The sequence below is a fragment of the Cololabis saira genome, chromosome 20 (genome assembly GCF_033807715.1).
Source record: "Cololabis saira isolate AMF1-May2022 chromosome 20, fColSai1.1, whole genome shotgun sequence".
Lineage (NCBI taxonomy): Eukaryota > Metazoa > Chordata > Actinopteri > Beloniformes > Belonidae > Cololabis > Cololabis saira.
Genome location: NC_084606.1, coordinates 69096 through 135000, shown reverse-complemented (window position 1 = coordinate 135000; position 65905 = coordinate 69096). Strand labels below are relative to the sequence as shown.

Genomic DNA, 65905 nt, shown 5'->3' with positions numbered 1-65905 from the left:
AGGGAAATGTTTGGTGCCGACAAACTTGGGCAGCAGCCATGGGTGAATATTGCGCACCCCACCGGACCCCAATCAACCGGCTCAAGATGCATGATTGCGCGGCTGTTTAGCCTGGAAACTAAAAGAACTATTATTCGTTTGGCTGGTGAAGCAGCGCGGAATTTGAATTTCCAGGGGAAGAAAATACATATCTTCCCGGATTTTTCGGCTGACCTGTTGAAGAGGATCAAAGATGTCAAAAATCAGCTGAGAGCAGCGGGAGTGAAGCACGGTATCCTACATCCATGTAAGCTGATAATCACCCACCAAAAGACTACGATGACATTCACGAATGCTAAAGAGGCAATGACTTATTATGAACAGGTAATCAAACCATCCCTCCGTGATGCACAAGTTTGACTCTTTTTTTTTTTCTTTCATCCTTCTCTCTCTCTCCCACGGCACAAGGGGGGAGGAGAGGGGGTGATTGCCTGCAGGATCTGACGGAGTGGTATGGACTTATGTGTTTATTTTGATTAGTTTAATTTAGGGATGTCCCGATCAGGTTTTTTTTATTTTGAGGACTTGCCGATACCGAGTCCCGATCCGATACTTTTATAAAACAATAAAAAATGAAGAAGAGAAAAGAAAATTATGCAGGATGACCCTTTTATTATATTTTAACATGTGTACTGTAAACTGAGCACATAGGAGGTAGGCAGCTTGAACATTCTTAAGTCAGTATAAAAAAATCCTCGTTCACTCTGAAGTAATTCCACACAACAGACATGATAGCGTAGGGCTGCTTCAGCTTCAAAACAAACAAAAGTGCTCTCCGCGCATGCTGCCGCTCCGAGCCCACTACTCCAAGTGTGCGTTGATTTATGGTCCCGCGTCACACCAACGCAGAGCCTTCAACGTAGGGTCTGGCGTAGGGTGCGCGTCGCCGCGAACCCTACGCTGTAGACTCTGCGTCGGTGCGACGCAGAACCATAAATCAACGCACACGTGGATGTCTGCGCCGCAGCTGCGCTTCCTCCCGGCTCCCAGCACCGGGGCTCAGCGTGTCCCTCAGCGGTGCTCCCGGGGACTCTAGTCCCTAGTCCCGCAGCGCCAGTGAGTATTTTCACCGGACATTTTGACCGGAGAGATTATAAAATACCGGACTTCGGCATATTTTACCGGACAAAGTCCGGCAATTACCGGACAACGGAAACCCTGATATATTTATCCGATTCCTGATCGGCTCATAACGTCCGAGTCCGGATCGAGTCTGCAATCACGTGATCGGCCCCGATTTCCGATCACGTGATCGGATCGGGACAACTCTAGTTTAATTCATAAAGGATAATACTTAAAGGACATAGTCAAATTTAAATATTAATATTAGTTATGTATTATGTTGCTCTCAAAAGACGATTTTACAACTTATATGAAGGCTCATTTAGAAACCTTTATTGAGGTGCACCAAAATAGTGTAATAATTAATTAATAATATGGGATACATTGAAGGCTTATATTAGAGGATGCGTAACTGCCTTTTCTTCATCCCTAAAAAAAAATAAAACAAGTGAGTTGAAACGCATTGAACAAGATATGATTAACGTGGAGAGGCAACATTGTTTAACTAATGATCCAAATTTATTATTGCAATTAGATGATCTTAAATTGAAATATAATTCTATTAATACATATGCTAGTGAATTGGTTTTGATAAAATCAAAATTAGCTTATTTAGAACAAGGGGAGATGGCTGGCAAATTATTAGCTAGACAGATAAAAAAGGAATCAGAAGATAGAAAAATTCTTAAAATTAGAAAACAAGATGGATGCATTACAATGGACCCATTACAAATTAATGATACTTTCAAATCGTTTAACACAGAACTACAGTATATACCTGTACTTTACAATATGACCCGGATGAGTGTAAATCCTTTTTAGACAATATCTCCCTACCTACTTTAACACATGATGATGGATTAAGTTTAGAAAAAGATATATCCTCAGAAGAACTTGTCGGTTATGGCAACACTTCAAAATGGTAAAGCGCCAGGTTTAGATGGCCTGCCAATTGAGTTTTATAGACATTTTTCTAATTATTTATTACCTCTTTTTATTGCTATGATCAATGCTTGTTTTAGGAAAAGTTGTCTTCCTCAGTCTTTATGTTTTGCATCTATAACCCTCCTCCATAAGAAAGATAAAGATCCTCTCCTATGTGCCTCTTATAGGCCAATTTCAGTTCTCAATGCAGATTATAAAATCATTGCTAAAGTTCTTGCAGTACGGCTTGAAAAAGTCTTACCTAGTTTTATTCATCTAGACCAAACTGGGTTTGTTCGCGGCCGTACCTCTACTGACAATCTACGTAGGTACTTTAATATTCTTTATCATACTAATGAATTAAATTCCCAGAATGTTATTCTCTCTGTCGATGCTGAAAAAGCATTGATAGAGTTGAATGGAAATATCTTATGTTTGTCCTTAGACGGTTTAATTTTGGTCCTAAGTTTTGTCATTGGGTATCAACTCTTTATAGTTCTCCTATGGCTGTTGTAAAAACAAACACCAACTATTCTAAACCTTTTGTATTATCTAGAGGCACGAGGCAAGGCTGCCCGATGTCTCCGGCATTGTTCGCCATTGTTATCGAGCCGTTAGCTGCAATGATTAGATCTCATTAAAGGTATTAATATTGGGAAGGAAGAACATCTTATATCTTTGTATGCTGATGATATCTTGTCGTATATTCATGATCCCTTATATTCAATACCATTTATTTTAGCATTATTTGGAAAATTTGGGAAGTTATCAGGTTTTAAAGTTAATTGGGACAAAACAGAGATAATGCCAATTTCCAATTTCGACTATACCTTATTGAAGAGTCAATATAACTGGAAATGGTCAATTAAATGTATTAAGTATTTGGGTATGTGTATACCTAGAAAACTGGATGATACCTTTAATTTGAATTATCTTCCATTAGTTAATAAAATAACAGAAGAATTAAAGTGGATGGGACATCTTCCTATTTCTCTTGTGGGAAGGGTTTACATAGTTAAAATGTCTGTTTTGCCCAAGTTTTTATATTTATTTCAAAATCTTCCAATTAATCCACCACAATCTTTCTTTAAAAAAATACAAAGTTTAGTTTCTTCTTTTATATGGAACAATAAAACCCCACGTGTTCGGATGTCAGTGTTTAATTTACCATATGAATCTGGTGGCCTGAAACTTCCCAATTTTTACTATTATTTTTTGTCATCTCAACTTACTCAATTTAAACAATGGTTTTTAAATAATTCATGCTCATGGAAAAGAATAGAAACCTTGGATATCTTTCCATACAGCTTGGAACATTTACCATATATTAAGTTTAAAGATGTGAATAAAATAATTAAGAATCCTGTTATATTAAATAGTCTTAATATCTGGAAATTATCTCATAAACAGTTAGGTTATAAGATTGCCCTTTCTCCCTTTTCCCCAATTTGGAAGAATCCAAGTATTATATGCTGTAAGGATGACACCTTTAAATTTTGGTATGATAAAGGTATCCAGGAATTCTGTCATCTGTTTGAAAATGGGATATTTCTTTCATTTGCTCAGCTACAACGGAAATATGGATTGCATTCTTCACACTTATATCGTTTTTTTCAAATAAGACACGTAGTAAATACGGAAAATGGTTCTCTTCAAAAACCTACACCATCAAAAATTGATATTATATTAAACAATAAGGAACAGAACAATGAAAAAAGTATATCTAAGATCTATAATATTTTTGTTGACTGTTCTGTTATAAATACAGACAATTTAAGATGTAAGTGGGAACAAGATCTCCATATTGATATACAGAAAGAGGATTGGTCTTACATTTGTAGGCAAGTTCATAAATGTTCTTACAATTAAGGCATAAACTAGCTATTTTTAAGATGATACACAGGATTTATTATACGCCAGAGAGATTGCATAAAATGAACAGTGAGATGTAATTTTTCTGCTGGCGTTGTAAGAAGCAAAAAGGAACTTTTTTTCATATGTTTTGGTCATGTGATACACTTTCCTTTTTTTGGAATTCTGTTACTAAGCTGATATCTCAATGTTCACGTGTATTTGTCTCTTTGTCACCTCGTTTATGTCTTTTGGGAACTAGTATGTGTGGGGAAGTGTGACCAGAGTAGATGGATGGAAGGAGGCAGACTCAGAAGCAATGTTAAAATGTTCAAGAGTGATTTATTTCTTTTCCCAAAAAATACTTAAAGTAAGCAACATGTGCCCATGGCTGCACACTGGTCTCTCCTCTTTTCCGGCAGCAGACAGCAGCTGGTTAAGTAGGCCCTTCCATCAGGCTGTACCACTCCAAAGGTGACTCCACTCTCCTCCCTGGAATCAACTGAGCCATCAACAGTTCGCCTCCAACCACAATCACCACCAAACACACAATAGCTTCGGCCATGGTAACCGATACCTTTTCAACCATGCCAAAAATAATCAAAATCAATAAGAAGACAAATCCCAAAATGTACCTCCCCCCATACATGGTTCAACCCAGTGACATCACTAATGATGTCACCAGGGTATAAATAGAGGAAGTGTTTGCACTTTTCCCTCCTTTTGACACTGGAACCTGGTGGGTATGGTAAGTAACATAATCAACCTCATGATAAATGAAAAAACTGAACAAATAAACTACTTTAAACTTAACAATACTTTTCTGTATTATTTTAAGTGCAATAATTGAGAACACAAACAAACCTGGGGTACTATGTGCCTGCATGGCATGAAAGAATGATAGACCTATAACCAAAACAAACAAGCACGGTTGAATTTGGATGGCTAAGATAGTAGACTGACATGGTGACAAATGGTGTGCTCTCACCCACTTTGTCACACACCCCTCCCCTTAAGACCGTTACTCATCGGAGTCACGGGACAGGTAGTCAGCAATGATGTTCTTATGTCCTGGCCGATACCGGACCTGAAAACGATAAGGCTGGAGAGACAGGTACCATCTGGTGATTCTAGCATTAGCGTCTTTCATGTTATGAATCCACTGCAATGCACGATGGTCAGTCTCAAGAACAAACTCTTTGCCAATGAGGTAATATTTCAACGTATCTAAAGACCATTTAATGGCTAGCGCTTCCTTTTCTACCGTTGAATACCTCGTTTCCCTTGCAAAAAGTTTTCGGCTGATGTACTGCACGGGTAACTGGTTTCCATCCTCTCCTTGTAGTAATACAGCTCCTAGACCAACTCCAGAGGCATCTGTCTGAACAGTGAAGGGGAGAGTAAAATCTGGACATTGCAGAACAGGCTCTTGACACAGACAGTTTCTCAAATCGTGAAAAGCATTCTCAGTTTCTTGCGTCCACTTAACCTTCACTGGGCTAGATTTGCGAGTCATATCAGTCAGTATTGCAGATCTGGATGAAAAGTTGGGGATAAGTCTGCGATACCAGCCTACTAACCCCAAGAATGACCGTAGCCTCCTCTTGGTGTTGGGTAGTGGGGAAGCTCCAATCGCCTCTACCTTTCCCACCTGAGGACGGATACCTCCCCCTCCAATCACATAGCCAAGGTACTGGACCTCAGGTTTGGCAATGTGACACTTCTTGGCATTAATGACCAAACCAGCTCTCTGAATGCGTTGAAAAACATCAGCAAGGTGTTGAATGTGCTCCTCCCAGGTCCGACTGAAAATCACAATGTCATCGATATAGGCTGCTGCATAGTCGTCTGCTCCTCTCAAAACTTCATCCACCAACCTCTGAAATGTTGCTGGTGCTCCATGCAAACCAAACGGCATCATCCTGAATTTGAACAGGCCACTTGGGACTCTGAAAGTTGTTAAGTCCTTTGAAGAATCTGTTAAGGGCACTTGCCAGTACCCTTTGCAGAGGTCAAGGGTCGTCAGGAAGTTGGCATGTCCCAAGCGCTCAATCAGTTCATCCACCCTTGGCATTGGGTAGGGGTCGAAGGCCGACACAGCATTCAGTTTTGAAAAATTAACACAGAATCTGATTTTAGCGTCCTCCTTTTTCGGAACCAATACCACAGGGCTACACCACTCACTGTGAGAAGGCTCGATGATTCCTGTAGCCAGCATCTCTTCCACTTCTTGCTTCAGTTCAGGGACAAGTCTGGCTGGAATGCGGCAAGTGGTGTCCCTAATGGGCTGCTGTTCAGGTGAATGCAGACGGATCCGATGTTCAGTGAGGTGTGTACAACCTGGTTTCAGACTGAAGAGCTCCTTTGACATGTGGACTTGCAGCTCCTGGCGTTGATCTGGTGTGAGATGACTCAGATCTGGAAACACTGGAGTCTCAGATGAGGATGGAAAGTACTGCTCCTGAATCTCTTCCTCATCATCCACTGTGCATGCCCACAAGTTTGTAGAGTTCTCTGGTTGGTCTACCCACCTTTTCAGGAGGTTTACATGGAAGACTTGATGTTTCTTTCGGCGGTCTGGCAAGGAAAGGTCATATGTCACTGGGCCCATCTTTTTTCTGATCGTGTATGGTCCCTGCCACTTGGCAAGGAGACCGCTATCAGACGTTGGCAGCAGTAGGAGAACTTTCTGGCCCTCCTGGAAAATTCTCCTCTTGGAGGCCTTATCATAAGTGTGCTTCTGTCGCTGCTGTGCTTGAGCCAAATTACCATTAGCAAGCTCTTGAAGCTGCTCCAGTTTGTCTCTCATTTTCAGGACATATGAGAGCTCACTGCACTGCTGTTGTGGTGTGGGGCCCTCCCAGGCCTCCTTCAAAACGTCCATTGGACCCCTCACTGGATGTCCGTACAGCAGCTGAAAAGGTGAGAATCCGGTTGATGTTTGTGGGACTTCTCTATATGCAAACAGCAAGAATGGAAGCCATTGGTCCCAATCTGACCCGGAGTCATTCACAAACTTCCTTAACATGGACTTGAGAGTCTTGTTAAAGCGCTCAACGAGGCCGTCTGTCTGTGGGTGATAGGGACTGGTCCTCACTCCTTGAATTCCCAGCATGCTGTACACCTCTTTAAGCAGATTTGATGTAAAGTTGGTACCCTGGTCAGTGATGATCTCCTTTGGAATTCCAACTCTGGAAAACAGCTGAATGAGACAGTTGACGATCTGGCGAGCCTTGATCTTCTTCAAGGGAAAGGCTTCAGGGTATCTTGTGGCATAATCACTGACTACCAGTATGTACTTGTGGCCTGCACTACTTCTTTCTAGCGGGCCTACAATGTCCATGGCAATACGGGAGAAGGGCGTATCAATGATCGGCATGTTAATGAGAGGGGCCCTATCTCCTTTCCTGCCTGGAGCTGTTAGCTGACACTGTGGGCAAGATTGGCAATATTTAACTGTGTCAGCATACTGCTGGGGCCAGTAGAAACGGGGAACCATTCTGGAAAATGTTTTTGCCTGTCCTAAGTGTCCTGCCCATGGAATAGAGTGGCTCAGATTAAGGATTGTTGGCCTCAAACTCTGGGGAATGACTAGCTGATCACCAATCTGGCTACGGCGATACAGCTTGTCTCTCTTAACTACAAAGACTTCCTTATCTACCACTTGGGTAGACTCCGGCACACATTTTGAAAACAAGATTGTAAGTGTGGGGTCCTCTCTCTGTAGCTTAGAAATATCACCCGGGATGGAAAAAGTGTCAGACTCTACTGGATCATCCACATACTGGGCTACTTTGGTTCCCCTTACTCTATCCCGTCTCCTCTGTCTCCTGCTTTTCCTTTCCTTAAGCTGTCTGGTGTAACCACTAGGCACTTCCTCATTTGCAAAAGGTAACTCCTCCCATCCCACTGTTAGACTAGCTTGTTCCTGCCTGCTTTTGGACCTTGTAACAGCTAGCAAACTTTCACTGGTGCAGCTGGCCCTAGTCTCACGAGATTGTTTAGCTATCAGATCGGCAAGAATAGGGATATCAGAGCCTAACACGACCTGATAGGGTAGATGTTCAAATACTCCTACTGAAAGAGGATAGAGTTGACCTTCGACCTGGATAGATACCTCAGCTATGGGGTATCCTACCTTGTCCCCATGAATACAGAGGACATCCACTGTTCCCCCACAAAAAATGACATTCCTAGGGAGACTATCCTGTCTGACTAGGGTACGATTACTTCCCGAGTCTAGAAGAGCTATACAGGGTCTGTCTTCAATTAACGCACCTATTGTAAGTTCTTCAAATTGACCTTCTCTCTCTACCTCACTGACAGATGACTGGGGAGCAAAACACATGTAGTTATTACTAACATGTACTTTAGGACACTCTTTCATAAAATGACCTTTCTGACCACATGAAAAACACATTAAGAGGGCCTTATTTCTAGGCTCAAGTTTAACTGAATTTGAGGGAAGGAACTGTCTTGTGTTCCTAACTCTATAGTCATTGCCTCTGTCCGGTTTACCAGATGGTATGGGTGGGCGGGGCTTGGCTGGGAGGTACTCTTGTGATGGACGGCGGGCAGCCAGGAAAGCTTCAGCCAATTCTGCTGCTTCTTTTGAGGTCTTTGGGTTCCGTTCTTTAATCCAGGTGCAGAGCTCAGGGTTAAGGACTTTGAGAAACTGCTCCATGATGATGGTGTCTCCAATTTGCTCTTTTGTTTTTGCTTTGGGGGCCATCCACTTCTCATACAAGTCCTTGAGACGTACCTGCAATTCTTTAGGGGTCTCTTCCCCCTCTGGTGCACTGGAACGGAACCTCACTCGATAGGTCTCTGTACTGATTTCAAACTTCTGCAAGACAGCACATTTTACTTTTTCATAGTCCATTGTGTCATCAATGTCCATGGCCACATATGCAGCGCGAGCTTTACCAGTTAGCAGTGGAGCTAGGTGAAGAGCCCATTCATCCTGAGGCCTATGCATTTTGGGGCTTTTCCAGCCAGGTAACCTCACCAGACTGGGATGTTGACCTCCGATAGCAGGCTGTGATGGCCCGGCAACTGTTTCAGGTGCTGGCCCTATGGAAGGGGCGGATGTGGCAGCCGAACCGTCCCTCGGCTGCAGACGCTCCTGCCGGTCCTGCTGCACCTCCTGTTGGAGTTGGGCAAACTGATGTTGTATTCGCCTCCACCTCTCCTCCTCATGCTTACGCTCCTGATCCGTCCTGGCATCCCGGTCAGCCTGCTGTTGCATTAAGCATCGCAAAAGATTAGACAGTTCTGCCGTACTTTGTTCCTGAGGTTGACCACCTGCTGCCCCTTGCTGGTCACAGACATCTTGTGACAATTCTGGTAGACACTCCATTTTATTTTTCTTCTGGTTTCTTATTGACATCTTCACTGCCTCCTACTGGCCTGGGACCCACCAACTGCCACCAAATGTGGGGAAGTGTGACCAGAGTAGATGGATGGAAGGAGGCAGACTCAGAAGCAATGTTAAAATGTTCAAGAGTGATTTATTTCTTTTCCCAATAAATACTTAAAGTAAGCAACATGTGCCCATGGCTGCACACTGGTCTCTCCTCTTAGTAGCTTCGGCCATGGTAACCGATACCTTTTCAACCATGCCAAAAATAATCAAAATCAATAAGAAAACAAATCCCAAAATGTACCTCCCCCCATACATGGTTCAACCCAGTGACATCACTAATGATGTCACCAGGGTATAAATAGAGGAAGTGTTTGCACTTTTCCCTCCTTTTGACACTGGAACCTGGTGGGTATGGTAAGTAACATAATCAACCTCATGATAAATGAAAAAACTGAACAAATAAACTACTTTAAACTTAACAATACTTTTCTGTATTATTTTAAGTGTAATAATTGAGAACACAAACAAACCCGGGGTACTATGTGCCTGCATGGCATGAAAGAATGATAGACCTATAACCAAAACAAACAAGCACGGTTGAATTTGGATGGCTAAGATAGTAGACTGACATGGTGACAAATGGTGTGCTCTCACCCACTTTGTCACAGTATGTCAGACAAGTGGAACAAATATCAATGCAAATATATAGATCTTGCTATGTTGGCAGCCAGGAAATGTATAACCTTAAATTGGAAAGAATCTAAACCCCCAGTATTACCCCATTGGTGGAACGAACTCTCAAGCTACCTTACACTTGATGATATTTACTACAAGAGTAAAGGCAGATACTCAGACTTTTTAAAAATATGGCAACCTCATACAGAATTTGATTTTAAGAATTCCGTAGGTCAATGTAAGGCATAGTGACAATGATAAGACCTGAGTGCAATGGTTTGTATTGTTTTGTTGTCGTGTTTGTTTTAAGTGGGGTTTTCCCACGTTTATGTCTGTTTTGTTTTGTTAGGTTTTTTGGTTTTGTTTTCGTTGTGTTTTGAGGGTATATATTTGGATATCATTTTGGTTCTTTAACGGACCAGCCCCAACTTAGGATAAGAAAGTAATGACATTAAGTGTTTCCTACCTTTTTTTTTTTTTTGATAAGTCCCCTTCATGAAGAAGTAGGGTAGGAATATTATTTAACTATTTAATTATTATTTCAGAGTCATTGATAGAACAGATATGTTAGTACTATCTGGTATTCTCAATTAGTGCAGTGAGTATAATTTTTGGTTAGTATATTTGGCATGATTATAGCACTATGAAATATGTTTTGGTGTGTATGGACTTTGACTTTTTTTTTTGGAAGTTGAGTTGTGGGGGTTTTGTGTTCTATGTATCTAAGGTATACCCCTCTTTTTGTGTTTGAAAATATAAAAATACAATAAAAAAAAAGAAGAAAAGAACCGCTAACCCTGCAAAGGGGGTGTGGTTCATTATCAGCCCTAAACCAGACCCACTGTGAATCAACAGAACCACCCCAACAGTAGGGCATGCCCATATCAAAATTTCCTGAACTTTTCTAGGTATTATTATTATTATTATTACCTAAAATGAATTGCCTTTTTGGAGACCTTAAAGGTATTATCCATGATTTTGGAGAGCTAGCAAGATTTGAAAGTGGCACCTCCTCTAAGCACCTCCTCTCGGACCGAATGAAACGGATTGGTTAGAGTTTTTACATGATTTAAGCTGGGAGGGGGAGGAGGGGGCGGGGCTTAGAGGAGGTGCCACTTTCAAATCTTGCTAGCTCTCAAACATTGTATACTATAACTTTAACATGCTTGAAAACTCACCAAATTTTGCAAATTTTTGCTTCCCTCTATTCATACAGCAGCATACTCATTTTTCACCAATTCTGGTCATTTCCACGCCTCGTATTTTAACAAAGTCCTCCTAGAGATTTGATCAGATTGGCAATCTAGACACATGGCCGACGCTAAATTGCGAAGCTTTTACGTTTTTACCAGAGTGCTTGACTGTACTGATCCGGCAAAGTTTGAGGTCATTTTTAATGCTCGCCATGAAACATCAATTGGCTGTAACTCAGCAATACATTATTTGATGTGGTCGATTGTAGAGTCTGAAGACATCTATGGTGGAATATTCAGGATCGGTTTTAGCGCCACCTGTTGGCACCAGGATTTGTCATGTCTTCTAGTATGCATCTGTGCTCCAAGCGAGATGAGCGGATGGATCTCAAACCTGGTCACACAGTAGGTAAGACATTGACGATGACTGACAGTGAAACCTAACTTTTTATCAAAGGGCGTCGCCGTGAGAAGGAGGCAAAGTTCGGTGTCTCGCCATGAACATAAAAGTTGTTCTAACTTCCACATACTTTGTCCAATCCGACCGAAAATATGTACATTTAATCAGGCTTCCATTCTGAACAAGTGGATATGACAATCTTGGATGAACTCCATAGCGCCACCTTTTACTCAGTTATACATTTTTCAGCACATTATGTGCCTTATTTCCTGTTTCGTTCATCCAATCACAATGAAATCCGCACATATTATTGTCATAAAGGTCATTATTGATCGTTTATCGTGGTCATAACTTGAACGTAGCTGCCATCCTTCGTGATTGAATGGGAACTCTCGATTTCTCGTACCTACACATTCAAAATTATTAAAAATCACTTGTTTGTGCTAGGACAGTGAAATTGTAGGATCAGATGCCCATATCCAAATAAATCATAACTTTGTCATACTTTGTCTCTTTAACTTAAAACTTAGATATTGTTCACCGTGATCTAAAAATATCCTGTTTATTTCAGGGATCTAGGCCCAACAGCTGATTTATAGTGATTGTTTTGAAATTGTGGAGTTAAACAAATATTTTTCATGAAATTATATTTTTTAGGTGAGACAGTTCAGATGAAGCCGAATTGTGGCACATTGTGAAAAGATTATGTGGAAATATTTTCCCATTTTTGTAAAACATCCTTGATTTAAAAAAAAAATTGGATTTAAAAGCAGGGATCTGGGGGTGAAGTTTGGAAAGTATGACATTCCTTTTTTGGAAGTCGGGGGAGAGGCACCCATGAAAGGCTCTCAGCACAGCAGCCAGTCAGTGCTGATCCATGAACATCTAAATCAAGCTATTGGCAACAATCTAACTAATGATTAAACTAGAGGTTCAGATAAATCCAAATACACATGCGCGAGAAGACAATCGATTATTGAGTGAGGTACGTTTGACTCCAGGATGCTAGGTGGCCCCACATGCACTTTTGCGTTGGGGTTCTTCCAATACACTTGGTAAACAAGTGCGAAGGATGACAACGACATACAAAAAAATGGACACTAACGATGCAGCAGCTCTGTAATTCTAATACATACTAAACCTGATCATGTTGCAGGTAAGATGCAGCAAAGCCTCCCTCTTCTTCTTCTGTTACCGTGTTGTTGTGATGCCGTGACTATTGTTATTCCCGCTCCCGCGGCTTCCAGAAGGGGGGGGTTCCCGGGGCAGTCGCTAGCTCGGTTAAGCGTGGGTTGGTATACATGCTGGAATAACTCGGATTAGGCCACATGATCTGCCACTAAAAGTTCACTCTCAAGAGCTTCAGTTTGGCCCAGCTAAGGTGCAAACTTGGCTTTCACAAAATTCGAAATCGGTTGGATTAAGGCAAAAATTTGACTTTCTGTTAGTGCATGTAAATGTACCGAGTGTGTGTTGGGTGATTATCTTTCATTATTTCTTGATGTAGAAACATCCTGTCGATTTCATTGATATAGGTCCAACAGCGAATGTATAGGGTTTTTTTTAATTGAGTGAAACAGTTATTTTTAATGAAATTATATTTTTAAGCAAGAGAGTTTAAATGAAACCAAAATTTTGAGGTTTAATGCCAAGATAATCTGTGAAACGTTTCACATTTTTTATAAAACATTTTTGAGTTTTTACAAGTATTTTTGTTGTAAATCTCAAGAATTACAGGCAAGGCTTTCAAGGTTTGACGCTTGCATTGTTTTGGGAGGGGGGTTGTCGGTGTTCAGTCCCCCACGAGATCACATAAGCTACAGTGTAATAAATGAAAGACAGGCAATCGGTATTAATGCACGGGCTTACTAGTGCTCGTCCCGGGGCCCAACAATGTGGGGGGGCCTTCAGCAAGGCTAAAACAAAATCCCACCCAATTATAAAGAGAAAAAGTCATCATATTTTGCCCTGACTGCTGTCTATAGTTGTGTATGTGAAAGACAAGCCCTGTCAATGTGGCAGGGAGATCATTACTATGTGGGGGGGTGTCACATAAGGCGTCAGTCTTGTCCAATGAATGAGGCATAGACGGAAAGGAAGATGTCGGGAAAAAGGTTGAGAGTGGAGCTCAAAAAAGGAAAAAAGAACAATTCAAGTTCCAACGGGAATCACTTTTTTTCCTAACTGGGTATTTTAGAAGAAGCCCAGACGAGAACGAACCACCCGATGCTACTAACAACCGTTGCGGGACGTTGTTGAACGTGCTGACCTGCAACTGGTATCAGCGGGCGTAACGGTTGCCAAGGCCGAAGAACCATCACCACCGCCAGCAAGGGAATAAATGCAGACATAATTCCCATCTGCTGTCACCATAGGTTAGGGAACAGGCTAAACTTTTAGCATTTAGCTACAGTAGGCAAAGTAGGCTATTATAAGACTGTGGCCTGCAATATAAGATGTAAAAGAAATCCATATTAGTCATTTATTGCCCAGGCCTATACCAAATCAAAGAAAATGGTTTAAAATGGTGTAATTCCATGTCAGGAGACTTTCTCTAAGACTCATGTGTGCAAATGTTTGGTCATTTACTCCAGAAGCTTACAATATTGTTATTTTCTAATAGAATTATGATGATAAGCTAACTTTGATGTGGACACCAAAGCCATGACACTGACCCAGGACTGTGGGGGGGCGGTGGCCATGAGTGCAAGGGCCCGATCATGCCCACAGCTTTAATAGGCAAGGCAAGGCAAGGCAAATTTATTTATATAGCACAATTCAACACAAGGTAATTCAAAGTGCTTTACATTGACATTAAAAGCGGCAAGACATAATAACAAATGGGTAAGAATAAGAAAAGAAGTAAAATAATAAAAAGCACAAGCTGTTAAAAAAAATAAGGGCAGTAGAGTACAGCAGGTTTAATTTAAGAGTACACTTCAGTAAACAGTAATGTTTTTAACCCTGATTTAAAGGAGCTGACAGTTGGAGCAGACCTCAGGTCTACAGGAAGTTTGTTCCACCGGTGAGGAGCAGAATAACTGAACGCTGCCTCACCTTGCTTGGTTCTGGTTCTTGGGACACACAACAAACCAGATCCAGATGAACCTCAGGGGTCTGGGAGCTTCATAGGGAACTAACAGATCAACCATGTATTTTGGTCCAAGACCATTCAGTGCTTTGTAGACCAGCAGTAAGATTTTAAACTCTATCCTTTGACTCACTGGAAGCCAGTGTAGTGATTTCATGACTGGTGTAATGTGGTCCAGTTTCCTGGTGTTTGTAAGGACTCTGGCGGCAGCGTTATGGATCAGCTGCAGCTGCCTGATTGATTTCTTGTTAAGGCCTGTAAAGATGCCATTGCAATAATCCAACCTACTGAAAATGAATGCATGAATAAGTTTTTCCATGTCTTGTTTAGACAGAATCCCCTTAATTCTAGCAATGTTTTTTAGGTGGTAATAGGCAGATTTGGTGATAAACTTTAGATGGCTGTTGAAGTTCAGGTCTGAGTCAATAATTACACCAAGATTTCTGGCTTGATTTGTAGCTGTCAATGACATTGAGCCAAGGTGAGCGCTGATCTTTTCCCTTTCATTTTTAGGGCCAAAAATTATCACCTCTGTCTTTTCTGCATTTAGCTGGAGAAAATTCTGGCACATCCACTCATTGATTTGGTGAATACAGTTACTCAATGAGATCAGGGGGCTGTAGTCATGTGGTGACACTGAAATATAGAGCTGTGTGTCATTGGCATAAGTATTGTAGGAAATGTTGTGATGTTCCATAATCTGAGCTAGGGGTAGCATATAGATGTTGAATAGAAGCGGTCCGAGTATAGACCCTTGAGGAACCCCACATGTGATCTTGGTTCTCTCAGACTCATGGTTTCCTATTGACACAAAAAAGGCCCTATCTTGTAAGTAAGATTTAAACCATTGAAGCACAGTGCCGGTAAGTCCCACCCACTTTTCCAGTCTGCTGAGAAGAATGTTATGATCAACTGTGTCGAATGCAGCACTCAGATCCAATAATACCAGAACAGAGGATTTACCTGCATCATTATTCAGATGAATATCATTTAGGACTTTGATGAGTACAGTCTCAGTGCTGTGGTGAGGCCGAAATCCAGACTGAAATACATTGAAGAGGTTGTTTTGCATCATAAAAGCATGGATTTGCTGGAAGACCACCTTTTCAATGATTTTCCCTAAAAATGGCAGATTTGATATTGGCCTATAGTTACTAAGTGTTGTAGCATCCAGATTTGATTTTTTTACAAGAGGTTTTATTACTGCAGTTTTCAACGCCTGGGGAAACTGGCCTGTTTGAAGAGAAGTATTTATTATCTGCAATACATCCGGCGCTATGCAGTTAAAAACTGTTTTAAAAAAGTTTGAAGGCAGAATATCAAGACAGCATGTTGTGGGCTTTAATTTTGAAACTGTTTCCGTTAGGGTTGTATTATCTAATATGCTGAACTGTCCAAGCTTTACTACAAGATAGGAAGGCCAGAGTGTTATCATTCCTGAGGTGGAGCACATTGTTTGTCTTATCTGTAATATTTTGTTTGTGAAAAAGTCAGCAAAGTCATTACAGGTCTTTTTTGATATCAGTTCAAGTGGGATTGAGGCTGCAGAGTTTGTCAGTCTTTCTACCACAGAAAACAATGCGCGAGTATTATTACTGTTTCTATTGATAATCTCTGAAAAATACGATTGTCTTGCATTCTTCAGTTTCTGGTTATAGTTGCGAAGACTCTCTTTATAACTGGTGTAATATACCTGATGTTTGTTTTTGCGCCACTTGCGTTCTGCTTGTCTACATATCCTTCTCTGTTCTTTAACCAGTGTGGCGTTTCTCCAGGGTGACTTTTTCCTCCCGGACAGAACTTTGGTCTTAATTGGGGCGATAGAATCAATAACAGCCATTACATTGGAGCTGAAACTGTTAACAAGGTCATCAACTACAACTGAGGACAGGGTTGTTGATGGTGTAAAACCCTGGGTGAATAATGCACAGGTGTTATCATTTATATAACGCTTTCTGATTACCTCTGCTTCACCTTTCATAGGATTGGCAACAGTGGTCATTTTAAACAAAACACAGTAGTGATCAGAGAGAGCAACATCGTTCACCACAACCTCTGAGATATTAAGACCCTTGGAAATAATTAAATCTAAAACATGTCCTCGGTTATTCGTTGAATCTTTGACATGCTGGGAAAGCCCAAAATTATCCAGAATATTTAAAAGTTCTTTAGCACATCCATCTTTGGGATTATCAACATGAATGTTAAAATCACCCACTAAAACAACACAGTCAAAATCCATGCACATAATTGACAGTAGTTTGGCAAACTCATCAAAAAACCTTGCATCATATTTGGGTGGTCTGTAGATGGTCACTAAGATTGCTCGACAGGGGGATTTTAACTGAATGGCAACATATTCAAAGGAATCAAATTGACCATAAGACATTTTCTTACATTGGAAGCTGTCCTTGAACAGAGAGGCAACTCCGCCTCCTCTCCTATGTGTTCTTGCTTCACTAAAGAAACTAAAATTCTGCGGTGTTGACTCAATAAGAACTGCTGCACTATTATCCTGACTTAACCAAGTTTCAGTTAAAAACATAAAATCAAGGTTGTGCTCGTTAATAAAATCATTGATTAAGAAAGATTTCCCAACCAGAGACCTGATATTAATAGTTATATTAATATTAGTTTTTATATATTGTATTTACTCACTAAATTGAAATATGCATAATTTGAGCACAAATATGCCTAGATTAGAATGTTTTATATTAAATGTATATAATATTGTGTAATTAAATCGTCTGTTAGGTTTTACTGATAATGAAGAAAAAAAAATGATAAATTGCAATTGGAAAACCCACTGCTAGGAGCCAGGACTTTTCTATAGGGCCCAGGTGCTGTATCATTTCCACCAGTATGTCATCGATTCCTACTGCTTTCCCATGGTTCAGCATTGCAGCTTCGAGTTCTTCTAGGTCGAAGGGCTTGGTGAGAGCGCTGGCTGGTTATGGGTGGTCTGATACCGCTGTCCAGACATATTGCCTAGATGGGAAAAGAGAAGGTTAAGGAAGGTGTTCAGACCTAATATTTGTTGTATAGTGTAATTATTTGTTTGTGAGTTATCAGCATTATATATATAATATATATAATTAAAACTCTTCATAAGTGGCCAATGTCTCAAACTTTGACCTGTAATTTAAACACAATGTTTTTTCTCTTTCAATTTGTTTGATTGCAGCCTCTTCACTCAGGATTGTACTGCTTGGGAAAAGTGACAACAAAATAACAACAATTTATAATCTCATTACAAAGCAAAAAGCTTCTACTTTCCTCAAAACCCATATCCGCGGGACCACCAAACACTGTGAGTGGAAGGAAAGACCAGTAACAGTCGCTAAAGCATCAAACATATTCAATATGTCTGAACAGGATGTCAGAGAAGGGATGAAAGCATTTACAAATTCGTGCTTCCCTGGACCAAATGTTCTGCTGCTGCTGCTGAAGCCTTCTGAGTTTACTCAAAGGGACAGACAAAGACTGGACTTCACTCTGAGTTTGTTTGATCAGGATGGTTTTAAACGATTAATGATCATCTTCACACATGAAGAACATCCGCTAAGTTCTGAGGTAAATCAGCTGCTTCAAGACTGCAGTGGAAGAATGTACAACATGTTTGAAGAGGATCGTACACAGTTAATGGAGAAGATTGAGAACGTTGTTGATGAAAATGAAGGGACCTTTCTCACCTTCACTGAACCAGTGAGACCCCCTTTAAACCTGGTTCTGTTTGGGAGACAAGGAGCAGAGAAAACCTCTGCAGCCAAGGCCATTTTAGGTCGGAAGGACCTTCGTTCAGTCTCCAACTCACCAGAGTGTGTCCGGAATCAAGAAAAAGTGTTTGGACGTCAGGTTTCCCTGGTGGAGCTGCCTGCCTTGGGTGGAAAACCTCCAGAGGAAGTGATGGAGGAATCATTCAAGTGTGTCTCCCTCTGTGAACCTGAGGGCGTCCACGCCTTCGTCCTGGTCCTACCTGTGGGTCCACTCACCGATGAGGACAAGAGGGAGCTGCAGACCATCCAGAACACATTCAGCTCTCGAGTCAATGACTTCACCATGATTCTGTTCACCGTGGAGTCAGATCCCACCCATCCAGATTTTGTTAACTTTGTGGAGGAAAATCTGGACATCCAGGAGCTCCGTCAGGGCTGTGGGGGGAGGTCCATGGTTTTCAACATTAAGAACAATCAGCAGGTGCCACAGCTGCTGGATGCCGTGGGTCGCATCAGATCTGAAGAGCCCAGATGTTTCACCAAGGACATGTTCGCCAAGGTTCTCATGATGAGGGTTGTAGAGCAGGAAAAGCTTAAAACTGAAGCCATAAAACAGAGCAGGGAGGCCCTCAGGATAGTCCTGATAGGGAAGACTGGCAGTGGGAAAAGTTCTGCTGGAAACACCATTTTGGATGAAGAACTTTTTAAATCTACATGCAGCTCAAAGTCAGTGACCAGGTTTTGCCAGAAAGAAACGAAAAAGGTTGACGGTCGACCGGTCGTTGTCGTTGACACCCCCGGGTTGTTCGACACGTCTGTGTCCAATGACGTTGTTCAGGAGGAGCTTGTGAAGTGCATCAGCTTGGTGTCTCCTGGACCTCATGTGATCTTACTGGTTCTTCAGATCGGTCGATTTACAAAAGAGGAAAAAGACACCGTGGATCTCATCAAGAAGTACTTTGGCAAGAATTCAGCAGACTTCATCACGGTCTTATTCACCAGAGGAGACGATCTCACCAGGTCCATTGAGGAGTACATAGAAGACAGTGACCCCCTCTTACGGCAGCTGATACATGAATGTGGCGGGAGATACCACGTGTTCAACAACAAGGAAAAGACAGATCGAACACAAGTCCGAGAGTTGATGAAAAAAAGCAGCAGAATGCTGGAGAGAAACGGAGGCGGGTACTACACAACTGCGATGTTCCAGGAGGCGGAAGAAGCGATCCAGAAGGAGCTGGAGAAGATCCTCAAAGAAAAGGAGGAAGAGATGCAGATAAAGCAGGAAGAGCTGAAGAGACAGCATGATGAAGAAATGGAAACCTTGAGAGGAAGAATGAAAGAAGAGATGGCAAAAACAGAACAAGAGAGAGAAGAACGAGATAAGCAACTCAAAGAAATGGAGGATAAAATCAAAAAGGAGAAGGTGGAGAGAAGAAAAGAGCAAGAAATGAGAGAAAAGGAAGATGAGATGACGAAAAGGAAAGAGGAAATTCAAAAACAGGAGTGGGATAAGAAACTAGAAGGACAGAAGGAACAGAAAAAAGAAGAGATGAGAAAACAACATGAAGAATGGGAGAAAGAACGAACGGAGTGGTGGGAGGGACGACATCGAGAAGAGGAACAGAGACGACGGGAGGAGCGAGAAAGAACAAAAAAACTGCAGGAAGAGTATGAAGAAGAAAGAAAAAAATATGAAAAACAAAGAAAAGAAGAAGATCGCCAGAGACGAGAACAAGAGGAGAGGGAGAGAAAACAATTAGAGGAAAACTACAAAAATCAGCTGGAGAGCATGAAAAAGAAATTTGAAGAGGACGCCAGGAAACAGGCAGAAGAGTTTAATGAGTTCAGACGGAAATATACGAAGGACTTCACAGCTCTGGTGGAAAAACACATGGAAGAAATGCAGGAAATAAATCACAAGTTTGAAAGAAAACTGCAAGAGACAGAGGAGAAACATGACAGGCAAAGAGAATTGTCAGATAATCTTTCAAGGCACAAAGAGAAAACTCTCCAGGAAGAGATGGAGAAACTCAAAATGAAACAAGAAGAAGAGATAAATGAACTGAAGAAGAAGTACAAAAACACATGTATTATCCTCTGACCTTCCAATTGTCTCAGTTCTTAACACATCAGATGGACAATGCTCAAATCTCTCAAAACATTTAAGGAGGTGAAATGTCCTGCAATGGTCAAATAAGTAAGAAGAAAAAAACAGCTGAAGAACGCTGCAAAATAAAAAGAAATGTACTTTAGAGATGTCTATGTGTTCCAGAGAAATTAACATTTTATGCTTTATTATAAAGTTTTACATACATTAATGTTTCAGTGATGTCGATGCTGTTATCAAGAATAATTGGTTACAAATAAAAAAATAAACATCAGTCAGAAGTTTGCATGTTGCTTTTTTTCTTTTAAAGGTTCCACTGAATGTAAAACCCGGTTTACCTTTGTAGTTTAAACAAGATACTGAGGTGGATGGAGATGCAGTGAAACTCGAGTCCTATTGTTACTTCCCTCATATGTAAATATCACTATTAAAATACTGAAAAATGATCCAATCCCAATAACTGCAGTGTTACATAACGTATACACGTTGTCTTGTTTGGATACGCTTCCATAATCAGCAAACCCCAGGAACATCAGATCACCAACGTTGCAGCACAGTGGACTTCCACGAGGATACGAATATGAAAATTGGGTTTCATAATGACGGGAAATGTCAGATGAAAATGTTGTGATATCATTTATAAGATGTAGGCACCTTCAGAAAGACGTAACTGATATTCGTATAAATAGGATCCCAGTGTCCTTTACATCAGAACCAGCTTTACTGTTATTATGCAAGAGTGTGTCCGAAAGTCCTTGGTACGTGGGTCAGAACCCGCCCTGGTAACAGGACGTGGCTGGAGCGCCTGGTGACCTGAGGACCTGTCCCACTGAAGAACAGAAAGACGTATGCAGTGAGATCTATGTCAACGGTGAGAACAGTGGAGAGCCAGAGCAGGAAGCCACCTTCGCCTGGCGCACTGCCTTGGAGGAACTGCAGGGACAGGGACCAACCTGCACCAGGGAAATGTCCCGGGAAGAGAGCCTCCCATACCAAGTTTATTTTTTTTTGTTTTGGTCATTTACATTAAAGATGTTTGCATATACACACTGTATATGTATACACACAGGTATAAATATATATATATATATATATATATATATATATATATATATATATATATATATATATATATAGGCTGAAGCCTCATGGCTTATTTTTCCTATCCTTTTCAACAAAAGGCAAACTACAGAAAAGGAAAAAAGATACTAATAAGAGGAAAACGAAACGAACGAACAAAACAAAGAAAATGAACAAAGAAGAGAAGAAAATAAATGTGGTCACTCACGATTGAGGACAGCATAATTTAGACAGTTGGATATTTAATATCAAGATAATTTATATTAGTGTTCTATATTTATCTATTATTTTACATTCATAATTTTTTTTAAATTTGTAAATTGAGCGACTTTTTTTAGTTTCTCATCCAGGCTAGTTTCACCCCTTCGACACTGATACACCTTGACATTTTTTTTGTTCTCGGCCATTTCTGCTCAAAAATGCCATAGCCCCTTAGTTCCTGCTTTCCCTCACCTGGAATAATCCAGGACACAGCGTGGGAGCAGCTGGTTGTGTGCCTTGTACATTGTTATTGCTGTCTTGAATTTGATTAAATTAATCAAGTGACCCCAACATTTCATTTGGCACTGTTTATCCAGTCTTGAATGTTTGAAGGCTTTGCTCAGCTCCTGAACGAGGATTATTCCAAACATACTAGCACAACATCCAAAACCTGTACAGTAAGTACTAAAGAAAGTTTTCTTAGAGTTTGGGGGATATAAAAACCATATCTGTTACTTGATCTATGCCGCAAAGTGTCACTTAAACTGGTTTCTTATAATGTGAAGGGTGTCCTTAACCCAGTTAAAAGTAATAAGATTATTGGCAAAATGAAAAAAGACAAGATGGATGTAATATTTCTCCCAGACAAATATTTCAGCGTCCTATAAAACAGGACGTAGAAGGACGGTTAGAGTAATTGTAGGAGCCATTTATAGTCACTTTAGTTTAGGTTTGTTCGTCTTATTTATTTATTTAGTCTTTATGTATCCACTTGAGTGTGTGTTGCACTGGGTGTTAGTCACATGGTGTTTCAGGGAGGTATATGTACAGGTGTGCTCACTAACTAAGACGGTATCTGGAAGGTGGGGATCACACGGTTATACCGTAGCCTACTGTAGCATATCACCAGTACAGCACAACTTTATTTTAAAATCACAGCACAGGATCAAATTAATATACTGGCCTTATCTTATGGACAAAAGAGAGACATTTTTTTTTAATTAAATTAATAAACAGGAATGCCTCTTGACTGGAGCAGTCGACCAAGCTATGCCATCAAACCAATTTAGGGCTTTAGCCATAAGATGTTTTCAACTTAAGCAGGGATTTTCATCGGCATATATAGGGGGACTATTTATTGAGATCATTGCCAATGGTATGACATCCAGTCAGGGGAGATTCTTGTTTGGCTTGTTTTATTTTACAAATGTATTTATCTTTCAGATATGAATTAATTATTGCTGTGTACGTGTGCATTTTTGATTAATTTGTTTCTTTTTTTAATTTTATTTACTTTATTTTGCAGGTTTTATGTGGAAAGTCGTTCTGTGACCGATAGCAAAGCTCAGTTGTATCTAGTTAAAGTGTATATCTGCCTTTCTTTTTTTAAGCTATTTGAATAAATAATTGAATGTACAGACTTTGTCCACCAGATGGAGCCAGAGGAAGTTTACCTTTAGTGTAATAATGTACCTTCTGCCTACCAGATGGAGCCAGAGAAAATTTACCTTCTGTCCACCAGATGAGGGTGGTGATCTTGAATTAAAAGGGACGTCTTCTCACTACACACAGACATTTAGATATATAGTCTTTTTCATATGGTTCTTTTCTTCTTTATCATACGATAATTTGCACCTACATTTTCAATTTACCCTCTATTCTATATCACTATTCCTTCTCACATCAACAGGTAGGTGCTGGACATCAAATCTAGTACTGTTGCAAGGAGAGCAGCCAACCAGTTTGCATGGAGTTCACCAGAACAAGCCGGTGAAGTGGAGGTCAAGAGGTCTCCTATTTCTCAGGGTTAAAACACAGAGACACTACTCAGCCCGACTCGCCTCGCCTCGGTTTGGTTCTTTTCCACTAGGGGTCTAACGTGCAGAGTAGATACTTTTTCTGTACCTGTACTGCTGAGGTTCTAAGCGGCTGTGTCGGCTGCATCTGACATAATCACACTACAGGCCACCGATTGGTCGGGTGGTTGGAGTCAGACGTCTGAGTCAGGAGGCGGAAATCAGCCAAAGAGCGACTCTGACACAGACTTCCTGTTAATTTTCCTGTTCCTGTTAATCGACAAACAATGGCAGCGCAAAAGTCTGTTTCATGATCCAACTCTGAGGTGCAGATGTTCATAAACCTGGTGGCTGAGGGGAGAATTAAAAAGGGATCTAGACGAGCGATAAGGAACGACCAGATCCACCAGGCTGTCGGTCACTTCATAGCTGCTCGCGGTTCCTAATATACTTTTCAGCAGCGCCGAAACAAGAAAAAGCGTTGCCGCTTGAAACTTGCAAAAATGCAGCAGCGCGAGTGCTGACAAAAAATCAGCAGGCGAGACCACGTCTCTCCAGTGTTAGCGTCGCTCCACTGGTTCACCAGTAAAATTCAGAATCCAATTTAAAATTTTATTACTTGCATATAAAGCCTAAAACGGCCTAGCTCCGCATTATTTGCAAGACCTGATAGTGCCTTATGTTCCTGTCAGAGCTCTCCGTTCTCGGAGTGCAGGTTTACTCATAGTTCATAGAGTATCCAAATGTAGGAATTGGAGGGCGGGCGTTCTGCTATCAGGCACCATTGCTATGGAAACAACTTCCAATCTGGGTTAAGGAGGCTGACACCACCTCCACCTTTAAAACTAAACTTAAAACCTTTCTGTTTAGTAAAGCCTATAGTTAGTGTTTAGTAAACCTCTAGCTGGTGTTGGTAAATCTCTAGGTAGTGTAAACTCTAGTGTGTTAGAGTCAGTAGTCATAGTTGCAGCTATAGAACAAGACTATAATAGTTAGTCTCAAATATAGCTTGGTGGTAGATATGCTGCTAAAGGCCTATGCTGCAGGGGGGCACCGACATGATCCGCTGGGCGGTGCCTCTCACCCTTCTTCTCCTCTCCTCTTCCCTTCCTCTCTTCTCCATTTCCATTTTTATTTATTATAAATATCTCATAGCCATAATTTTTGTCCAGCGCTCCTGTAGTTTCTTGTGCTGGCCCCCCTTTTTTCTCCTTTGTGCATGTTTGCAGGCCGGAGCTTCGGGTGCTGCGTGCTGGCCTGTGGTCCCTGGCACTCTTTGGGCCCATTAGTATCAATTTAGCCTGATTTTGGAAGCCAAGCCCGCGTGAGCCCGGTTAGTACTTGGAGGGGAGACCGCCTGGGAATACCAGGTGCTGTGAGTTTTTTCTAACAGCAGAGTTAGTGGTTGAACCTTTGGACAAGTTTTTTAACATGTGAAGGTTTTGATCTAGGGAGGTGCAAGAGCTCAGCCCAGGATAGACACACCAGAAGAGACAAGCACACTGCAACAAAGATTAATCCAAGTTAAATATCTTGCATTGGCTAAATGGGGAAAATAGGGTTGACGAAACCTCATTTGAAGGACATTCACATTTAGTTGTTTTTTTATTGTTTTACTGCTGGTTCAAGCTGCTTACTGGCTTTAACTCTCCTCTTTGTAACATTTTTCAGGAAATATAAATACAGTTTTACAATTATTGTTTTTCACAATAATTTTTTTTCCAGGAGAGTTTTAGGAGTTTGTTTTATTAAATGATTCTGTTGAAAACAGAAAAATTCAAAACAAATGTTTTATTTTCATAAATAAAACCTTAAACGTTAATGTTAGGAATATATAGTTAAGTTATTTCAGGGAGAAATATGGGTTTTTCTTTCTTTAATGGAAGAATACCACGAAATATGTCCATGTGTTTATCTGTCTGTTTGCTCCTCTTTCTAACATTGCTTTTTCTTCATGTGGCACACTTTAAAGGCTTTTATACCTGTGTAATTTTCAGTAAGTGAGAAGATTGCATATAGCATGACCATTAAATCCTTAAACATCAAATCAGCTTGCAGGTTCCACTGAGATTTGAACTCAAATTTCTGGATTCAGAGTCCAGAGTGCTAACCATCACACCATGGAACCAGACAACGTGAGTGGTTTTGTTAGTTGTTCTTCTGTACAGTCTTTATTGACCTCAACACGACATCATGAACTGTGAAGAAAACACAGAATCCAGCAGATGTGTGTCCATCCATGATAGTTACTGAGACTTCCAGGTGCTGCACTGTAGCAGCGTTATTCACGCTGCTATTGTGTTATTTAACTGTTTTACATTACAGGAGGCCCAGCACGGATGGATGGACAAACAGCTAGAATGATGGAAGAACAGAAATGTGGCTGCACCAAGTGGCCGAGTGGATGATTGAATGGGATGATTTTACTTTATCACTTTGACACATATTTTTATCCTAATTTTTTAAAATGTTTTTATCAAAGCACTTTAAATCGTACATGAAATGTGGTATACAAATAAACCTGCCTTGCGTCTCCTGATGAACAAATGAAAATCGTTTTGTTTAAAGATCATCTTTTGTTCCTCCTTTCATCAAGCCAGGTGATTGTGCAGACTTGAATAATTCCAGGTACATATGAAAGTTTTCTGTTGCAGCTAAAGTTAGTCTGGTTGGTGAATTTGTGAGGATAAAACAAACGGAAACTTCATTATGATCCTGATGTGAGTTTTAACACACAACCTTCTGATCTGGAGTCAGACACGCTACCATTGTGCCACAGAGCCATTGCTGACCTTTTCTTTTCAGAACAATGTGAGAGATGTCCGATCAGGGAGGAAGAAGAACAGGCTTCAGGCAGAAGGAGATCCAGATAGATGGAGGTCTCATCTTCCACCTCATTCATGGTTTTGCTAATGCTCCATCATCGTCTCCTCCGGCACCAGGAGATGCTGGACCCGTCCACCTCCCACCTGTCTGTCTCTAGCATTCTCCTGCTACTTCACCGCATGTTTAGCTGAAACCCAGCTGCTATCTCCACTTCAACAAAACAGAAACATATTTTATCTGATTACGATCAGAGTATTGTTGTCCATGTAGATGTAGGTGTTGACTGTTTGAGTTCATTTTCATAAAGACTGCTAACTTTCCCCCAGCGTTAAGAGAACTCTTAACGCCCTCATGTTTGCTGCAAGGGCTGGGAATTGAATCCCCGTCAAACAGCTGCAGGAGACGTCACAGTTTTCCAGCATTACGACCAGATGAGCAGTCTCCATGTCAGGGAAAGTAACTATTTGATGATAGTTTCTTCAATATCACAAGCTACTTACCTCCATCTGTCCCTTAGCTTATACTCTTAAAAAGAGACCATAGACTTGGAGAGGATTGATAATGACAATTGTCATTTACATTTGAATGAACAGATCTCTCTCTTTGTACCCACTCCTGACTGGATCAAAGCTTTCTCAAGAACCCTAGCAGTGACGGTCAGCCAACGACTGTTCCCTTATGAGCAACAACAATCATCTCAATATGAATGAGGGCTGTTAAAATGTGATGTCAGTTCAGTCTGCTTTCTACTGCTTAAGGCCCTGACACACCAACCCGACGTCGCCCGCTCTCTGCCGACTGCTGTGTCGGCTCGCGTCGCCTGTCTCGGGTCGGGCTGTGTCGGGGTGTGTCGGGCTGTGTCGGGGTGTGTCGGGGTGGGTCGGGCTGTGTCGGGCTGTGTCGGGCTGTGTCGGGGTGTGTCGGGGTGTGTCGGGGTGTGTCGGGCTGTGTCGGGGTGGGTCGGGGTGGGTCGGGGTGGGTCGGGCTGGGTCGGGCTGTGTCGGGGTGTGTCGGGCTGTGTCGGGCTGTGTCGGGCTGTGTCGGGGTGGGTCGGGCTGTGTCGGGCTGGGTCGGGCTGTGTCGGGGTGTGTCGGGCTGTGTCGGGGTGGGTCGGGCTGTGTCGGGGTGGGTCGGGCTGTGTCGGGGTGGGTCGGGCTGTGTCGGGCTGTGTCGGGGTGGGTCGGGCTGTGTCGGGGTGGGTCGGGGTGTGTCGGGGTGGGTCGGGGTGTGTCGGGGTGTGTCGGGCTGTGTCGGGGTGGGTCGGGGTGTGTCGGGCTGTGTCGGGGTGGGTCGGGGTGGGTCGGGCTGTGTCGGGGTGGGTCGGGGTGGGTCGGGGTGGGTCGGGCTGTGTCGGGGTGGGTCGGGCTGTGTCGGGATGGGTCGGGGTGGGTCGGGGTGTGTCGGGCTGTGTCGGGCTGTGTCGGGGTGTGTCGGGCTGTGTCGGGGTGGGTCGGGCTGTGTCGGGCTGGGTCGGGGTGGGTCGGGCTGTGTCGGGGTGGGTCGGGGTGGGTCGGGGTGGGTCGGGGTGGGTCGGGCTGTGTCGGGGTGTGTCGGGGTGGGTCGGGGTGGGTCGGGCTGTGTCGGGGTGTGTTGGGGTGGGTCGGGCTGTGTCGGGGTGGGTCGGGGTGGGTCGGGCTGTGTCGGGGTGGGTCGGGCTGTGTCGGGCTGTGTCGGGGTGGGTCGGGGTGGGTCGGGGTGTGTCGGGCTGGGTCGGGGTGTGTCGGGGTGGGTCGGGCTGTGTCGGGCTGGGTCGGGCTGGGTCGGGGTGTGTCGGGCTGTGTCGGGGTGTGTCGGGCTGGGTCGGGGTGTGTCGGGGTGGGTCGGGCTGTGTCGGGGTGGGTCGGGGTGGGTCGGGGTGTGTCGGGCTGGGTCGGGGTGTGTCGGGGTGGGTCGGGCTGTGTCGGGGTGGGTCGGGGTGGGTCGGGGTGTGTCGGGCTGGGTCGGGGTGTGTCGGGCTGTGTCGGGCTGGGTCGGGGTGTGTCGGGCTGGGTCGGGGTGGGTCGGGGTGGGTCGGGCTGTGTCGGGGTGGGTCGGGGTGGGTCGGGCTGGGTCGGGGTGTGTCGGGCTGTGTCGGGGTGGGTCGGGGTGTGTCGGGGTGTGTCGGGCTGGGTCGGGGTGGGTCGGGCTGTGTCGGGCTGTGTCGGGGTGTGTCGGGGTGTGTCGGGGTGGGTCGGGGTGGGTCGGGCTGTGTCGGGGTGGGTCGGGGTGTGTCGGGCTGTGTCGGGCTGGGTCGGGGTGGGTCGGGGTGGGTCGGGCTGTGTCGGGCTGTGTCGGGCTGGGTCGGGGTGGGTCGGGGTGGGTCGGGCTGTGTCGGGCTGTGTCGGGCTGGGTCGGGGTGGGTCGGGGTGTGTCGGGCTGTGTCGGGGTGGGTCGGGGTGGGTCGGGCTGTGTCGGGCTGGGTCGGGCTGTGTCGGGGTGTGTCGGGCTGTGTCGGGCTGTGTCGGGCTGTGTCGGGGTGGGTCGGGCTGTGTCGGGGTGTGTCGGGCTGTGTCGGGCTGTGTCGGGCTGTGTCGGGGTGGGTCGGGCTGTGTCGGGCTGGGTCGGGGTGTGTCGGGGTGTGTCGGGGTGTGTCGGGGTGGGTCGGGCTGTGTCGGGGTGGGTCGGGGTGTGTCGGGGTGGGTCGGGGTGTGTCGGGGTGTGTCGGGCTGTGTCGGGGTGGGTCGGGGTGGGTCGGGGTGGGTCGGGCTGTGTCGGGGTGGGTCGGGCTGTGTCGGGATGGGTCGGGGTGGGTCGGGGTGTGTCGGGCTGTGTCGGGCTGTGTCGGGGTGTGTCGGGCTGTGTCGGGGTGGGTCGGGCTGTGTCGGGCTGGGTCGGGGTGTGTCGGGGTGGGTCGGGGTGGGTCGGGCTGTGTCGGGGTGTGTCGGGGTGGGTCGGGGTGGGTCGGGCTGTGTCGGGGTGTGTTGGGGTGGGTCGGGCTGTGTCGGGGTGGGTCGGGGTGGGTCGGGCTGTGTCGGGGTGGGTCGGGCTGTGTCGGGCTGTGTCGGGGTGGGTCGGGGTGGGTCGGGGTGTGTCGGGCTGGGTCGGGGTGTGTCGGGGTGGGTCGGGCTGTGTCGGGCTGGGTCGGGCTGGGTCGGGGTGTGTCGGGCTGTGTCGGGGTGTGTCGGGCTGGGTCGGGGTGTGTCGGGGTGGGTCGGGCTGTGTCGGGGTGTGTCGGGCTGGGTCGGGGTGTGTCGGGCTGGGTCGGGGTGTGTCGGGCTGGGTCGGGCTGTGTCGGGGTGTGTCGGGCTGGGTCGGGGTGTGTCGGGCTGTGTCGGGCTGGGTCGGGGTGTGTCGGGGTGGGTCGGGCTGTGTCGGGCTGTGTCGGGCTGTGTCGGGCTGGGTCGGGGTGGGTCGGGGTGGGTCGGGCTGTGTCGGGGTGGGTCGGGGTGTGTCGGGCTGTGTCGGGGTGGGTCGGGGTGGGTCGGGCTGTGTCGGGGTGGGTCGGGGTGGGTCGGGCTGGGTCGGGGTGTGTCGGGCTGTGTCGGGGTGGGTCGGGGTGTGTCGGGGTGTGTCGGGCTGGGTCGGGGTGGGTCGGGCTGTGTCGGGCTGTGTCGGGGTGTGTCGGGCTGGGTCGGGGTGTGTCGGGGTGTGTCGGGCTGTGTCGGGGTGTGTCGGGGTGGGTCGGGGTGGGTCGGGCTGTGTCGGGGTGGGTCGGGGTGTGTCGGGCTGTGTCGGGGTGGGTCGGGGTGGGTCGGGCTGTGTCGGGGTGGGTCGGGGTGGGTCGGGCTGGGTCGGGGTGTGTCGGGCTGTGTCGGGGTGGGTCGGGGTGTGTCGGGGTGTGTCGGGCTGGGTCGGGGTGGGTCGGGCTGTGTCGGGCTGTGTCGGGGTGTGTCGGGCTGTGTCGGGGTGTGTCGGGGTGGGTCGGGGTGGGTCGGGCTGTGTCGGGGTGGGTCGGGGTGTGTCGGGCTGTGTCGGGCTGGGTCGGGGTGGGTCGGGGTGGGTCGGGCTGTGTCGGGCTGTGTCGGGCTGGGTCGGGGTGGGTCGGGGTGGGTCGGGCTGTGTCGGGCTGTGTCGGGCTGGGTCGGGGTGGGTCGGGGTGGGTCGGGCTGTGTCGGGCTGTGTCGGGGTGGGTCGGGGTGGGTCGGGGTGGGTCGGGCTGTGTCGGGCTGTGTCGGGGTGGGTCGGGCTGTGTCGGGCTGGGTCGGGGTGGGTCGGGGTGGGTCGGGGTGGGTCGGGGTGTGTCGGGGTGGGTCGGGGTGGGTCGGGGTGGGTCGGGGTGTGTCGGGGTGGGTCGGGCTGTGTCGGGGTGGGTCGGGCTGTGTCGGGCTGGGTCGGGCTGTTTCGGGGTGGGTCGGGCTGTGTCGGGGTGGGTCGGGCTGTGTCGGGGTGGGTCGGGCTGTGTCGGGGTGGGTCGGGGTGTGTCGGGGTGGGTCGGGGTGGGTCGGGGTGTGTCGGGGTGGGTCGGGCTGTGTCGGGGTGTGTCGGGGTGGGTCGGGGTGTGTCGGGCTGTGTCGGGGTGTGTCGGGGTGTGTCGGGCTGTGTCGGGGTGGGTCGGGCTGTGTCGGGGTGGGTCGGGCTGTGTCGGGGTGTGTCGGGGTGGGTCGGGGTGGGTCGGGGTGGGTCGGGGTGGGTCGGGCTGTGTCGGGCTGTGTCGGGGTGGGTCGGGGTGGGTCGGGCTGTGTCGGGATGGGTCGGGCTGTGTCGGGGTGGGTCGGGCTGTGTCGGGGTGGGTCGGGCTGTGTCGGGATGGGTCGGGCTGTGTCGGGGTGGGTCGGGGTGGGTCGGGCTGTGTCGGGCTGTGTCGGGCTGTGTCGGGCTGTGTCGGGCTGTGTCGGGGTGGGTCGGGCTGTGTCGGGGTGGGTCGGGGTGGGTCGGGGTGTGTCGGGGTGGGTCGGGCTCTTTGAACACACTACAAAGACGACACCCGACGGCCTGACTAGCACGTATGTTCTGCGCATGCGTGAGAGGTAATTCCCCTCCATACCAGCAGGCAGCGGTAGTCTGTATTCACTCAAAAACAAGGGAAAAACCGGAAGCTCTGGGAAGCACTTTTTTTCCAAAACTTTATTGAGAAAACACAAGTGCAATAAAAAGCAAGTATACATATATATACACATACATATATATATATATATATATATATATATATATATATATATATATATATATATATATATATATATATATATATATATATATATATATATATATATATATATATATACACTTTAACTGCTGCTATGTCATTCCTGCAGTATTTCTGCAGGTGTTTTGGTCACTGCTATTATTTGTAATATATTATATTATTTGTAATCAGCACAAATTATCTGTCCCCATATGATCAAATACACCATCCCCCCTGATTTTTGTAGTACTGGAGGTTATATATATATATATATATATAATTATCTAACAGTAGCTTTTTTGTTTTGTCTGTAGTTTGTAGTTTTGTCTGAATATAAAGTGAAGCTTCATGTTTTCTTTTTTTACTAGATAGATGAATAAAGTTCTATCTATCTAGTAAAAACATGAAGCTTCACTTTATATTCAGACAAACTAACGTGACAGCTACAACTGTTAGATTTCAACTATTAAACCAACATTTATCTTCCTAAATGATTTATTTCAGCCAGCGGTAATTCTCCACAGAGCTGCAGGTTTCTCCCTGGGACGACGGCAGGTTGACCTGGCGATCATGTCTGTCTCCCCGGCCGTGAGCTGCTGCTGTTACCATGGTAACAGCTGCTGGTGCCCCCGGGGCCGGCGGCTCTTCTGATCCCCGAAACATCGGATCAAATTTCTTAACAGGCGTTATTTGGATAAACTGAGCCCAGGTTGGGGATCCGAATTCTGATACAGCCTGTGTGTCCTCTTCTAATATAATACATCCATGGTCCTCTTATCCTTCGCCGTTTGTTTACTTTCGTCACTTCTGTTTCTCTTCTCGTGCACTGATTCGCTACCTGAACGGCCAATCACAGTGAGCTGTTTGACTGACCCGCCGACGCCGATTCAACATGTCGAATCGGCTGAAAAGGTCCCGACGGGCGCCCAACCTGTGACAACGTGCGGGACACACCGGGGAAACTAGCCCGACAGACGCACACCGACGGTCCGACGGCCGATTTTTAGCTTGGTGTGTCAGGGCCTTTAGGAAATGTTACATGAAGCACTTACTACACTGAGAAACATTGTAAGTGTTGACAAACAGTTTCCTCTTAAAGAGAGGAGAAGACTTTATCCAACCATGTGGAAAACCCAGAAAATTGATACTTTTTTCCACAAAGTATGTGGTTTTAAACATCACAGGAGTTACATCCTTACTTTTGTCTTCATGAGTTTAAAGGCTCTGCTGGGATTTGAACCCAGGATCTCCTGTTTACAAGACAGGCGCTTTGACCAACTAAGCCACAGGACCCTCAACACATGTCTTCAACTTGTTATAAAAACCCTGTTGACAGAAAGGTCCGTTCTACCTCTGACGCAGCTTTATTTCACCTCACATCAACACCAGAAAAATAACTTATTTGACAATGTTCACCTGTTTCAAGTAAATTTTAACTTGAAATAAGTAGGAAAGTGACAAGTTTTATCTTCTTATTACAAGCAAAAAAATCTCTTTATTTCAAGTGAAAATCTACCTGAAACAGGTGAAAATTGTTGTTTTTTCCAGTGATTAGTCTTGTTTTAAGTGTAATGAGATTTTTTTACTAAAATGAGACATTGTAACTAGAAATAAGACAAATATTCTTGTTAAGATTGTGAGTTTTTGCAGTGATCCATGTTACTTATCCTGTGAAGGACAGAGTCATATTGATAAGTTCAGAAAAGTGTTTTTTATTGTTGTGTTTTGATGTATTTGATGTAAGCCCAGTGGATATTTAAAGCTTACAGAAGGCTGCATTTAACTGCTGCTATGTCATTCCTGCAGTATTTCTGCAGCTGTTTTGGTCACTGCTATTATTTGTAATATATTATATTATTTTTAATCAGCACAAATTATCTGTCCCCATATGATAAAATCCACCATCCCCCCTGATCTTCTTTTACAACTCGAGTACTGGTCTGAGTCACAACCTGGTTGTACAGCAGAGTGGCGCAGCGGAAGCTGCTGGGCCCAAAACCCGGAGGCATATGTATATTAAAAACATTGAAAGTAATGCAGGCTACTAAACAAAAATTGACAACTAACTTATAAGAAAAATGTATTTTGACTTTCCTGGGTTTGGAGAGACACCACCAACGTACGAGAGGACCTAACGTTACAGAGCCGTGGATTTGGTGATCGGAAGGTAGAATTCAGCGTCCAGTAGATAAAAGCCACAACTCAGCCAATCTTAGAGCTGTTAGGAGTTTGATGTTACACATTTCAAACTTCAGCTAATCTCCTCTTATATCTTTGGGATAAAATAAATCAAGAAAGAAAAAGAACCTTATAGATTTCAGCTTATTTACATGATAGATTCATTTCTAGATCTATATTTCTATATGAACCCTTTTTATGCATAACCTCATTATGGTTTTCACGCATAATGTAGCTCGATGGACACACTTAAGATACTTGTTTGCATTGGTCTTATGACATAATAAAGCATCATTTACAAAGCAAGATATAATTTACAAAGCACAAAAAAACAACAACAAAATGTTTTTATGACATCCATAGTTCAACCTTGGTGGTGAAGTGGAGAAATGACATGTAGCCTGATAAGACAAGAACATCACATTGAAGGTCGTATGGGTGTGTTTTCTGATTGTCATTTTATTCTGCATGTAAAGCATCATGTGTTGCAATTCTTAAATGTATGATACGGTGCTATATAAATAAATAAAGTTTAAGTTTAAGTTTCATGTCTGGTTCCTCTCCTTTTAGTCAGTTTTATGACTTTAATACTTTTCTGTTATTCCCTTGTGCCACAAGGTGAGAAACTCCTCCAACTCTTCTTGTATTTCTGTACGTGGTGTGTCTGACAGTCAGTTACTCCCTGAGTGTGACTTCACCTAAAAAGGTCTCTACTTGGTTACGGAGACTGTGCATGTAACTCAAGATGTTACAAACCAGCCCTGGATCACTATGATCTGAATGAACAAACTTACCACAGTAACATCTGAATAATCATAAAGAACTCTATGTACTGTATGAGACCCTGCAGAGAACATGACCTAGAAAGAGTCAATTCATCAAAGAAATTAAATATATAAAAGGCATTAAAATGTCCAAAGGTGTCAAATTCGTTTGACAATAGAAACAACAAGCATGGTAAGTATAAAAAAATCAGCTTCTGAGGTTCAATCAGTAATGAATGAATGAGCAAAAGTTGCTGTATTGAAATTAGGATCTGAAGATATTAACTCAGTCTTGCATTGAGCAAATTTTAAGCATTGCCAGCTTAGGTGGAACTCGAATCCACAATCCCTGGCTTAGGAGGCCAGTGCCTTATCCATTAGGCCACCAGGGCTGTGGAGAGGCTGGAGAGCTCCCACTGATCCAAATGCTGCTCCTCCACATATGAATTTTTTTTTTTTTTTTTTTTTACTGAATGAACCTGAAAGCAGAATAGTGTTCAAATAAATGCTCAGGAAGAGAATTATCAAGCTGGTGTTGTTGACTGGTAAAAGCTGTACTTTTCAAAGATGCTCTCATGGGTACCAGGCAAAAACCACAGCCAGCTCCAAAAGTCAGAAATACAATTATGCAGGAATCTTCAACATCCTCGAGTGGCAGTATGGACAGAAGCACGATCCTCCACTTCTCCCAGGAGTCCATCGTGTACCCGGCAGCAAACTTTTCATGTCATGGTCGAGAAAATTTGGTCAATTGCATTCAATTACTCTGCTATAGTTAAACAGAGAAAGTAATACACACTTACCAGAACTGGGATTGAGATATCTCACATCTTTCTGTCATCCCAAGACAGTTAGGTTTAGAGGCTCTGCTGGGATTTGAACCCAGGATCTCCTGTTTACAAGACAGGTGCTTTGACCAACTAAGCCACAGGGCCTCTGTGAAAGAGTCCAAACAAAAAAAACAACAACTAATTGACACATCCAGTTCATTATACCATGAAGCAGCTTCATTCCACCTCGCTGTACGATGTTCAGAGCACTAACTTGTCCAACTTCTGTGTAGAGAGCAGAATGGATCAGCAGTCCATCAACTTAACCTCTCAGTTACCTCGTCTCCATGGTGCGTTTTCTTACCAGAAACAACCGCAGCCTCAAATATTAACATAACCTGCTGTGAGACCAGTTGGACACAGGTGCTGCCATGCCAGTGCTAGATGTTATTCTTTTTTTTTTCTTTCCCCTATTGTGGAATTTTATAAATTGGACAAAGTAAAGTACAGATCCTAAACAAACAACAAAATCGGTGTGCTTGAGATTACCAAAAGTTTATTTTATTTTAGTGCAGCACGCAAATCTCCGTCAACTCGTCTCCATGGTGATTTCTCCTATCATGAACAACTGGGGCCTCACATACTGACAGTTCTGTCACCGGTCCTGTTCATCATTTTTATGGACAGGATTTCTAGGCGCAGCCAGGGGCCGGAGGGGATCCGGTTTGGGAACCTCAGGATTTCATCTCTGCTTTTTGCAGATGATGTTGTCCTGTTGGCTTCATCGGACCGGGACCTTCAGCATGTGCTGGGGCGGTTTGAGGCCGAGTGCGACGCGGCAGGGATGAGAATCAGCACCTCCAAAACCGAGGCCATGGTTCTCCACCGGGAAAGGGTGGCATGCTTTCTCCGGGTGGGTGGAGAAGTCCTGCCTCAGGTGGAGGAGTTCAAGTATCTCGGGGTCTTGTTCACGAGTGAGGGAACGATGGAGCGTGAGATTGACAGACGGATCGGTGCAGCGTCCGCAGTTATGCGGTCGATGTACCGGACCGTCGTGGTGAAGAGGGAGCTGAGTCGAAAGAAGAAGCTCTCGATTTACCGGTCAATCTACGCACCTACCCTCACCTATGGTCATGAACTTTGGGTAGTGACCGAAAGGACAAGATCGCGGATACAAGCGACCGAGATGAGTTTCCTCCGCAGGGTGGCTGGACGCTCCCTTAGAGATGAGTTTCCTCCGCAGGGTGGCTGGACGCTCCCTTAGAGATGAGTTTCCTCCGCAGGGTGCCTGGACGCTCCCTTAGAGATGAGTTTCCTCCCTTAGAGATAGGGTGAGGAGTTCGGTCACCCGGGAGGAGCTCGGAGTCGAGCCGCTGCTCCTTCACATTGAGAGGAGTCAGCTGAGGGGGCTTGCGCATCTGTACCGGATCCTCCTGGACGCCTCCCTAGGGAGGTGTTCCAGGCATGTCCCACCTCCCTAGGGAGGTGTTCCAGGCATGTCCCACCGGGAGGAGACCCCAGGGAAGACCCAGGACACTCTGGAGAGACTATGGCTCTCGGCCTGGGAACGCCTCGGACTCCCCCGGAAGAGCTGAAGGAAGAGCTGGATGAAGAGTTGGAGCTCAAAGCTAATTAGCAGACAGTGCTAATTTAGATGTAAAATTTTAATCTTTATACACAATTTAATTTAAATTAATTTCTTAGTTTCTTTTTAGTTTCTTTCTTGTTTATTTCTTATTCTTAGCTCAAAACTAATTAGCAGGGTCCGGATCCAGGGTTTTGGGGCTTTTATTGTGAAACAGGAAGGAAGACGAAAGGACATGTAGAACAAAGATGGAGGGGATTTACCTGAAGAACATGATCCAGGTGTGTTTGCCATCTTCCTCCTCCTCTTCCTCCTCCTCCACCTCCTCTTCCTCCTCTTCTTCCTCCTCCTCTTCCTCCTCGTCCTCCTCTTCCTCCTCTTCCTCCCTCTCTCCTTAATCTTCCTCCTGTTCCTCCTCTTCCCCCTCTTACTCCTCCACCTCTTCTTCCTCCTTCTCTTCTTCCTCCTCCTCTTCCTCCTTCTCTTCTTCCTCCTCCTCCTCTTCTTCCTCCCCCTCCTCTTCCTCGGTGCTGTGGTGGCGGAGGTTTCTCTTGCCCCTTTCACAACAAAAGCATCAGATAAAAAGATCTGAACTGGAACAAGACCTTTAGCATGCTACAGCTAACACATACGTGTCATGACCTTTAGCATGCTACAGCTAACACATAAGTGTCATGACCTTTAGCATGCTACAGCTAACACATAAGTGTCATGACCTTTAGCAAGCTACAGCTAACACACATGTGTCATGTCCTTTAGCATGCTACAGCTAACACACATGTGTCATGTCCTTTAGCATGCTACAGCTAACACATATGTGTCATGACCTTTAGCATGCTACAGCTAACACATATGTGCCATTACCTTTAGCATGCTACAGCTAACACATATGTGCCATGTCCTTTAGCATTCTACATTTAAAATCACACAAATTTTAGCATGGTTGTAGTTATGATATAGTTTAGCATTGTAAAGCTAACTTAAGATGACATGCTTCATGATTTTAAAACCAACCGCTTTATCATGCTAACGCTAACACTACATGGCCTATATTAGCCATATTAGCTACTGGTGGGATTTTGCTGGAAACTAAAATCCGCCACTGTTGTTCTGTGACTTTTAGTTTTTACATTTTATTGTTCGGAGAAGTAAATCTGTGGATCTGAACGTGCTAACGTGCTAACAGGTGAGTGTGTGGTAGGTCAGGTGTAGTACAGGTGTAGTACAGGTGTTTTACAGGTGTAGTATAGGTGTAACACAGGTACCTGCAGAGATGGTGACTGAATATCTGATCTTCCAGCCTGCAGGAGTTGGAGACGCTGGAACTTCTCTGGACGGAGAAGGAGGAGAAGACAGTGTGAAAGAGTAAATAATAGTATTAATAATAGTATTATTATTATTAATATTATTTTTTATTTTATTATTATTATTATTAATAATAATAATAATAATAATTAAAGCTGCAAGCAGCGATGAACGGGCCCTCGCACTCACGGCCACCGCCCCCCATAAGCATATCAGAAACGACACCACCCACGACTTCCTATGTCAAACCATTCAAAAGATATAGCAGAAAAAAGGGACAACCAATCAGAAGAAGGGGCGGGGCTAATTCAGGCCAATGAAGGTCAAGGACTCAATACCGAGTCCCATGACACCACCCACAACTCTCTATGTCAAACCTTTCAAAAGTTATGGCAGAGAAAAGTATTCTAGGGGGCGCTGTTGAGCCGTTAGGCCACGCCCATTAATGCAAACCATGAAAAATCTAATTTATCACCAAGCCTGGCTTGCATGCAAAATTTGGTGACTTTTGGAGAACTATCAAATATGGACCAATCAGATGAAGGGGGGCACGCTTTTTGGCGTCTAGCGTCGCCACGGTAACACTTTTGAAAGAGAAAAGTAATGCGCGTAGTCGCAAGATGAAGACGCACATTTTGATGTATAACACACCTGGGTGCACGTTACGGTTCGGGCCGTATTAATTGCCGAAAGAATGGCATAAATTGCGCCAAAATTACACAATTAATTCAAAATGGCCGACTTCCTGTTCGGTTTCGGCCATGGCGCCAAGAGACTTTTCTTTAAGTTGCGACATGATACAGGTGTGTACCGATTTTCGTGCATGTATGTCAAACCATATTGTGGGGCTTGAGGCACAAAGTTTTCCGGGGGGCGCTGTTGAGCCATTTTGCCACGCCCATTAATGCAAACCATGAAATATCAAATTTATCGCCAGGCCTGCCTTGCATGCAAAATATGGTGACTTTTGGGGAACTATCAAATATGGATCAATCAGATGAAGGGGGGCGCGCTTTTTGGCGTCTAGTGTCGCCACGGTAACACTTTTGAAAGAGAAAAGTAATGCACGTAGTCGCAGGATAGAGACGCACATTTTGATGTATAACACACCTGGGTGCACTTTACGGTTCGGGCCGTATTAATTCTCGAAGGAATGGCTCATATTGCTCCAAAATTACGTGATTAATTCAGAATGTTCAAAATGGCCGACTTCCTGTTCGGTTTCGGCCATGGCGCCAAGAGACTTTTCTTTAAGTTGCGACATGATACAGGTGTGTACCGATTTTCGTTCATGTACGTCAAACCGTATTATGGGGCTTGAGGCGGAAAGTTTTTTCTGTCTGAACCAACCAGATGAAGGGTGGGCGCGCTTTTTGGCGTCTAGCGTCGCCACGGTAACGCTTTTGTAAGAGAAAAGTAATGCGTGTTGTCGCAGGATGGAGACGCACATTTTGATGTATAACACACTTGGGGGCACGTAACGGTTCGGGCCGTATTAACTGCCAAAGGAATGGCATAAATTGCGCCAAAGTGACACGATTAATTCAAAATGGCTGACTTCCTGTTCGGTTTCGGCCATGTCGCCAAGAGACTTTTCTTTAAGTTGTGTACTGATACAGGTGTGTAGCGATTTTCGTGCATGTACGTCAAACCATATTGTGGGGCTTGAGGCACAAAGTTTTCCGGGGGGCGCTGTTGAGCCATTTTGCCACGCCCATTAATGTAAACCATTAAATATCAAATTTTTCGCCAGGCCTGACTTGCATGCAAAATTTGGTGACTTTTTGGGCACGTTTAGGGGGGGGAAAAGGCCCTCCTTTCGTCAGAAGAAAAAAGAAAGAAAGAAAGAAAAAAAATTCCTACAGATACAATAGGGCCTTCGCACTGAAGGTGCTCGGGCCCTAATAATAATAATAATAATAATAATAATAATAATAACTAAAGTTGTCTCCACCTGGAATTAAAGTTATTATTATTATTATTATTATTATTATTATTATTATTATTATTATTATTAATATTATTATTATTATTATTATTATTATTATTATTATTATTATTAATGAAGGAGCAGAAGGAACCACAGATTCCTACTCTGTTGCCAATGGTTTCCTGCAGCTTGTCGGTGATGATGTCGGTCGCGCTGCCATCCAGGCTGCGGGCCGACCTGTCGTAGCCGCACCTGTCGTAGCCGTAGCCGCACCTGTCGTAGCCGTACCCATAGCCGCGGCTAAGCAGCAGCAGCTGCGTCTCTGCGCGGTCGGCTCGATCCAGCAGCGTCTCGATGAACACCTGGAACCATCAGGTAGAAACATGAAAACCTGGAACCATCAGGTAGAAACATGAACACCTGGAACCATCAGGTAGAAACATGAACACTTGGAACCATCAGGTAGAAACATGAACACCTGGAACCATCAGGTTGAAACATGAACACCATATTTGTATATATTTTATCAATTAGAACAGACCTGGAGTCTGGATTTGGCCTCAGCTTCTCTCTCCGCCGTCGCCCTCAGAAAACTCTCCATGTCGTCCATCTGCCTGGAAAACACACACCTGTCAGACCATCGGTCCCACCAGGAACCATCGATCCCACAATGAACCATCGGTCCCATCAGGAACCATTGGTCCCATCAGGAACCATCGGTCCAAAATAGCCAAGTCAATTTTGCAATTAATTTATTATTGACTGTTAATGGAGTTTTCTCAATCCTATATATATATATATATATTTATTTATTTATTTATTTTTTTTTTAACTCTCACTAATTATTTTGGTTAAAATTGCCTTTATTTCTTTTGAAGTTGGAGGACCCCCTGCAGTACCTCCGCGGCCCCCCTAGGGGTCGCGGATCCCCGGTTGAAAACCCCTGAACTACGATGTTTCCGTCCCGTCAGACAGTGTAACCAGAACCGGTACCTCTGGTTCTGCTCCAGCTCCTTCTGCTTCCCGTCCAGATCGTCCTTCAGACGCTCCGTAATCTCCATGGCAACCACCACCTGCAGGAGGACACCAGGGATCACACTCACTTCCTGTCCCCCTCACCTGTCTGGACATTTCATTTCATTTCATTTATTTATTAAAAAAGGGACAACGCACATTAATTAACATGAGCACTTGAGTCCATCATGTAAATGTGCCAGATTTAGCCAAACAGCTTAATTTACATCTGCAGTCACTGGCAGGTTGATGGCATATATATATATAAAACATTGAAAGAGAACACACTAAAACACTAGAGCACAAAGTACAAACAATTAGTAAAACCATGACATAACTCCAATTAATAGGGCTTGGTCGCCAAGTTGCATTCTGGGAGGCAGCGGCCATGTTGTCAGCCTCATGAGTGTAAACAAACAGCAGTGTAGTAGCATTTTGGTAGCAGTGTGTTAGCAGTGTAGTAGCAGTAGCAGTGTAGTAGCAGTGTAGTAGGGGTGTACAGTAGTAGCAGTGTAGCAGCAGTGTGGTAGCAGTGTAGTAGGGGTGTACAGTAGTAGCAGTGTAGTAGCAGTGTAGTAGCAGTGCAGTAGTAGTAGTAGTGTAGTAGCAGTGTAGTAGCAGTGTGGTAGCAGTGTAGTAGCAGTGTAGTAGCAGTAGTAGCAGTGTAGTAGCAGTAGTAGTAGCAGTGTAGTAGCAGCGTAGTAGCAGTGTGGTAGCAGTGTAGTAGCAGTGTAGTAGCAGTAGTAGCAGTGTAGTAGCAGTAGTAGTAGCAGTGTAGTAGCAGTAGTAGCAGTGTAGTAGCAGTGTAGTAGCAGTGTAGTAGCAGTAGTAGCAGTGTAGTAGCAGTAGTAGCAGTGTAGTAGCAGTAGTAGCAGTGTAGTAGCAGTAGTAGCAGTGTGGTAGCAGTGTAGTAGCAGTAGTAGCAGTGTAGTAGCAGTGTGGTAGCAGTGTTTTAGCAGTGTAGTAGCAGTAGTAGCAGTGTGGTAGCAGTGTAGTAGCAGTAGTAGCAGTGTAGTAGCAGTGTTTTAGCAGTGTAGTAGCAGTAGTAGCAGTGTGGTAGCAGTGTAGTAGCAGTAGTAGCAGTGTAGTAGTAGTAGTAGTAGTAGCAGTGTAGTAGCAGTGTAGTAGTAGTGTAGTAGCAGTGTAGTAGCAGTGTAGTAGTAGTAGTGGTGTAGTAGCAGTGTAGTAGCAGTGTGGTAGCAGTGTAGTAGCAGTGTAGTAGCAGTAGTAGCAGTGTAGTAGCAGTAGTAGTAGCAGTGTAGTAGCAGCGTAGTAGCAGTGTGGTAGCAGTGTAGTAGCAGTGTAGTAGCAGTAGTAGCAGTGTAGTAGCAGTAGTAGTAGCAGTGTAGTAGCAGTAGTAGCAGTGTAGTAGCAGTAGTAGCAGTGTAGTAGCAGTAGTAGCAGTGTGGTAGCAGTGTAGTAGCAGTAGTAGCAGTGTAGTAGCAGTGTGGTAGCAGTGTTTTAGCAGTGTAGTAGCAGTAGTAGCAGTGTGGTAGCAGTGTAGTAGCAGTAGTAGCAGTGTAGTAGCAGTGTAGTAGCAGTGTAGTAGCAGTGTAGTAGCAGTAGTAGCAGTGTAGTAGCAGTAGTAGCAGTGTAGTAGCAGTAGTAGCAGTGTGGTAGCAGTGTAGTAGCAGTAGTAGCAGTGTAGTAGCAGTGTGGTAGCAGTGTTTTAGCAGTGTAGTAGCAGTAGTAGCAGTGTGGTAGCAGTGTAGTAGCAGTAGTAGCAGTGTAGTAGCAGTGTTTTAGCAGTGTAGTAGCAGTAGTAGCAGTGTGGTAGCAGTGTAGTAGCAGTAGTAGCAGTGTAGTAGCAGTAGTAGCAGTGTAGTAGCAGTAGTAGCAGTGTGGTAGCAGTGTAGTAGCAGTAGTAGCAGTGTAGTAGCAGTAGTAGCAGTGTGGTAGCAGTGTAGTAGCAGTGTGGTAGCAGTAGTAGCAGTGTAGTAGCAGTGTAGTAGCAGTAGTAGCAGTGTGGTAGCTGTGTAGTAGCAGTAGTAGCAGTGTAGTAGCAGTGTGGTAGCAGTGTAGTAGCAGTGTAGTAGCAGTGTAGTAGCAGTAGTAGCAGTGTAGTAGCAGTAGTAGCAGTGTGGTAGCAGTAGTAGCAGTGTAGTAGCAGTGTAGTAGCAGTGTAGTAGCAGTGTAGTAGCAGTGTAGTAGCAGTGTAGTAGCAGTGTGGTAGCAGTGTAGTAGCAGTGTGGTAGCAGTGTAGTAGCAGTGTAGTAGCAGTGTGGTAGCAGTAGTAGTAGCAGTGTAGTAGCTGTATTAACAGTGTGGTAGCAGTGTAGTAGCAGTGTGGTAGCAGTGTAGTAGCAGTGTAGCAGCACAGAGTGAACAGACGGAACGCAAAAAAAAGATGCCTTAAACAAGGAAGCCAGGGAGCGGAACATGGAGAAAATAATAATTATTAACTGTTTGGATCCATATGAAATAAACGATACAAATACACTGCAAAAACTCAAAATCTTACCAGGAATATTTGTCTTATTTCTAGTTAAAATATCTCATTTTTAGTAAAAAAAAAAAATCACATTACACTTAAAACAAGAGTCATTATCAGAAAAATAACTTGTTATTTGACAATTTTCACCTGTTTCAAGTAAATTTTAACTTGGAATAAGTAGAAAAATCTGCCAGTGGTACACGATCTATCCCCCCCCATTACAAGCAAAAAAATCTTGTTCCACTGGCAGATTTTTCTACTTATTTTAAGTGAAAATCTACTTGAAGCACCCAAAAATTGTTGTTTTTTCCAGTGATGAGTCTTGTTTTAAGTCTAATGAGATTTTTTTGGACTAAAAATGAGACATTTTAACTAGAAATAAGACAAATATTCCTGGTAAGATTTTGAGTTTTTGCAGTGTAAACAAACAACATAAATGAAGAACAAGAGCAACACAAACACATTAGCTCGCACAAAAGCACACAAGCACAAACAGGTAGTAAAAACCATAACCTGACAGGTGCGCTGCCCACTCCGCCTCCTCCCCCCCTCACTTGTCTAGATGCTCCGCCCCCCCCTCACCTGTCCCCCCCCTCACCTGTCTGGCCAGCTGCTCCACCTGCTCCTCGGCCTCCTTCTTCTCGATCCTCAGCTTCGCCGCGTCCCGCCTCTGCCGCTGAAGCTCCGCCTCCCTCCTCCGTAGCTCCGCCTCCAGCCGGCTCACCCGCCGCCTCACTCTCTCCTCCACGTCGGCCAGGGTCCTGGCCAGTTTCTGGTCCAGACCTGGTCCCAGACCCAGGTCCAGACCTGGTCCCAGACCCAGGTCCAGACCTGGTCCAAGGCCCCCCCCCAGGAGCCCCCCCAGGGGCCCCCCCAGGTCCAGGGGCCCCCAGAGGCCCCCCCCGGGGAACCGGACCAGGGACCCGGCGCTGGCCGAGGAACCGAACACCTGGAACCAGGAACCCGCCCCCCCAGAGTCCTGGTTCTGCGACCCTGGGGGGGCCGGCAGGGGGAGGGGGGCCCCGCCGGGCCTGGAGCTCCGAACCCGGGCCTGGAGGGGGACAGGAAGTTAGAGTGATTATAGACACCATGCTGCAGACCAGACCTGAACCTGATTGGTTGTTGGCTGTGGTATAATGATCTGATTGGTTGTTAACTGTGGTATAATGAGCATAAACCACGGCTTCTATTCTAAAGCCTCATCACAGCAGATCATTCCACGTCAGGGAAGCAACAATGTATCCGTGACAACAACCAACCGTTACAGATTTTTTGATGGTTACAGCAGGTAGCAAAAAGTAGCTGGTGTTAAAGATAATTTTTTTTAAATAAAAAAGTCGAAATGTCGAGAAAAAAGTTGAAATGTCAAGAATGTTGAAATACAATTGAGAAAAAAGGGGAAATGTCGAGAAAAAAGTTGAAATGTCGAGAAAAACGTCGAAATGTTGCGATTAACGTTGAAGTACAATTTCAAGAAAAAAGTCGAAATGTCGAGAAAAAAGTTGAAATGTCGAGAAAAAAGTCGAAATGTCGTCCACATTCTCACATCAACTACCCATGATCCCTCACTCCCTGCTCTCTGACACATAAACATAACATTAGAAAACAGAAAGGTGAAATCCTGCAATCTGATTGGTTGTTAACTGTGGTATATTGATCTGATTGGTTGTTAACTGTGGTATAATGATCTGATTGGTTGTTGACTGTGGTATAATGATCTGATTGGTTGTTAACTGTGGTATATTGATCTGATTGGTTGTTAACTGTGGTATAATGATCTGATTGGTTGTTGACTGTGGTATAATGATCTGATTGGTTGTTGACTGTGGTATAATGATCTGATTGGTTGTTAACTGTGGTATAATGATCTGATTGGTTGTTAACTGTGGTATAATGATCTGATTGGTTGTTAACTGTGGTATAATGATCTGATTGGTTGTTAACTGTGGTATAATGATCTGATTGGTTGTTAACTGTGGTATAATGATCTGATTGGTTGTTAACTGTGGTATAATGATCTGATTGGTTGTTAACTGTGGTATAATGAGCATAAACCACGGCTTCGATTCTAAAGCCTTATCACAGCAGATCATTCCACGTCAGGGAAGCAACAATGAATCCATGACAAAAAGCAACCGTTACAGATTTTTGGATGGTTACAGCATGTAGCAAAAAGTAACTGGTGTTAAAGTCGTAATATTACGAGAATAAAGTCGTAAAATTACAAGAATAAAGTCATAATGTTGCGAGAATAAAGTCGTAAAATTACGAGAATAAAGTCGTAATATTACGAGAATAAAGTCGTAATTTATGAGAATAAAGTCGTAATATTAGGACAATAAAGTCGTAACATTACGAGAATAAAGTCGTAATTTATGAGAATAAAGTCGTAATACAAGAGAATAAAGTCGTAATTTATAAGAATAAAGTCTTAATATTATGAGAATAAAGTCATAATTTATGAGAACTGATCCAGACCTGATCCAGACCCCCCAGACCTGATCCAGACACCCCAAACCTGATCCAGACCCCCCAGACCTGATCCAGACCTGATCCAGACCCCCCAGATCTGATCCAGACCCCCCAGACCTGATCCAGACCTGATCCAGACCCCCAGACCTGATCCAGACCTGATCCAGACCTGATCCAGACCCCCAGACCTGATCCAGACCTGATCCAGACCCCCCAGACCTGATCCAGACCTGATCCAGACCCCCCAGACCTGATCCAGACCCCCAGACCTGATCCAGACCCCCCAGATCTGATCCAGACCCCCCAGACCTGATCCAGACCTGATCCAGACCCCCCAGACCTGATCCAGACCTCCCAGACCTGATCCAGACCTGATCCAGACCCCCAGACCTGATCCAGACCTGATCCAGACCTGATCCAGACCCCCAGACCTGATCCAGACCTCCCAGACCTGATCCAGACCTGATCCAGACCCCCAGACCTGATCCAGACCTGATCCAGACACCCCAGACCTGATCCAGACCCCCCAGACCTGATCCAGACCCCCAGACCTGATCCAGACCCCCCAGATCTGATCCAGACCCCCCAGACCTGATCCAGACCTGATCCAGACCCCCCAGACCTGATCCAGACCTCCCAGACCTGATCCAGACCTGATCCAGACCCCCAGACCTGATCCAGACCTGATCCAGACCTGATCCAGACCCCCAGACCTGATCCAGACCTGATCCAGACACCCCAGACCTGATCCAGACCCCCCAGACCTGATCCAGATCCAGACCCGGTTACCTGCGACAGCAGCAGCAGCGTCTCGTAGGTGTGTCGGCGAACCAGGTGCAACCGGAGCTCAGGAACCGACCGGAACCGGGACTGGAACCCGCAGCGGGGACAGAAGTAGGACAGCGCCGAGGAAGACGAGGAGGAAGAGGAAGAGGAAGAGGAAGAGGGGGAGGACATGACTCCACTGGGGGAAACCGGGTCGCAGCGCTGATCCACCTCGGTGGTCCTCAGAGTCCACGTGGGTCCAGGTCCAGGTCCAGGTCCAGGTCCAGGTCCAGGTCCAGGTCCAGGTCCAGGTCCTTGGTGGTCCAGGATCTGAGGATCTGAGGATCTGAGGATCCGAGGACGGAGCCTGACATGTGACGTTATCGCTCAGCGGAGCGTCATCGTCAGCGTAGAGAATCACTCTCGCATGAACGAGCGGGAAGAAAAGAGCGTCTGGGGCGTGGAGGGGCTGCTAGCCCCCCCTCGGTTTCAGACCCACAACCCCCCCCCCCCCCTCTCAGGGGCAGCAGGGGCAGCTGCTGGAACTCGTTAGTCCGGTCTGGTTCAGCACCGGGACCATCAGCCACCGCTGGAACCTTTCCGCCCGTTTATTTGTTTTGTTTTATTTAGGATCCCCATTAGCATTAGCAACAGCGTTAGCTATTCTTCCTGGGGTCCGACAAACACACAACACACAAATTAACATTTAATACATAACAGACATATATTATACATGACAAACAGAACAATAATAGACACAACTCCCTTAGTCACAAACACTAATCCAAAGTGAACTAAATAACTAAATCACCATCATTCTCAGACTGTCAGGATTTGACATTTCCCCCAGTTTCAGTTCTGTCCCTCCTGTTTCCATCTGCCCTGATTGTCGTCACCTGTGTCTCGTTATCCCTTGTGTATATCTAGTCTGGTCTTTCCCCTGCTCCCTGCTGGTCCGCACTGTTTGCTCCTCCATGTTCTCCTTTTCAGTCCTACCCAGTTTTCTTGTTTATGTTCCTGTTTGGTTTTTTAATCCTTCTCAGCAGCATTTTTGGTTTGGTTTTGCTGAATAAATCCTGCTTTTTTCGAACTCCTGCCTCCTTAATGAATTTGGCGCCCTAGGCAAGATTTTAGGTGGCGCCCCTCTTGCATCGCAGTAAATTCCACTGCTGGTGGATATACTCACAAGAAACTGAATAGCTTTATCTTGGACATTCTTTTATTTAAAGAAAGCAATTGCTCAATCAAAATACTTTTAGAATTAGAAAGAAATACAAAAAAATATTAAATGAATATATGAAAAATACAATATAAATAGCTTACATAAAGTATAAGATTTAAATACCCACAAAATAATGTCTGGTATGTCTTCTTGTGACACTATTCTGACTATGACAGTTCCTTATGACTCAGATCAGGGGTGCAATCTAAGGGTGCTTTCACCTCCGTCCCGTTTGGAGCAGTTGTTCCGGAACAGGGAACGTTTCCCCCTAAAGATCGGAACGTTTTGATATATCTGAACACAGCAATCGCGCTCTGAAATGGCACAAAACAAGCAAGCCGATTCCATTCGAGACCTGAAACGGTTATTTTTTTTTATTTGTAGTGAGAACATAATCCACACAGCAACCGATACAACTCCATTCATTGTATGTGCGACCGCGGCGCAAGGAGAGGAGTCGGTGCAGCTTCCACCACCTTCTCTCCTATTGGACGTGCCGAGATGTCGTCCCAGCGCGGCATGGTGAAATTTAACAATGTTCAATTCGGGCAGGGTTTTCGCAGCGCAAACCCGGCTGCGGCAGGCGGCCTCTTGTCCGCCGCTGAGCTCCCCTCTGCGCCAAGCGCATATAAATGAATGGGTAAAGCCTGATTTATGGTTCCGCGTTAAATCGACGCAGAGCCTACGCCATACCCTACGCCGTAGGCTCTGCGTTGGTGTAGCGCGGAACCATAAATCAACCTTGTAGCAGGGCAAGTGCTACGGGGGCCCGACCGACAGGATAGAGAGGACACGGAGTTTAGTGCAGACCCTTTTATTCACGCAAATCACCCAGATCACCGCCACACACGTGCAGAAGCACCTTCTCCCACAGCATCCACCAGCAGCTCCTCCGACCCCTTGCTGCTGTCCAGCTCTGCCTTATAAGGCAGGCAGGGTGGAAAGCGGCAGCCACTCAAGCGGATGGGACACAGTGCGTGTGTCCCATCAACCTCTCCACCCTGCCACACACCCCCAACGCCAATCTTGCGCCGGGGTCCGTCCGGCCGGCTCCACCTCGGAGCGGGAGAGGAAGCTCGGTCGTCCCCGGCATCGGCCTGACCGACGAGAAAGCCGCTCTCTGCGCCGGGCCCACCAGCGGGAAGGGTCTGGTGGTCGTCCCCGGCGTCGGCCTGACCGCCGAGGAAGCCGCTCTCGGGGCCGGGCCCATGGTGGCCTCGGGCCAGACGGTGCGTCCAGGACCACCTCCTCCTCCGTGACGCGGCCCAGCGCCAGCTGCTGGTCCGCCTCCAGGACCGCCTCCTCCAGGACGCCCTGCTCTGGCCGCTGGTCCGGCCCCGTCTACAGGGGACCCGCCGTCGCTGCCGACTCCGCCTCCGCCTCTGCCGTCACGCCGCCCTGCTGGTCCGCCCCCGGGACCGCCTCCTCCACCCTGGCGCCCTGCTGGTCTGCCTCCACCTCTGCAACCGACTCCGCCTCCACCTCCACCTCCGCCTCCGCCTCCGCCTCCGCCTCCACCTCCGACTCCGTCCCAGGAGCTGTCGCCTGGCGGCCCGCAGCTTTTGCCTCCCGGCCTCTCAGCTGCGGCGCCACCAGCGCTGCCGCGGCGAACCTCAGACGGGGTGCAGGGGTGGGTCGCTCCGTCGGCCCCGCCGTCTCGTGAGCCGTCGCTGCGGAGCCGACAGCTCCTCCCGCGCTGCTGCGGCGAACCTCAAGCGTGGCGCAGGGGTGGGGACCTCCGCGGGCATCAGCGCCGCCAGCACAGCGAGCTGATGCTCGCCCTGGTCCCGGAGCAGGGCGTTCAGGTCCGCCATGGCCTGGGCGAGCGCGTCCAGGGCCCGCTCCATGCCTCCCTTGTCAGGCCCCACGTTGGGCGCCAGTGTAGCAGGGCCAGTGCTACGGGGGCCCGACCGACAGGATAGAGAGGACATGGAGTTTAGTGCAGACCCTTTTATTCACGCAAATCACCCAGATCACCGCCACACACGTGCAGAAGCACCTTCTCCCACAGCATCCACCAGCAGCTCCTCCGACCCCTTGCTGCTGTCCAGCTCTGCCTTATAAGGCAGGCAGGGTGGAGAGCGGCAGCCACTCAGGCCGATGGGACACAGGTGCGTGTGTCCCATCAACCTCTCCACCCTGCCACAAACCTAAAGCCGACAGCTGCGGTCTGCGCGGGGGGGGGGGGGGCGTCTAAGGAATGTGTCATCATTATTATTATTATTATTATTATTATAGGTGTGAGCGTGAGTGTGCATGGTTTGTGTGTTTATATGTGGCACTGCGATGGACTGGTGACCTGTCCAGGGTGTAACCCCTGCCTCTTACCTGAAAATAGCTGGGATAGGCTCCAGCAGACCCCCGTGACCCTGCAAAGGATAAAGCGGGTATAGATAATGGATGGATGGACATTTCAATGCACTTTAAACGTTTTGGCGATGTCCCTTTTTTTTGGCGCTTGCGAAAATAGCTGAAATCGGGACATCCCTTATTTCTATTTCTGAAAGGTGGCAACCCTATGCGTATGGAGAATATGAGAGCATATTTTGGAAAAAAAAAGCAACACAGCTGCAGCAGCAAAGGAGAGACAATTGGCGTGGGAGAAAGTTGGTGCCCGAGTCAATGCGTAAGTTTGAATGCAGTATTCCAGGGGTTTTCAATTCCGGTCTTCGGGCCTCCCTGCCCTGCATGTTTTAGATGTTGCCTTGCATCAACACACATGATTCTAATTAATGGTCCTCATTAGCTTGTCATCAAGGTCTGTACATCTCTGTTGATGACACAGCTCTTTGTATCACAGTGTGCTGAAGCAGGGTGGCATCTCAAACATGCAGGACAGGGGGGCCTGAGGACTGGAATTGAAAACCCCTGCAGTATACATTTAAAATTTAAACACACTGTCTTATAATATTACAGATGAAAACAGTGGTGGAATGGTATTGAATGAAATTTTATTGTCAATTGGATGCAACCCCACAGGTGCAAAGCACACTTGGCAGCAGCTGAAAACGAAATACAAAAACATAATTCAGACAGGTAAGGCATAATTTGGTTGGGCCTATGATTGTACCTCACTTCAGTTTTAATCATACTTGATATATTCAGCATACATACATATTCAGTGGCCATTTCAATGTATAGTGGCTTTATCCCGATTAACAGTTCTGCTCAGCAAACAGAAAGAATTTGCTTTGAACTGGGAGCAAGTCCGCGGTTTGTAATGTTGGATATATATGGCTGGAGAATGTCGTTCTGATAAATAATAGAGTGTGACGAAAAACGGTAAAGTTCTGTAAGGTACTCATCAGGGAATGAAAGTATATCCAATGTTGGTCTAAACATCCTCTCCTGACGTATGGCATTGCAAATTAATTCGGATTGGATGTCAATGTGATTCCGGAGGAAAGGACATCCCATGTGGGAAAGCTGCTTCAGGCTCAGCAGGAGGGAGGAGACAGAGAGAAACTCAGGGTTTATTGAAGAAAACCTGCTAGCGAGCAGATTAGGTTCACAGGGTCAGTTGCCATAGTAACTGACTCAGAGTTTGAGTTACATCGCTTTCTGGAACTGAAAACTCCGGGTTTCACTCATCTCAGGGTTAACAAACTCAGAGTTTTCACAAAACCCGCTTTCTGGAATACCCCCCTGAACTTCAGGCTGGCTGGCACAAGCATCACACCCGACATCGCATCCCTGGTCAGAGGTATGCAAGCCCAAGGTGGCTATTAGTTCATGAATGAACAGAATGACACAGAGTCATTCATAAGACATTGTTAGGAATAATTTATGAATGAGTTTTTTGTACACTGGTGACAATCACAGGAAATTAATTCATTACTTATTATGATATCATTATTCAACATTTAATCATACTACTACTCTGACAGGTTGTTAAAGAAAGAATGTTAAAACAAATGTTTGCTGTCATATTAAAAGACATGTTTCAGCAATATTTTTATGTCCTTGCAATTATTTTTTGTGCGTATTCTGAAGGTGATAAAAACAAAGTAATTTGTATACAGAGTAAACCAAAGAGAAATGTATCAAAAAAACTTTACTCTTTTGGTGCTAGTACGTACGGGTCGGGGGGCCCGGCTGGTCTTAGACACAAGTAGGAACACGGAGAAAAGTTTGAGAACCGCTGCACTAGAGGGCAAATAAATAATTTTAATGCAGTAATTTATATGTCCACTAGATGGCAAATAAATGCGTTTAAATGCAGTCATTTATGTGTCCACTAGAGGTCAAGTAAATGCATTTAAATGCAGTAATTTATGTGTCCACTAGAGGGCAAATAGGTAATTTGAATGCAGTAATTTATATGTCCAATACTGGACAAAAAAGTTATTTTAAAGCAGTAATTTATGTGTCCACTAGAGGGCAAATAAATGCATTTAAATGCAGTAATTTATGTGTCCACTAGAGGGCAAATAAGTAATTTTAATGCAGTAACTTATATGTCCACTAAAGGGGAAATAAATGCATTTATATGCAGTAATTTATGTGTCCCTTAGAGGGCAAATAAGTAATTTAAATGCAGTTATTTATGTGTCCACTAAAGCAGTGTGTCCTGACCCTGGTCCTCGAGGCACACTGTCCTGCATGTTTTAGATATTTCCCTTCATCATCACACCTGATTCTAATTAATGGCCCTAATTAGCTTGTCATCAAGGTCTGCGCAATTCTGTTGATGACACAGACACTTGTATCACGGTTTGGTAAAGCAGGGTAACTTCTAAAACATGCAAGACAGTGTGCCTCGAGGACTAGGGTGGGGAAACAGTGCACTAAAGGGTGAATAAATGCATTTAAATGCAGTAACTTGTTTGTCCACTAGAGGGAAAATAAGTCATTTTAATGCAGTAATTTATATGTCCAATAGGGGGCAAATAAATGCATTTAAATTGAGTAATGTATGTGTCCACTAGAGGGAAAATAAATGCATTTAAATGCAGTAACTTATATGTCCAGTAGAGGGCAAATATGTAATTTATGTGCAGTAATATATGTGTCCACTAGAGGGCAAATAAGTAATTTTAATGCAGTAATTTAAGTGTCCACTACAGGGCAAATAAATGCATTTAAATGCAGTAACTTATATGTCCACTAGAGGTCAAATAAATGTATTTAAATGCAGTAATCTATATGTCCACTAGAGGGCAAATAAATGCATTTAAATCCAGTAACTTCTTTGTCCACTAAAGGGCAAATAAATGTATTTAAATGCAGTAATTTATGTGTCCACTAGAGGGCAGAATAAATGTATTTAAATGCAGTAACTTATATGTCCACTACAGGGCAAATAAATGCATTTAAATGCAGTAATTTATGTGTCCACTACAGGGCAAATAAGTAATTTTAATGCAGTGACTTATATGTCCACTAGAGGGCAAATAAATGCATTTAAATGCAATAATTTATGTGTCCACTACAGGGCAAATAAATAATTTTAATGCAGTAATTTATACGTCCAATAGAGGGCGAATAAATGCATTTAAATGCAGTAACTTTTATGTCCACTAGAGGGCAAGTAAATGAATTTAAATGCAGTAATTTATGTGTCCACTAGAGGTCAAATAAATGCATTTAGATGCAGTAATTTATATGTCCACTAGAGGGCAAATAAGTAATTTTAATGCAGTAATTTAAATGTCCACTAAAGGGAAAATCAAAGCATTTAAATGCAGTAATTTATATCTCCACTAGAGGGAAAATAAATGCATTTAAATGCAGTAATTTATATGTCCACTAGAGTGCAAATAAATGCATATAAATGCAGTAACTTTTATGTCCAATAGAGGGCAAATTAATGCATTTAATTGCAGGAATTTATATGTCCACTAGAGGAGCAAATAAGTAATTTTAATGTAGTAACTTAAATTTCCACTAGAGGGCAAATAAATGCATTTAAATGCAGTAATTTATGAGTCCACAAGAGGCCAAATAAGGCATTTTAATGCAGTAACTTATATGTCCACTAGAGGGCAAATAAATGCATTTAAATGCACTAATTTATGAGTCCACTAGAGGGCAAATACATTTTAATTCAATAATGTATTCGTCCAATAGAGGGCAAATACATTTTAATGCAGTAATTTATATGTCCAATAGAGGGCAAATAAATGCATTTAAATGCAGTCATTTATATGACCACTAGAAGGCAAATAAATGCATTTGAATGCAGTAATTTATGTGTCCACTAGAGCAGGGGTTCCCAACCTTTTTTGTGCCAAGGACCAGCAGAAGTATAAACAAAAAGCTCATGGACCGGTTGACAATTTATGTCAATTTTAATAAACATTTTAGAAAAAAACTACGCATTTTAAATAGGGCTGCAACTAACGACTATTTTAATAGTCAACTATTATCACCGATTATTGAAACGATTAGTCGACTAATCGGATAATTAGTACTTTTTTCTTAAATTTAGCATGAGGTTGCTTTAATTATGTGGCAAATGATAATAAACACGAGAAAGATGGGTACTTCAATGAAAAATAGATATTTTATTCAACTTTGCTGCTGTTCATACAAAAAGTAAATAAAAAAACCAAGGACAGGCAAATAGATCAGTCAGTATAGACATAAATCCATAAATAAATAAACCTCTGTCCATTATTTTTCATTTTTTTAAGGACAGGCAATTGTGTTATATAAAAAATAAATTATAAAAGAAAAGAAAACGTCTAATTTTTTCTTCATCAAGTGGGTGAAATGGGTTTTGGATGGCAGGACGTTCTCTGGGTTGAACTGTATCATTTGTTGAAACCCGTCACCATCAACCATGGAGAGCCTCATATCACAGATCAGCATCTGCAGTATTGATCAGTGAGGGCAGTCGTATGTTGCAGGAACACGTCTGCTTCATTTGCAGAAAGGGGTCCATGGTGGCTCTGCATGCATTTAATTTAAAATACTTGTGTCAAGCACAGTCAGGCATAACGTTAAAGCTCTCTTTTAAAGCCAAAATACGCTTAATGTCTTACCAAGGCAAGTCCGTTTCGTTCAACTGTCCGACTATACTATACTATAATACTATACTATACTATAATGGAGTAACTTATATCTCCACAAGAGGTGCAAATAAGTTATTTTAATGCAGTAACTTATATGTCCCCTAGAGGGCAAATAAGTAATCTAAATGCAGTGATGTATGTGTCCACTAAAGCAGTGTTTCCCAACCCTTGTCCTCAAGGCACACTGTCCTGCATGTTTTAGATGTTTCCCTTCATCATCACACCTGATTCTAATTAATGGCCCTAATTAGTTTACTGAAGCAGGGTAACATCTAAAACATGCAAGACAGTGTGCCTCTAGCACCAGGGTTGGGAAACACTGCTCTAAACGGTAAACAATTGCATTTAAATACAGTAACTTGTGTGTCCATTTTAAATGGCAAATAAATGCATTTAAATGCAGTAACTTATGTCCACAAGAGGCCAAATAAATGCATTTAAATGCAGTAACTTATATGTCCACTAGAGGTCAAATAAATGAATTTAAATGCAGCAATGTATATGTCCACTAGAGGACAAATAAGAAATTTAAATGCAGTAATTTATATGTCCACTAGAGGGCAAAAGAAATGCAGTTCAATACAGTAATGTATGTGTCCACTAGCGGGCAAGTAAGTATGTTTAATGCAGTAATGTATGTGTCCACTAAAGGGCAAATAAATTCATTTAAATGTAGTAACTTTTAGGTCCACCAGAGGGCAAATAAGTAATTTTAATGCAATAATTTATACATCCACCAAAGGGCAAATAAATGCATTTAAATGCATTAACTTTTATGTCCACTAGAGGGCAAATAAGTAATTTAAATGCAGTAATTAATCTGTCCACTAGAGGGCAAATAAGTAAATTTAATGCAGTAACTTATATGTCCAATAGAGGGCAAATAAATTAATTTAAATGCAGTAATTTATGTGTCCACTAGAAGCCAAAAAATACATTTAAATGCAGTAACTTACATGTCCACTAGAGGTCAAATAAATGAATTTAAATGCAGCAATGTATGTGTCCACTAGAGGGAAAATAAGTAATTTAAATGCAGCAATGTATATGTCCACAAGAGGGCAAATAAATGCATTTAAATGCAGTAACTTTTATGTCCACTAGAGGTCAAATAAATGAATTTAAATGCAGCAATGTATATGTCCACTAGAGGGCAAAAGAAATGCAGTTCAATACAGTAATTTATATGTCCACTAGAGGGCAAATAAGTCATTTTAATGCAGTAATTTAAATGCCCACTAAAGGGAAAATCAAAGCATTTAAATGCAGTAATTTATATCTCCACTAGAGGGAAAATAAATGCATTTAAATGGAGTAATTTATATGTCCACTAGAGTGCAAATAAATGCATATAAATGCAGTAACCTTTATGTCCAATAGAGGGCAAATTAATGCATTTAAATCCAGGAATTTATATGTCCACTAGAGGGCAAATAAGTCATTTTAATGCAGTAATTTAAATGCCCACTAAAGGGAAAATCAAAGCATTTAAATGCAGTAATTTATATCTCCACTAGAGGGAAAATAAATGCATTTAAATGGAGTAATTTATATGTCCACTAGAGTGCAAATAAATGCATATAAATGCAGTAACCTTTATGTCCAATAGAGGGCAAATTAATGCATTTAAATCCAGGAATTTATATGTCCACTAGAGGGCAAATAAGTAATTTTAATGCAGTAACTTAAATTTCCACTAGAGGGCAAATAAATGCATTTAAATGCACTAATTTATGAGTCCACTAGAGGGCAAATACATTTTAATTCAATAATTGATATGTCCAATAGAGGGCAAATACATTTTAATGCAGTCATTTATATGTCCAATAGAGGGCAAATAAATGCATTTAAAATGCAGTAATTTATGTGTCTACTAGAGAGCAAATGAATGCATTTAAATGCAGTAACTTTTATGTCAACTAGAGGGCAAATAAATGCATTTAAATGCAGTAATTTATATGACCACTAGAAGGCAAATAAATGCATTTGAATGCAGTAATTCATGTGTCCACTAGAGGGCAAATAAATGCATTTAAATGCAGTACCTTATATGTCCACTAGAGATCAAATTAATGCATTTAAATGCAGTAATTTATATGTCCACTAGAGCAGGGGTTCCCAACCTTTTTTGAGCCAAGGACCAGCAGAAGTATAAACAAAAAGCTCAGGGACCGGTTGACAATTTATGTCAATTTTAATAAACATTTTAGAAAAAAACTATGCATTTTAAAATGCAGGCTATCATCAGCGATGTTAGCTGATGTTGTGGCCTTTAAAACTTGCTTCTGCAAATGTAACACACGTTTTTTCCTTTCGAAAAAATCCACTGGTTTGTCTTTGAGAGAAGGATGTTTTGTATTTAAGTGTCTTTGAAGCTTGGATGGCTTCATTGCTTCGTTGGCGAGCGTTTCTCCACATAAAATACATAGTGGGTTTGGCGCCTCCAAACTTGTTCATCACCATTTCTTTTACTCGAACAACCAGTAAAGAAACGGCTCATGGAGGTTTGCTGAGGTCCGCTCATCTCTGCAGCTGACTGTACCTAACCTGCATACAGCACCTGTGCATGGCACTGTTCAGTCCGGTCGGGTACCAGAACTTATTGTCCGCCAAGCCATGACAGGGCTGCCACTCAAAGAAACACATTTCGATTTATACAAGTTTTGGATGAAATTATATGACAAAAAAATGTAAAAATTGTTTTCTTAAATTTAGTATGAGGTTGTTTTAATTATGTGGCAAATGATAATAAACACGAGAAAGATGGGTACTTCAATGAAAAATAGATATTTTATTCAACTTTGCTGCTGTTCATACAAAAAGTAAATAAAAAACAACAATTTTTTTTCAAAGATTTTCACTTGAAATAAGTAGAAAAATCTGAGATTTTTTTGCTTGTAATGAGAAGATAAATCTTGTCCCACTGGCAGATTTTTCTACTTATTTCAAGTGAAAATTGACTTGAAACAGGTGAAAATTGTCAAATGAGTTATTTTTCTGGTGTTATTTTTCTGGTGATGACTCTAAATGTTGAAATAACAGTAAAACCACATTCATTGATGAAATGACATAAGGGATGGAAAGGAGGGATGGCAGTTTTACAGGGGGATGATTTGGACTTTTTTTATTTCAGGGGGGATGATTTGGACCGTTTTTATTTGAGGGGGGGATGATTAGGACCGTTTTTATTTCAGGGGGGGATGATTAGGACCGTTTTTATTTCAGGGGGGGATGATTTGGACCGTTTTTATTTCAGGGGGGGATGATTAGGACCGTTTTTATTTCAGGGGGGGATGATTTGGACCGTTTTTATTTCAGGGGGGGATGATTTGGACCGTTTTTATTTCAGGGGGGATGATTTGGACCGTTTTTATTTCAGGGGGGATGATTTGGACCGTTTTTATTTCAGGGGGGGATGATTTGGACCGTTTTTATTTCAGGGGGGATGATTTGGACCGTTTTTATTTCAGGGGGGGATGATTAGGACCGTTTTTATTTCAGGGGGGGATGATTTGGACCGTTTTTATTTCAGGGGGGGATGATTAGGACCGTTTTTATTTCAGGGGGGGATGATTTGGACCGTTTTTATTTCAGGGGGGGATGATTTGGACCGTTTTTATTTCAGGGGGGATGATTTGGACCGTTTTTATTTCAGGGGGGATGATTTGGACCGTTTTTATTTCAGGGGGGGATGATTTGGACCGTTTTTATTTCAGGGGGGGGATGATTTGGACCGTTTTTATTTCAGGGGGGATGCTGGCTTTAGTTCTTCTGAGGAGGAGACGAGCAGCAGCAGCAAGGAGGGTCCATGAAATCCTCATGAGAAGACTTGAGAAGATTTGGGGGAATCCAGGCTCGTTGGAGCTACAGCTCCATGATGACCAGGTCTACTTCAGATTGAACAGGGAGCAGTTTGACAGCCTGTTTTGGAGTGGGTCCTCAGCAGGATGACAACCATCTTCTCTCCTATTGGTCGCACCGAGATGCCCTCACAGCGCGATGAAATTAAAAAATGTTCAATTCAGGCGCAGGCAGGTGAAACGCCCGTGGCAGGTGGCCTCTCGCGCGCCGCCAAGCTCGCCAGCAGAGCGGTCCACTCTTGCGCTGCGGCAGCACATACAAAATGAATGGGAAAGCCGGCGGCGGTCCCGCTTTGCGCCCTCTATGTGAAAGGGGCTTAATACTGTTGGCCCCTGAAGGTTACATTTGGCCCCATAATGGCCCCTGTTTCAGAAAAATCCTAGAACCCCCAGTGCCAAGTTTTGTTACCCGCAGAAAAAACTAGAAGGCAAATAAGTAATTTTAATGCAGTAACTTATATCTCCACAAGAGGTGCAAATAAGTTATTTTAATGCAGTAACTTATATGTCCCCTAGAGGGCAAATAAGTAATCTAAATGCAGTGATGTATGTGTCCACTAAAGCAGTGTTTCCCAACCCCTTGTCCTCGAGGCACACTGTCCTGCATGTTTTAGATGTTTCCCTTCATCATCACACCCGATTCTAATTAATGGCCCTAATTAGCTTGTCATCAGGGTCTGTGCAATTCTGTTGATGACAAAGCCACTTGTATCACGGTTTGCTGAAGCAGGGTAACATCTAAAACATGCAAGACAGTGTGCCTCTAGCACCAGGGTTGGGAAACACTGCACTAAACGGTAAACAATTGCATTTAAATACAGTAACTTGTATGTCCACTTTAAATGGCAAATAAATGCATTTAAATGCAGTAACTTATATGTCCACAAGAGGGCAAATAAATGCATTTAAATGCAGTAACTTATATGTCCACTAGAGGTCAAATAAATGAATTTAAATGCAGCAATGTATATGTCCACTAGAGGACAAATAAGTAATTTAAATGCAGTAATTTATATGTCCACTAAAGGGAAAATCAAAGCATTTAAATGCAGTAATTTATATCTCCACTAGAGGGAAAATAAATGCATTTAAATGCAGTAATTTATATCTCCACTAGAGGGAAAATAAATTAATTTAAATGTAGTACCTTTTAGGTCCACTAGAGGGCAAATAAGTAATTTTAATGCAAAAATTTATGCGTCCACCAAAGGGCAAATAAATGCATTTAAATGCATTAACTTTTATGTCCACTAGAGGGCAAATAAGTAATTTAAATGCAGTAATTAATCTGTCCACTAGAGGGCAAATAAGTAAATTTAATGCAGTAACTTATATGTCCAATAGAGGGCAAATAAATGCATTTAAATGCAGTAATTTATGTGTCCACTAGAAGCCAAAAAATACATTTAAATGCAGTAACTTATATGTCCACAACAGGGCAAATAAATGCATTTAAATGCAGTAACGTATATGTCCACTAGAGGGCATATAAGTAATTTTAACAAAGTAATTTATGTGTCCCCTAGAGGACAAATAAATGCATTTAAATGCAGTGTTTTATATGTCCACTAGAGTGCAAGTAAGTAATTTCAATGCAGTAATGTATGTGTCCACTAGAGGGCATATAAGTAATTTTAACGCAGTAATTTATGTGTCCCCTAGAGGACAAATAAATGCATTTAAATGCAGTGTTTTATATGTCCACTAGAGTGCAAGTAAGTAATTTTAATGCAGTAATTCATGTGTCCACTAGAAGGCAAATAAGTAATTTTAATGCAGTAACTTATATCTCCACTAGAGCCCAAATAAATGAATTTAAATACAGTAACGTATATGTCCACTAGAGGGCAAATTAATGCATTTAAATGCAGTTAGTTATATGTCCACTATAGGGCAAATAAATGCAGTTAAGTGCAGTAATTTATGTGTCCACTAGAGGGCAAATAAGTGCATTTAAATGTAGTAATTTATATGTCCACTAGAGGGCAAATAAATGAATTTAAATGCAGCAATGTATATGTCCACTAGAGGGAAAATAAGTAATTTAAATGCAGTAATGTATATGTCCACAAGAGGGCAAATAAATGCATTTAAATGCAGTAACTTTTATGTCCACTAGAGGTCAAATAAATGAATTTAAATGCAGCAATGTATATGTCCACTAGAGGGCAAAAGAAATGCAGTTCAATACAGTAATTTATATGTCCACTAGAGGGCAAATAAGTAATTTTAATGCAGTAATTTAAATGTCCACTAAAGGGAAAATCTAAGCATTTAAATGCAGTAATTTATATCTCCACTAGAGGGAAAATAAATGCATTTAAATGCAGTAATTTATATCTCCGCTAGAGGGAAAATAAATGCATTTAAATGAAGTAATTTATATGTCCACTAGAGTGCAAATAAATGCATATAAATGCAGTAACCTTTATGCCCAATAGAGCGCAAATTAATGCATTTAAATCCAGGAATTTATATGTCCACTAGAGGGCAAATAAGTAATTTTAATGCAGTAACTTAAATTTCCACTAGAGGGCAAATAAATGCATTTAAATGCACTAATTTATGAGTCCACTAGAGGGCAAATACATTTTAATTCAATAATTGATATGTCCAATAGGGGGCAAATACATTTTAATGCAGTAATTTATATGTCCACTAGAGGGAAAATAAATGCATTTAAATGCAGTAATTTATATCTCCGCTAGAGGGAAAATAAATGCATTTAAATGGAGTAATTTATATGTCCACTAGACTGCAAATAAATGCATATAAATGCAGTAACCTTTATGCCCAATAGAGGGCAAATTAATGCATTTAAATCCAGGAATTTATATGTCCACTAGAGGGCAAATAAGTAATTTTAATGCAGTAACTTAAATTTCCACTAGAGGGCAAATAAATGCATTTAAATGCACTAATTTATGAGTCCACTAGAGGGCAAATACATTTTAATTCAATAATTGATATGTCCAATAGAGGGCAAATACATTTTAATGCAGTAATTTATATGTCCAATAGAGGGCAAATGAATGCATTTAAAATGCAGTAATTTATGTGTCTACTAGAGAGCCAATGAATGCATTTAAATGAAGTAACTTTTATGTCAACTAGAGGGCAAATAAATGCATTTAAATGCAGTAATTTATATGACCACTAGAAGGCAAATAAATGCATTTGAATGCAGTAATTTATGTGTCCACTAGAGGGCAAATAAATGCATTTAAATGCAGTACCTTATATGTCCACTAGAGATCAAATTAATGCATTTAAATGCAGTAATTTATATGTCCACTAGAGGGCAAAGAAATGCATTTAAATGCAGTAACTTTTATGTCTACTAGAGGGCATATAAGTGATTTAAATGCATTAATTTATGTGTCCACTAGAAGGCAAATAAGTAATTTTAATGCAGTAACTTATATCTCCACAAGAGGTGCAAATAAGTTATTTTAATGCAGTAACTTATATGTCCCCTAGAGGGCAAATAAGTCATCTAAATGCAGTGATGTATGTGTCCACTAAAGCAGTGTTTCCCAACACTTGTCCTCGAGGCACACTGTCCTGCATGTTTTAGATGTTTCCCTTCATCATCACACCCGATTCTAATTAATGGCCCTAATTAGCTTGTCATCAAGGTCTGTGCAATTCTGTTGATGACACAGCCACTTGTATCACGGTTTGCTGAAGCAGGGTAACATCTAAAACATGCAAGACAGTGTGCCTCTAGCACCAGGGTTGGGAAACACTGCACTAAACGGTAAACAATTGCATTTAAATACAGTAACTTGTATGTCCACTTTAAATGGCAAATAAATGCATTTAAATGCAGTAACTTATATGTCCACAAGAGGGCAAATAAATGCATTTAAATGCAGTAACTTATATGTCCACTAGAGGTCAAATAAATGAATTTAAATGCAGCAATGTATATGTCCACTAGAGGACAAATAAGTAATTTAAATGCAGTAATTTATATGTCCACTAAAGGGAAAATCAAAGCATTTAAATGCAGTAATTTATATCTCCACTAGAGGGAAAATAAATGCATTTAAATGCAGTAATTTATATCTCCACTAGAGGGAAAATAAATTAATTTAAATGTAGTAACTTTTAGGTCCACTAGAGGGCAAATAAGTAATTTTAATGCAATAATTTATGCGTCCACCAAAGGGCAAATAAATGCATTTAAATGCAGTAATTAATCTGTCCACTAGAGGGCAAATAAGTAAATTTAATGCAGTAACTTATATGTCCAATAGAGGGCAAATAAATGCATTTAAATGCAGTAATTTATGTGTCCACTAGAAGCCAAAAAATGCATTTAAATGCAGTAACTTATATGTCCACAACAGGGCAAATAAATGCATTTAAATGCAGTAACGTATATGTCCACTAGAGGGCATATAAGTAATTTTAACGCAGTAATTTATGTGTCCCCTAAAGGACAAATAAATGCATTTAAATGCAGTGTTTTATATGTCCACTAGAGTGCAAGTAAGTAATTTCAATGCAGTAATGTATGTGTCCACTAGAGGGCATATAAGTAATTTTAACGCAGTAATTTATGTGTCCCCTAGAGGACAAATAAATGCATTTAAATGCAGTGTTTTATATGTCCACTAGAGTGCAAGTAAGTAATTTTAATGCAGTAATTCATGTGTCCACTAGAAGGCAAATAAGTAATTTTAATGCAGTAACTTATATCTCCACTAGAGGCCGAATAAATGCATTTAAATACAGTAACGTATATGTCCACTAGAGGGAAAATTAGTTAGTTATATGTCCACTATAGGGCAAATAAATGCAGTTAAGTGCAGCAATTTATGTGTCCACTAGAGGGCAAATAAGTGCATTTAAATGTAGTAATTTATATGTCCACTAGAGGGCAAATAAATGCATTTAAATGCAGTCATTTGTATGTCCACTAGAGAACAAATAAGTCATTTTAATGACGACTTATTTATTTACTTAATGACGATGTATGACATGCATGGGTGCACGTTGCGGTTCGGGCAGCATTAACAGATGGTTTATTCACATGCTCCCTCATATACAAATGCATAGGTTTTTGTTGCCATGGTAACAAGCCCCATAGGATAAAATTGGACAATTTGGCTTCAATATCTCAAAAACTGTAAATCTCATGAAGGTTTTTTCATTTTTGAGTGATATTTTTCCATAACACAGTCATATCAACGTGTGACGCTCTGCTGTGGCGACCCCTCCATCAAGAGACAAGTCATTTGAACATACTTGTGAACTAAATAAAATATAATTTCTCAAACTGATCAGAGATGGGGCGTCTTTGTCCTCCTGGGCTAACGATGACATAGCAGCTCAGTGGGTTTGGCTGTTGACCTGTTCTACCAGCTGAGAATCTACATCAATATGGTTTAATTCAACATTGTTTATTCCTTTGTAAGAGTAAAAGCTGCTGTCGCGCATATATGGATTTATAGAACTTCAACAGGTAATATCCAAGATTAAATGTAGTTTGGGCTAGTTTCATAAGAATAAGAACGACTTTTGGAGACTAGGTGCAGGAATAACATCAGAGAAATGAGACAAAACACAGTTGCCCATGAACCTGAAGGTCAGTGGTTCCAACCCTTGTTCCTCCTATGTCCACCAAAGTGTCCTTGGGCAAGACACTGAATCCCCCGGTTGGTCCGGTTGTCAGGCCAGCGACGTTGTACGGCAGCTCCGCCGACAACCGGTGTGTGAATGTGTGGATGTGTGGGTGAATGTCTACAGTGTAAAGCGCTTTGGGGCTGTAGGAGTACAGCTGGAAAGTGCTATATAAGAGTTGACTTTAGTCATTTTAAGCCTTTTTTTTTACTTTCACATGAATTACAATATTTTACCAATATAGAAATTTCCCCCAAAGTAACAAAAAAAGAAAAAAAAAATTGTGCATGAATAGAAAGATATAGTCCTTCTAAGTTCAAATGGTACCGTTGGGGCCCTTGACGATAGGTGTGTAACGCAACAGAGTCCGTCCCATGAGAAGTGTGTCTGTGTGATTGTCTGTCCTTCCGTACCACTCGTACAGCGGGAATTGGCAGTCCATCAATGAGTGAATGTGTATTTGTGTGTATATCGTCTCCTAGGATCTTGGGTTAGCTCGCCATCCAGTGCAACACTGGAATCTGGAATCGCTGAACTGGTCCTTGGATTCCCCCCATACAAAAACCTGACCGCCGTCGAGTGGGACGCTCAATGTTTGTGTGACGTCACAGCTCAGTAAACCCTCCGTTTTCGCTCTGTCCTCGATAGAAAAGTTTCAACACGCCAGCTCCGCTCGGCAGCAGAAAGCAAGAGACCGAACCAGGCGGAGCTGACACTGAGGAGGGAAAAGAGCTGGCTAGAACTTTGCTGATTGGCTGACAAAATAAAAGAGAAATAAAGCAATTGGCTCTCATCGGAGCTCATCAAACTGTGTTGGAAAAAGGAAACTTAACCCTTGCTTGATCAAAACAGGCATAAATCTCCCTCTCATGTTTAAATTAATATACTGATCATGTTTCATTTTGATTAAAGAAAAGAAAAGAAAGTAAGAGTAGAAACAAATAATGGATATGATGATATAATTTACCTCTTTTAAGTCATTTGGGTTAGACTGCACTTATACTAAACAAACACAAATCTAATGACACAGTAGTAAAACTGCTTTGTATAATAAATAACGATCTTGATAAAAGCAAATCATATAATCTATGAATTGTTCCCAAACAATGAAACAGTGACCGACCTTAAACCTTTATATGTCCCTCAACCAAATACAAAAACACAATTATTGGAGACTATTATACAACCTTTTTACATTGGTATTTTTTTCCTCTCAGTTCTACTTTGTAAGTATGTTTACTTAAGCTACCAAATCTGGTAATTGAGGTAATAACGGTAAAGTTGTAGGTGCAGGTCTCAGATGAACAAAGCTTAACTAACGGGTCTAAGTGATCTTGAAGTGTGTTGTTAAGTCAGTCGCTCAACGTTGTGTAATCTGTGGTTAAAGCTGGTAACATGAAGTAGTGGAGAGGTGACACGCAGGTCACAGGTCAGGACTCAGAACTGATGTGCTGAAATGAGGATTTAATACTCTTTTAATCCTGCAACTGTTCAGTAAGTTGAGCTGTGAGGCGTCACGGATGTAATTCTGAGAGATCCATGAAAGTGAGACACGGATATTATATGTTCAAATATGAAACACAGGA

General features: G+C 43.3%; 2 protein-coding genes and 3 non-coding genes across 5 annotated transcripts; 1 reads left to right on the top strand and 4 right to left on the bottom strand.

Moving 5' to 3' along the window:
- The first annotated feature begins 17592 nt into the window (after positions 1-17592).
- LOC133420885 (GTPase IMAP family member 8-like) lies at positions 17593-20540 on the top strand. The gene is made up of 2 exons (XM_061710766.1): positions 17593-17607; positions 17859-20540. The coding sequence occupies exons 1-2, from the start codon at positions 17593-17595 to the stop codon at positions 20418-20420; spliced, it is 2577 nt and encodes an 858-aa protein (XP_061566750.1). The 3' UTR covers positions 20421-20540.
- A 615-nt stretch (positions 20541-21155) lies between these two features.
- LOC133420884 (F-box only protein 41-like) lies at positions 21156-46827 on the bottom strand. Its single transcript, XM_061710764.1, has 7 exons — positions 46615-46827; positions 43952-44404; positions 40899-40978; positions 40447-40519; positions 40070-40267; positions 37936-38000; positions 21156-21255 (listed from the first exon to the last, which is right to left on the bottom strand). Exons 1-7 carry the CDS (start codon positions 46780-46782, stop codon positions 21156-21158), a joined length of 1137 nt encoding a protein of 378 aa, XP_061566748.1. The 5' UTR covers positions 46783-46827.
- Positions 25560-25631, bottom strand: trnaq-cug (transfer RNA glutamine (anticodon CUG)). The gene has a single exon. It is a non-coding gene; the product is annotated as a tRNA-Gln (tRNA).
- On the bottom strand, positions 32593-32666 carry trnat-ugu (transfer RNA threonine (anticodon UGU)). Its single transcript has one exon. It is a non-coding gene; the product is annotated as a tRNA-Thr (tRNA).
- Positions 35177-35250, bottom strand: trnat-ugu (transfer RNA threonine (anticodon UGU)). The gene has a single exon. It is a non-coding gene; the product is annotated as a tRNA-Thr (tRNA).
- Positions 46828-65905: the final 19078 nt, after the last annotated feature.

What these genes read in the sequence shown, in the direction of transcription:
- LOC133420884 (XM_061710764.1), bottom strand. Translation starts at nt 46,782, where the DNA reads ATGTCCTCCCCCTCTTCCTCTTCCTCTTCCTCTTCCTCCTCGTCTTCC. An exon ending in TGGAGCAGCTGGCCAGACAG is followed by an intron (nt 40,979 to 43,951) that starts GTGAGGGGGGGG and finishes GTCCTCCTGCAG; the next exon opens with GTGGTGGTTGCCATGGAGAT. An exon ending in TTCAGTCACCATCTCTGCAG is followed by an intron (nt 21,256 to 37,935) that starts GTACCTGTGTTA and finishes TCTGTTCTTCAG; the next exon opens with TGGGACAGGTCCTCAGGTCA.